We start from the raw sequence: 67951 nt of genomic DNA on the forward strand, positions 1-67951 counted from the left end.
CACTCAGTACGGCCAGTCCTCTCTTCTCCTCTACACAGACCCCTCGGATGTCCAGTGGGTGTCTGAATGACCCAACCTTTAGCTTCCGTCGTCAGAACTGTGGTATTCTTTGTCAACATTCACCTCTTCAGTAAAGAGCGTTCCGCTTGTAATATTTTGATGATGGTAATTGGGATGAAACGCTGTTAACGTCGTCTCTTTCGCCGTTTGTATGGAGAGAGTTAACAGAACACACCCTATCTCGGTGAAAAGGGGAGGGTGTTGGGGGGAGAAGGGAGGGGGGCGGGGTTGCGACAGGTCAGCACTGTAGCGGACTGCTGACTCACCCTTCCACTGTCAATGAAAAATTAGCTGCCCAACGGACATGTGGAGAGAGCATTTCCACGTGTTCGCCCGAAGTGTGTGTGTGTGTGTGTGTGTGTGTGTGTGGGTGGGTGTGTGTGTGTGTGTGTGTATGTGTGTGTTTTGAATATCCTCACTGAGTTACCTGCGTTTCTCATAATAAATATGTGTATGTTTGTGTGCGGGTTTTTGAGTGAGTGAATGCTTCTAGTGCTATTGAAAAACGCATAGAGCTTCAAAAATACACGCTAATGCAAGACGTCTCGATGAACGAATGAATAATAAATAAATAAATCAAGACAGATAAGTGATTTAGTTGTACCGGCCAGTGGGACTTGGCGTGTATTTGGAGCCTTGGAAAGCACTGGACATGGCTGATTTGATGGACACCACAATGACCCTCCAGCTGGCTTTTCTTTCACTCCATACCGCAAAACTCTGCAGTCAGTCTGGGGAGCTGGCTGACGATAAGTGATGGAGATTGGTCCGAGTCGATAAAAAGCGTCTGCAGTCTCTTTCTGAAATCTCTCTTTCTCTCTCTCACACGCGCGCGTGCACACACACACACACATGCACACATGCACGCGCACGCACACACACACACGCACGCGCATGCACACACACACACACACGCACACACACACACACAGACACACACACACCCTCACACACACACACACACGCATAGACACACACACACACACACCCACGCACGCACACACACACACACACACACACACACACACGCAGACACACACACACGAAAACACACACACATAGGCACACACACACACACACACACACGAAAACACACACAGACACACAGACACAGACACACACACACAAAAACACACACGCACACACGCACGCACACACACACACACACACACACACACACTCACGTCCCATCAGTACGTCTGGTGATGTGTCTGGCCAACAGAAACATGCACATTGTGTGCGCCCTCCGACGGCTCGCATAGACAGTAGTCGTGCAGATTGTTGATTGATAGGCACTCAGCACGCTTACATAGGCCCACACACACACACACACGCGTGCGCACAAACGCGTGCCAGTGAGCGCGCGCCTGCACTCCCCTGCATACATGTACATATCTGAGAATCATGCAGACACACTCTTTCATGCTTGAGGACACACAGGCACACACGCTGACACACAGACACAGACACTGACTGACTGAAACCATTTATTGTCAGATTAACTGTTTGTTGTACTGACATTTTCGCAACCATTTGAATAAAATATTAACTGAGCAACACAAGGAAATTCTGATTTGAGGGAAGGTATGATTAAAAAAAAATTAACAAATCAAGTTACCAAATTTCATTAATATCATTATCTCCAAATAATATTCTAACGCACACACATACTCACATACGTGTCTCCCCCACCCTCTCCCTACGTATATCCATGCATGCACACAAACGCCCATTATAATTCCTACACCTCATTCCCCTGCCCACTCACACACACACTCACACACACACACACACACACACACACACACACACACACACACGTCGATGGCTTGATGTAAAAAAAAGAAAAAAAAAAAAAGCAATTGTAGCTCATTCAACTGACCATCATGAAACAAAATCTCCAGTTGACTTGATACGTACATACACACGTACATACATATACACATATACCCTCCGCACGCACGTACGCTCACATACACACACACACACACACACACAGAGTAGGGAACTGATTGGTTTTCAAGATGGGAAACAGGCAGAGGAAATTTACAATCCAGATGACTTGAGTCTCTCTCACTCTCTCTCTCTCTCTCTCACTATCTCTCTCTCTCTCTCTTCACTCTGACTTTGTCATCTATGTATGAAGAAGGACGGAAGATATTGCGAATATTTTATTTACTTGGTGAATGGAACTGGATTGTATTAGCTATTTTGAGGGAGGGGTGGGGGTGGGGGTGGGGGGTCATTTATGTTGTCGATGTTGTTGCGTTATTTTTGACTCACTTGTGTAAACAAAGTGAGTATGTTTTAACCCGGTGTTCGGTTGTCTCTCTCTGTGTGTGTGTGTGTGTGTGTGTGTGTGTGTGTGTGTGTGTGTGTCCGTGGTAAACTTTAACATTGACATTTTCTCTGCAAATATTTTGTCAGTTGACACCAAATTTGGCATAAAAATAGGAAAAATTCAGTTGTTTCCAGTCATCTTGTTTAAAACAACATTGCACCTCTGGGATGGGCACAAAAAATAAAAAAGAAGCCTAATTATATGCAAACTGCATTTACTGTTATATTTATATTTTTTGTATTATCTAAACTTGGCATTTTGACCTCTTATTCTGACCCAACAACAAGAGGAGTCATTATTATCATTTTTTGTTCAAACAGGAACTTCTTTTGCTAAGGATGGAATTTTTAAAAAATTTCCAAACGTTTTGGTGCAGATAGTAAAAAAGGGAAATGACTCTGTAATTAATGCTAGGGGACTTAATTTATCACAAGTGAGTCTTGTTCTTTATCTTCTTACAGTGTGACCCCCATCAGTAAGGGGCTTTGGCTTTCATCGGAATAAAGATTGTCATTGTTGTTGCTATCGTTATCGTTGTCTGTCTGTCTGTGTTTGTGTTTGTCTCTGTTTGACTGTGTTTATCTGTGTTTGTCTCTGTTTATCGGTGTGTGTGTTTATCTGTGTTTATCTCTGTCTTTGTGTTTGTTTATCTGTGTTTGTCTCTGTCTTTGTTTGTCTCTGTTGTCTGTGTCTGTCTCTGTTTATCCGTGTGTGTGTTTATCTGTGTTTGTCTCTGTTTATCTGTGTTTGTCTCTGTCTTTGTTTTGTCTGTGTTTGTCTCTGTTTATCCGTGTGTGTGTTTATCTGTGTTTGTCTCTGTCTTTGTTTGTCTCTTTATCTGTTTGTCTCTGTTTTTGTTTGTCTCTGTTTATCTGTGTCTCTTTATCTGTGTTTGTCTCTGTCTTTGTTTTGTCTGTGTTTGTCTCTGTTTATCCGTGTGTGTGTTTATCTGTGTTTTGTCTCGGTTTATCTGTGTTTGTCTCTGTCTCTCCTCCCCTTCTTCTCTCGACGTGGATAAAAAAAGGGTTTTGTCACACTTGTTACTTTCTATCTCTTTGTCTTTCACTCCCCACCCCCCTCTCTCTCTCAGTCCGTCACATGCCCAATCTTTCTTTTTGTCTCTGTTTCTATGAACCTGTAGTTATTTTTGTGTGTGTCTTTTTTTTTTCTTGTTGTTCCGTGTGTTGTCTTTGTCTCGCTCTCTGTCGTTGTTTCCCTTGTGACTGGGTGTGTATGTGTGACTCGTTTCCGTGTTTTTCTGTTTGTGTGTTCTTCCGTCAGTTCATCCATCTGTCTCCGTCAGTGTCTGTCCTGTTCTCTCTCTCTCTCCCCCCCTCCCTTCCTTCCTGTCTTTAACACGCTCTCAGGAACAGTCTGTAAAAACCGCGAGCTCAGTCTTTCTCTCTCTCACACACGTTGCCCACACGCACAACTGATGCGTTTCCCGGCCATTCTTGACTTCGTTCTGATGCTTGTGTGTGTGTGTTAAGCATGAACGTGAAAAGTCTTTTTGTTGTGAGTTATCATTTTAAAGCACATTGTGGCGCCTTTTGAATAATTCTGACACAGCAATACACACTGGGTGTGTGTGTGTTCTCCAGGAAAAGAAGATCAGCGCCAGGATCGAGAAGAACCTGGAGCTACAATCCAACGAATACGCCATTCGTGAGAGGTTCTTCCGATACCTGGTGCCCCCCAACATCGCTAGCAAGATGCTGCGCCAGGAAAACACCTGTGAGGTGAGAACTTGTAGACAGATATAAAGAAATTACCTGTGTGGTGCGAACAGGAAAACACCTATGAAGAATTTACCTGTGTGGTGCAAATAGGAAAACACCTAGAAATAAATTATTTGTGAGGCGCAAACAGGAAAACACCTAGATAGAAATTATCTGTGTGGTGTGAACCGGGAAACATCGACAAAGAAATTATCTGTGTGGTGTGAACCGGAAAACACCTGCGGGATTCAAAACAGGAAACAGCTATAGAGAAATTACATGTGTGGTGTGTGAACCAGAAAACATCTGTGAGATTTAGAACAGGGAAATATCTACAAAGAAATTACCTGTGTAGTGTGAACCAAAAAATATCTGTGAAAAAAGTACAGAGAAATACCCGTGTGAGATAAGGTCAATTTGATGGTGTAGTAAGGTCAGTGTGTCAGTTAAGGATCTTGTCCAGGTGAAAGCAGTTTGGAGACGGTATTTTGTTTTACTGTGTAGATTTTTAAGTTGAACAGTCACGCCAAAATGCCTTCAAATCAATCAGTTTAAACTGATTAGGCTTTCTGACCTGATGATATCGAAACCTTATGAAATATAATCTTACTGAATTCTAATACATAAAATTTATAATTCCATTTTATTAGGAAGTGTTCAAAATTATTATATATGTATATATATATATAAAAGAACTGGGGGGAAATAATGCTCCAAGTAAAGGGAGGTAAATCACTTGTGACCGATTTACCTGGAGATTAAGGGGAGGAAAATCACTTGACTGATTTACCTGAAGATGGTAGACAACCTTGCTGCAACAGGAATGACACCTGAGAGGTGATGACAATTGGGACATGAATCTTGTGTGACACTGAGGACCGGAAACACCTGCAAGGTATGGACAGAAAACTTGTTTTAAGAACAGAGAATGAGTCAAGGACAGGGAACGTGAGTTAAGGACAGGAAACGTAAGGACAGGAAACTGGAGTTAAGGACAGGAAACGTAAGGACAGGAAACTGGAGTTAAGGACAGGAAACGTAAGGACAGGAAACTGGAGTTAAGGACAGGAAGCGCGCGTGGTGTTAAGGGCAGGAGTTTTGTGTGACGTCAAGGACAGGAAACCTGTGTGACGTCAGAGTCGAGGAATACCTGTGAGGTCATGAAGGGCAGGAAATCAGTGCTGTGTGGTGTTAACATCAAGGAACACGTGGAAAAAAATAACAGGAAATAACCCTCTACTTTAGGACAGGCAACTTGTGTCAAGGACAGGAGACTTGTCTGATGTCAGAGACATGACTCGACGGGCGCAATAGCCGAGTGGTTAACTCACTCAGTACGGCCAGTCCTCTCTTTTCCTCTACACAGACCCCTCGGATGTCCAGTGGGTGTCTGAATGACCCAACCTTTAGCTTCCGTCGTCAGAATTGTGGTATTCTTTGTCAACATTCACCTCTTCAGTATAAGAGCCTTCCACATGCAATATTTTGATGGTGGTAATTGGGGTGAAACGCTGTTAACGTCCTCTCTTTCGCCGTTCGTATGGAGAGAGTTAAAGCATTGGACTTTCAATCTGAGGGTCCCAGGTTCGAATCTCGGTGACGGCGCCTGGTGGGAAAAGGGTGGAGATTTTTCCGATCTCCCAGGTCAACATATGTGCAGACTTGCTAGTGCTTGAACCCCCTTCGTGTGTATACGCAAGCAGATCAATTACGCATGTTAAAGATCCTGTAATCCATGTCAACGTTCAATGGGTTGTGGAAACAAGAACATACCCAACATGCACACCCTCGAAAGCGGAGTATGGCTGCCTACATGGCGGGGTAAAAACAGTAAAAACGGTCATACACGTAAAAGCCCGCGTGTGTACAAACGAGTGAACTTGAGAGCTGCAGCCCACGAACGCAGAGGAAGAGGAATAGATACATGACTCGCCTGTGAGGAAAGGGCGGAAAACACTTGTGTGCTGGACAGGAAATAACTGTGGGGGTAAGGATAGGGAACGTGTTAAGGACACTGGTTTGAAATACAGGAGTCATCTTTTGAGGTAAGGACAGGAAACTTTTCTGATGTTAAGGACCGGGAGCGTGCGTGCGCGCGCGCGTGCGTTTGTGTGCTTGTGTATATGTTCATGCGTGTGAATGTGCGCGCGCGCGTGTGTGCGTGTGTGTGTCAGCGCGGAAGTTATATCTTTGTGAATGCGCGAGTGTAAATGTGTGTTTGCTCACGCGCGCGCGCACGTGTGTGTGTGTGTGTGTGTGTGTGTGTGTGTGTGTGTGTGCCTAAATTTTTGTGTGCGCGCGTGTGCATATGTGTGTTTGCTCAAACGTGCGTGTATGTGTGTGTTGGCACGCACGCGCACGTGTCAGCGCATATGCCCTGAAAACAAAGGTATTCATTGAAGTGTGGGCCGATAGCCAGTGGAGCACTCTGTGAAATCAGCTTATTGATTATCACCCTGTCATCATTCCGGCAAGGAGCCCTCAAGTGTCAGTTAGGCCCTGTCAGTTATGCCCTGTCATTTCTAACATTTATATTGCCATTGTCTGCACTCGCACACACACACACACACACGCGCGCACGCACACAAACATACAAACACACATGCACGCACACACAAACACTCATGTGCATGCATATATTGTGTATATGTGTGTATACGCACACGCACACACACACGCATGCGCACACGTGCATACACAAACACACACTGTGTCTGAATCTGAATGTGTTTGTCTGTCTCTCTGTCTTTGTCATTATCTCTCTCTTCCTCTCTCTCTCTCTCTCTCTCTCTCTCTCTTCCTCTCTCTCTCTCTCTCTCTCTCTCTCACATATTCATAAGCGGTCCCCTCCCTTCGTACGCACATATTATGATTGTGTGATATGTTGTTATTGTAATTTATTTTTGTTGTTTTGTTTCTTCAGGCTTTTGATAGGGTGACGATACTGTTCAGTGGCGTGCATGTTGATATGATTGTGTGATGTGTGGTTATTGTTTTTTTTGTTTGTTTTTTTCCCTTAGGCTTTCGATAGGGTGACAATACTGTTCAGTAGCCTGAATGTTGACATAATGATGTGATATGTTTTATTCTTTTTTTAATTTTATTATGTCTTTTTTTTCTTCAGGCTTTCGACAGGGTGATGATAGTGTTCAGTGGCGTGCATGTTGATATGATTGTGTGATGTGTGGTTATTGTTTGTTTGTGTTTTTTTCCCTTAGGCTTTCGACAGAGTGACAATACTATTCAGTAGCCTGAATGTTGATATAATGATGTGATATTTTTTATTCTTTTTTTAAATTTTTATTGTCTTTTTTGTTTCCTCAGGCTTTCGACAGGGTGACGATACTGTTCAGTGGCTTCATGGGCTTCGACAGGATCGTGAACACAGTGCATGCCCACGCCGTGGTCCAGCTCATCAACTTCTCCCTCAGCCTTCTGGATCCCATCGTTGAGCGACACCATCTCTTCAAGGTGAGGGGTGGATGGGAGGGGTGGGGGGCTGTATGTTTTGATCCCATCGTTGAGCGACACCATCTCTTCAAGGTGAGGGGTGGCTGGGAGGGAGGGGAGGGGGGGGGCTGTATGTTTTGATCCCATCGTTGAGCGACACCATCTCTTCAAGGTGAGGGGTGGGAGGGAGGGGAGGGGGGGGGGCTGTATGTTTTGATCCCATCGTTGAGCGACACCATCTCTTCAAGGTGAGGGGTGGGTGGGAGGGAGGGGGGGGGGCTGTATGTTTTGATCCCATCGTTGAGCGACACCATCTCTTCAAGGTGAGGGGTGGATGGGAGGGAGGGGAGGGGGGCTGTATGTTTTGATCCCATCGTTGAGCGACACCATCTCTTCAAGGTGAGGGGTGGGTGGGAGGGAGGGGTGGAGGGGGGGGTGGGGGTGCGGGGGGGTGGGGTGGTGCATGGGGTGGGCTGTATGTTTTGTGGTGGAATAGTCATTCAGGTTCACAGCAAAGGTGAAAAGTAGGATACTCTCCCTTTGCTGGGAAATAGTTGTGCCTTTTTTTTTCTTTCTTTTTTTTCAAAGCTTTGGTGAGTATCTTTGAGGATGGTGCCAGAATGATGTGTGGAGTGATGATGGCCTGGAGGTAATGCGTCCACCTTGAAAGCGAGAGAATCTGAGCGCGCTGGTTCAATCGCCAATATTTTCTCCCCCTCCACTAGATCTTGAGTGGTGGTCTGGAGGCTAGTCATTTGGATGAGACAATAAACCGAGGTCCCGTATGCAGCATGCACTTAGCGCATGTAAAAGAACCCACGGCAACAAAAGGGTTGTTCCTGGCAAAATTCTGTAGAAAAATCCACTTCGATAGGAAAAACAAATAAAAAACGGCACGCAGGAAAAAATACCAAAAAAAGGGTGGCGCTGTAGTATAGCGACACGCTCTCCCTGGGGAGAGCAGCCTGAATTTCACACAGAGAAATCTGTTGTGATAAAAAGATATACAAATATAAATACAAATATATATGTGGTGCAGTTTGAACCGATGTGAGTGTTGGACTGACGGGACTGGTGCATCAGCCGAGTGGGTAAAAGCGTTGGACTTTTAATCAGATGGTTTTTGGTTTGAATTCCGTTCACAGCACCTGGTGGGTAAAGGATGGAGATTATTCCGATCTCCCAGATTCAACAAATGTACAGACCTGCTTGTGCCTGATCCCCCCCCCTCCCTCCCCCTCCCCTTTTCCTGCCCCTGACCCCCACAATCCGCCACTCTCCATCCACCCTCGTGTGTGTATATGCATGCAGAGAATCACATACACACGTTAGGTATAGGGATAGGATAATGTACAAGATAAGACAAGACACAACTTTTATTGTTCACTCTCAGAAAGTTGTGTCCAATTAATTACTCAGAGACCATTTGTTAAGATAATGTATCCCATCCTGTAATTCATGTCAGCAATCAGTGGGTCAGTTGTTGAAACAGGAACGTAACCAGCATGCATACTCCTTCGGGCTATATATATATATATATATATATATATATATATATATACACACTGTGTGTGTGTGTGTGTGTGTGTGTGTGTGTGTGTGTGTGTGTGTGTGTGTGTTGTTTGTTTTTAAATGGTAATTGAGGAGAGGAATAACAGGGAAAGAAGTGATGATGATTTCAGGCAAGGGTAGGGTGGTGGGGGAAAGTGATGGCTTTTCGTCAAATATGACAATTGTGGATAACCGTTGATTAACTCACTCAGTACGGCCAGTCCTCTCTTCTCCTCTACACGGACCCCTCGGATGTCCAGTGGGTGTCTGAATGACCCAACCTTTAGCTTCCGTCGTCAGAATTGTGGTATTCTTTGTCAACATTCACCTCTTCAGTATAAGAGCCTTCCGCTTGCAATATTTTGATGATGGTTACTGGGGTGAAACGCTGTTAACGTCGTCTCTTTCGCCGTTCGTATGGAGAGAGTTAAAACACACGGACGAACAAACGTTGCAGGTGGAGACGCGGGCGGAAGCGGAGTACATGGTGGCCGGGGGAGTGGAGGGTAGCAAGGAGGGCCACACGCAGCGCATGGCAGACCTGGCTCTGGAGTTCCTGTCCGTGTCCCGCCAGGTCAAATGTCCCCTGCAGAAAGTGCCCCTCACCATCCGCACTGGTGTGTGTGTGTGTGTGTGTGTGTGTGAATGTGTGTGTGTGTGTGTAATGTGTGTGTGTAATGTGTGTGTTTATCTGTGTGTAATGTGTATGTGTAATGTGTGTGTTTATCTGTGTGTAATGTGTGTTTATCTGTATGTAATGTGTGTGTGTGTGTAATGTGTGTGTGTGTGTGTGTGTGTGTGTGTGTGTGTGTGTGTGTGTGTGTGTGTGTAATGTGTGCGTGTGTGTTTATCTGTGTGTAATGTGTGCGTGTGTGTTTATCTGTGTGTAATGTGTGTGTGTGTGTTTATCTGTGTGTAATGTGTGTGTGTGTGTTTATTTGTGTGTAATGTGTGTGTGTGTGTTTATCTGTGTGTAATGTGTGTGTGTGTGTGTGTGTGTGTGTGTGCACGCGCATGCGTGAGTAATGTGTGTGCGTGTGTGCATGAGCGTGTGTGCGTTTATCTGTGTGTAATGTGTGTTAGTGTGTAAATTTCATGCGCATGCATGCATGTGCGTGTTTATCTGTGTGTAATGTGTGTATCTGTGTCTGTGTGACTGTGTGTGTACCTGAACATGCGGGGGGGGTGTACTGCGTGTCCCCAGGTATACACGTGGGGAACGTGGTGTCCGGGGTGATCGGCACGCTGAAGAGGCAATACTGTCTGTTTGGAGATGCCGTCAACTTCGCTTCCCGCATCCACACATCTGGAATGGTGAGTCGTTCATTGTGTGATGATGATAGTGATAACGGTAACGATATTGATAACAAAGGTAATGATAATACTATTGCTACTACTGAAGATGATAATAATAATAATAATAATAATGGATACTTATATAGCACACTATCCAGAAATCTGCTCTAGGTGCTTTACAAAAACGCTTTTGTTAACATAAAACATCATATCTATGTTACATACGCTCACCAAAATGTGACTACACACACACACACACACACACACGCGCGCTGCATACATACATTGTAACATACATGTGTATCTAACAGCTACCCTAACACATACGCAAACATAGGCAGGCACAAACTTACATAAACACACGCACACGCACACACAATACACATTCATATACATGCATGTAGTTATGTACACATACATATGTATACACACATAGTCAAGCACAGCCAACGCAAAGGAAGTGGACCTGCCACGATTGAACTTATTGCTGAGGGAAAAGGTGAGTTTTGAGACGAGATTTAAAAGATGTGAGGGAATCAGATGAGGGAATCAAGATGATGATGATGATGATGATGATAATGTCGCAGGACTAGGTGTGAAGTACTGTTGTTGTGTCATGCACTCATGTGGACTAGTTTCATTCAATTTTTTTTTTTTTTATTCAATTCTAATTCCAAAACAAAAAAAACAACGCCTCAGGGTTTATACCATGTCCACATGATCATGGTGAATTAATGGTGATTAACAAAGGAAGTTATTACCGTGTCCGCATGATCATGGCAAAACAGTATACTAACAAGAACAGCGTGTACCATGTAGAATAGAATAGAATAAAATATGTCTTTATTACCAAGTGTATCGGGGTCACAAGGAACTTAGTATTGGGGGGGATAGTACATAACAAGGTACAAACATAAATCGAAAATCATACACAAACACAGATACAATAGAAATTAGGATACATACAAGTGCATATCAATATAAAAACTTGTGCATACTCACACATGCACGCACTGCACACACACACACACACACACACACACACACACACACACACACACACACAAACTCTCTCTCTAGAGCGGACCGGGCAAGACGGGTCGTCTTTTCACTGTTAGCCGCGCGAAATTTGGCCAGAGCAAACGGATAGGCTTAGTTCGCATCAGTTTGACATGGTAAGTATATGTATCACCAAACATGGAGTATAATACAAACTCCTCCTCACACACACACACACATTTGAACAGAAGCTGCATATTACATGTGGATGGGGCTGATGACTAGATCTTCAGGTACATTATTGTTGATAGCACAATTCTATTTATCATACTGGATTTGTTCGAGAGACAGGACACTGACTGCTTTGGAGAAAAAGCTATTGGCGAAGCGACTGGTTTTCGTCCTTATATTTCTGTACCGTCGACCAGAGGGGAGCATCTCGAAAATCACAAAAGCTGGATGTGATTCGTCCTGGCTGACTGATTTTGCTTTTTTGAGTAGCCGCTTATAATATATGTCTTCTAGAGAAGGTAGACCAGCCCCGGTAATCTTGGTGGCAGTTTTTACGATTCTGTTAAGGCCTGCAACTTTTGCCTTGGAAATGTTTCCATACCAAACAGTAATAGCGAAGGTTAGCACACTTTCAGTGACTGCTCTGTAGAAATCAACCGTGATTTCTTTTTTGATTCCGAGCTTTCTGAGGCACCGAAAAAAGTACAGGCGCTGTTGTGCCTTCTTAACAATTTTTTTTCCGTATTTTTCTCCCATTTCAAATTGTTGGAAATGATCAGTCTGAGAAATTTAAAGTCGCTGATGATCTCTACTTGCTTGTCTTTAATGACAAGTGGTAAGGGGTCAGATCTGGTCTTTCTGAAATCTAAAATTAATTTTTTGGTTTTTGATACGTTGAGTTCTATGTTGTTTTGATCACACCAGCTGACAAGTTTCAGTATTTCTTCCCTATATTTTGACTCATCGCTGTTCGTAATCAGCCCTTCTAGAGTGGGGTCAACCCGCTATTGCCGCAACCCGCTATTGCCGCGGCCCGTTGTTGCCTGATCTTGCTTTCATCAACAACCACCAAACAACAACTGTTTTTTCCCTTTATGACGATGGCATGGAATGTTGCTCAGTGTCATTAATTAAGACGACATGAACAAAGTGTGTGCACGTTTTGAACATACATTAATTTGATTCGTTTCTGCCATATGCAGAAATGTAGTTCACAATTGACAATTTCGTCTTCAGCACGTTATGGAGAGTTCATTATTTCGCTTGTGAAGCACTGATGCCACAACCAGTATTGTAAACACCTTTAGTGCAACTCGCAAAGATCTCTTTTTGTAGTTTGGTTCCAACAACACGTTAGTGCACTTTCTTTTGATTTTTTTGTTGTAAAATTGTCTTCTTGAGAAAGCGTGGTACGTTACGAACGTTTTATTTCTTTTTTTAGTTTTATTTGTCCCCCACCCCCTTGTTTTTGTCCATCCCCCCCTTTTTTTGGCTTTTAATATGTGATGACACCTGAATGTGTGTTGAACATAATGTGACGAATCCAGATTAATTTTCTTGATTTATAAGACAACGATGCAAACAAGATTGTTGTTTTGTTTCACAATTAAAATTATCATTTCATGTCATAATTCCTCTAACTTTCACTTTCATTTGATCTATGCATTTCTCTATACTTTTCTTATGTTTTGCCTTTTGTTTGCTTTTACTCTTCTATTCTTGTTCAGCGAATAAATCCTTCCTGACGAATTATAACTTCCGCTGGGGGTCGTCCTTTCTCCTTGTGTAAGAGATTTTCTCGTCAATAAAAATTAATGTACATAATGAAATTAAAAAAAAAAACATTAAAAAAAGACCAACAAAAAGAAAAAAAGGGCTTCGGCAACAACTGGCCGCGGCAACAACTGGCCAACTGGCCGCGGCAACAACTGGCCGCGGCAATAGCGGGCCGCGGCAACAACGGGCCGCGGCAATAGCGGGCCGCGGCAATAGCGGGTTGTATAGTAGTATCGTTGGCAAACTTGACCATGGTGTTACATTAATTTTGAGTTGCACAGTCACGTGTGAATAGTGAGTACAACAGTGGGGATAGAACACATCCCTGTGGGGTGGCCATGTTGAGAATGCATGTGGAGGAGGTGAGGTCACCAACTTTAACAACTTACGGTCTGCATCTTAGAAAATTTAGGATCCACGCAGAAATTGATCCAGGCAGCGAGAGGTCTTTCAGTTTAAAATTTTGATGGCACTATTGTGTTGAACGCAGAGCTGTAGTCAATGAAAAGGATCCTGGCATACTTGTAGAGACCTATGCTAATGGCATCTTCAACTGATCTGTTAGCTCTATTGGCCAACTGAAAGGGATCAAAAGATGGAGGAATACAGGTTTTTAGGAAGTGTAGAATCAAGCATTCAAATTTTTCATTACAACTGATGTTAAGGCTACGGGACAATAATCATTAAGACAACTAGGCTGTGCTTGTTTTGGATCAGGAATGATTGTTGATTTCTGTAAAGCTCTCTGGCACCACACAAGACTGTGATCATGTCCACTTGATCATGGCAAATTAAGGGCGATTAAACAGCAGAATTCATTATAATGTCCGTTGATTATGGAAAAAAAACCATTATAAAAACAAGAAAACATTTTGGCAGGGCACGACCCGGGGGTGAGTGCAAGACTGTTTCCACAGTAGTGACACTGTTTGCTGTGAGTGCAAGACCCAAGGATGTTTCCACAGTGGTGACACTGTTTGCTGTGAGTGCAAGGCTGTTTCCACAGTAGTGACACTGTTTGCTGTGAGTGCAAGGCTGTTTCCACAGTAGTGACACTGTTTGCTGTGAGTGCAAGGCTGTTTCCACAGTGGTGACACTGTTTGCTGTGAGTGCAAGGCTGTTTCCCAGGACACTGTTTGCTGTGAGTGCAAGGATGTTTCCACAGTGGTGACACTGTTTGCTGTGAGTGCAAGGCTGTTTCCACAGTAGTGACACTGTTTGCTGTGAGTGCAAGGCTGTTTCCACAGTAGTGACACTGTCTGCTGTTCATTTAACTAGCAGTGGCAGCTGGGAAATGTCTGCTAGAATTGAGGAGCCCCTTCTCTGTGTAATTGTCGAAGACTTTGTGTGTCTTCTTCTTTTCTTCTTCTTCTGCGTTCGTGGGCTGCAACTCCCACGTTCACTTGTATGCACACGAGTGGGCTTTTACGTGTATGACCATTTTTACCCCGCCATGTAGGCAGCCATACTCTGTTTTCGGGGGTGTGCATGCTGGCTATGTTCTTGTTTCCATAACCCACCGAATGCTGACATGGATTACAGGATCTTTAACATGCGTATTTGATCTTCTGCTTGCATATACACACGAAGGGGGTTCAGGCACTAGCAGGTCTGCACATATGTTGACCTGGGAGATCGTAAAAATCTCCACCCTTCACCCACCTGGCGCCGTCACCGTGATTCGAACCCGGGACCCTCAGATTGACAGTCCAACGCTTTAACCACTTGGCTATTGCGCCCGTCGACTTTGTGTGTCGAAAACTATGGCTGGCACCACGATGTGGAGCTCTGGCATGACCTCGTTGTCCACGATGAAATTAAATGATGCTTAGACGAACTGATGTTATTGAAAGAGAGAGTGTTCATAGATGTCTCCATTTCGGATGCCTGCTGAGCTGTAACTAAGTTGTACAGCTTGCAGTTTGACTAGAATCTTTTCCAGGTTAAAATTGTCTCTCAAGGCTCTTCTTCTTAGTCCTTGCGATAGACATCCCAGCAAAATCTGTGTGAGGATTTCATGTCTGGAAACTGAAGTGTGTGTGTGTGTGTGTGTGTGTGTGTGTGTGTGTGTGTGTGTGTGTGTGTGCATTGTGTGTGTGTGTGTGTGTGTGTGTGTGTGTGTGTGTGTGTGTGTGTGTGTGTGTGCATGTGTGTGTGTGTGTGTGCATGTGTGTGTGTGTGCATGTGTGTGCATGTGCGTGCGTGTGTGTGTGTGTGTGTGTGTGTGCATGTGTTTGTGTGTGTGTGTGTGTGTGTGTGTGTGTGCATGTGTGTGTGTGTGTGTGTGTGTGTGTGTGCATGTGTGTGTGTTTTGTGTGTGTGTGTCTGTGTGTGTGTGTGTGTGTGTGTGTGTGTGTGTGTGTGTGTGTGTGTGTGTTGCAGGCAGGAAGAATCCACCTGTCGGAGCAGTGTCACCAGGAGTTGGAGGGCAGCGAGTTTGTCACCATACACCGCGGCGTTATCTCCCTGAAGGTTAGCGACCCTCTGACTTATGACCCCTGAACCCCCAACCTCTGACCCCCCATTTCCCCGACACCTCTCCTCTGACCTGAGAATGTCCAACCCCCAACCTCTGACCCCCAACCTCTGACCCCCCATTTCTCTGACACCCCTCCTCTGACCTGAGAATGTCCAACCCCCAACCTCTGACCCCCAACCTCTGACCTGAGAATGTCCAACCCCCAACCTCTGACCCCCAACCTCTGACCCCCAACCTCTGACCCCCCATTTCTCTGACACCTCTCCTCTGACCTGAGAATGTCCAACCCCCAACCTCTGACCCCCAACCTCTGACCCCCAACCTCTGACCCCCCATTTCTCTGACACCTCTCCTCTGACCTGAGAATGTCCAACCCCCAACCTCTGACCCCCAACCTCTGACCCCCAACCTCTGACCCCCCATTTCTCTGACACCCCTCCTCTGACCTGAGAATCCCTAACCCCCAACCTCTGACCCCCAACCTCTGACCCCCCATTTCCCCGACACCCCTCCTCTGACCTGAGAATGTCCAACCCCCAACCTCTGACCCCCCAACCTCTGACCCTTAATTTCCCATCCCCCCCATGTTGCTGACAGATGACTTTTCTTCTCTTCTTTTTAAAATTTGTTTTTATATAGTCATATTTAATATGAAAGGAGTGATAATGATAATGAGTGAAGTAAGTTGTGATTTGCAATAAGTGTTTCTAACAAGTGTTGATTACAGATAACATGTAGATGCTAATTAAAGATGTGGATATGATTATTTGAAAATGAAGTGATGAGTTTATGATTCACAAAACTGTGTCTTGTGTATGTGTAGGCTGTTCTGTTGTGATCAAGTCGTATGTTCTTGATTTTACATACAGTGTCTTACACACATGTAAAGAAGAATATCGCTATTCTGTTGTGATCAAGATGCATCTTCTTGATTTTACTCAGTGTCTTACACACATCCAATCTGACCCCTGTCTCTCTCTCTCTCCGCAATATTGACATCTTTTTTTTATTTTAATAACTTATCGCAAATGTTGCATTTGCAATGGACGGCGGAGGTTGAAGATCCCAGGGCACTGTTGCAGGGCAAGGGAGAGACGAACACGTACTGGCTGGCTGGACGGAGGGGGGACCCCCTCACTGAGGCCAACATTCGCCTCTTCCTGCAGGAGCAGAAGGGACACACGCCGTCCGGACCCGTCAGGTGAACAGAACAGAACAGACAGGCACAATAGCCGAGTGGTTAAAGCGTTGGACTTTCAATCTGAGGGTTCCGGAGTCGAATCTTGGTAACGGCGCTTGGTGGATAAAGGGTGGAGTTTTTTTCCGATCTCATAGGTCAACATATGTGCACACCTGCTTGTGCCTGAACCCGCTTCATGTGTATACACATGCAGAAGATCAAATATGCACATTAAAGATCATGTAATCCATGTCAGCGTTCGGTGGGTTAAGGGAACAAGAACATACCCAGCATGCACACCCCTGAAAATGGAGTATGGCTGCCTACATGGCGGAGTGAAAACGTTCATGCACGTAAAAGCCCACTCGTGTACACATACGTTTATGAGTGAATGTAGGAGTTACAATCCACAAACGAAGGAAGAAGATGAAAAACTGAACACAACAGTATATTGTCATGAAACCTTAATGTTTAGAAGACAAACAAGACGATACAAATAAGATTTCTATACAGACATCACAAAAAGCTGAGGACCAGTTCATAAAAGTGTGCATGTTTTCATAAAATGTTTGATAAAAAAAAAAAAAAAAAATGGAGAGGTGATTTGAATTATCCAGGCTGCACACGCTCTGCCACTGACCTGTCTGTTCACACTGATGGCTGTTTCAGGCACACATGCACAGAGATGCCAACTATTACGATTTTGCCATATTCTGACGTTGCTCTGACGTTACGCCGACATTAGAATTGTTCTGACGAGTTCATTTTCGACTACATAGCATAGTCACACGCTTTCCTGTCGTAACATTACCCAGATGCTGTAGACCTATCAATCACGAGGCCAGGGCAGTCACTACTAACCTTGGTCTCACATGGTGATGCTCAGCTAATCGTGTGCCTGTTTACACTGAAACAGCATTGAGTGGACCAGTCAGCTTAATCGTTTGCCCAAAGTGTTTGTATGCCTTGTAGATAAAATGCTAATGTGGCTGCTATCAAATTCAAAATGTTCCTACCAAATTTCCTGATAGTTCCTGCTGACACTTGACAGGGGTTGGCATCTCTGTATGCAATATTAACAGCTTGAAAAAAAAAGAAGAAAAAATGGATGTTTCAGACACTGACAAGAAAGCACCTCTGGTTATGAGTAGCTTCTTCTTCTTCTGCGTTCACTCATATACACATGAGTGGGCTTTTACGTGTATGACTGTTTTTACCCCGCCATGTAGGCAGCCATACTCCGTTTTCGGGGGTGTGCATGCTGGGTATGTTCTTGTTTCCATAACCCACCGAACGCTGACATGGATTACGGATCTTTAACGTGCGTATTTGATCTTCTGCTTGCATATACACACGAAGGGGGTTCAGGCACTAGCAGGTCTGCACATATGTTGACCTGGGAGATCGTAAAAATCTCCACCCTTTACCCACCAGGCGCCGTCACTGTGATTCGAACCCGGGACCCTCAGATTGACAGTCCAACGCTTTAACCACTCGGCTATTGCGCCCGTCGGTTATGAGTAGCGCCCCATCAGTTGTCTTGGCTGTATGAACGGCTGTTTGCCACAGCTCCAGCCTCATTTCACCATGCCTCACCACGAAGTGAAATTTGCTGCACGTTCCCCAGTGGTCCATAACTCTTTGTGAAGCCTGTAGCATGACACCGTGACATGATGGGTGACATGGCACCGTGACATGCTGGGTGACATGACACCGTGACATGCTGGGTGACATGACATCGTGACATGCTGTGTGACATGACACCGTGACATGCTGGGTGACATGACATCGTGACATGCTGGGTGACATGACACCGTGACATGCTGGGTGACATGACATCGTGACATGTTGGGTGACATGACACTGTGACATTCTGGGTGACATGACACTGCAACATGTTGGGTGACATGACACCGTGACATGTTGGGTGACATGATATTGTGACATGTTGGGTGACATGACATTGTGACATGCTGGGTGACATGATATTGTGACATTGTTGGGTGACATGATATTGTGACATTGTTGGGTGACATGGCATCTTGACATGCTGGGTGACATGACATCGTGACATGCTGGGTGACATGAATTGTGACATGTTGGTGACATGACATTGTGACATGCTGGGTGACATGACATCGTGACATGCTGTGTGACATGACATTGTGACATGCTGGGTGACATGACACCATGACATGTTGGGTGACATGATATGTGACATGTTGGGTGACATGACACCATGACATGTTGGGTGACATGACATCATGACATGCTGTGTGACATGACATTGTGACATGCTGGGTGACATGGCACTGTGACATGTTGGGTGACATGATATCGTGACATGCTGGGTGACATGATATTGTGACATGTTGGGTGACATGATATTGTGACATGTTGGGTGACATGATATTGACATGCTGGGTGACATGATATTGACATGCTGGGTGACATGGTATTGTGACATGTTGGGTGACATGACATCGTGACATGCTGTGTGACATGATATTGTGACATGCTGTGTGACATGACACCGTGACATGCTGTGTGACATGACACCGTGACATGCTGTGTGACATGGCACTGTGACATGCTGGGTGACATGACACCGTGACATGCTGGGTGACATGGCATCGTGACATGCTTGGTGACATGACACCGTGACATGCTGGGTGACATGGCATCGTGACATGCTGTGTGACATGACACCGTGACATGCTGGGTGACATGGCTCCGTGACATGCTGGGTGAACCATGTGGCATAGCATTGTGATATGCTGGGTGAACCATGTGGCATAGCATTGTGATATGCTGGGTGAACCATGTGGCATGGCATTGTGACATGCTGGGTGACATGACATCATGACATGCTGGGTGAATCCTATGGCCTGACATTGTGACATGCTGGGTGAATCCTATGGCCTGACATTGTGACATAATGGGTGAATGCTATGGCCTGACATTGTGACATGCTGGGTGACATGACATGACATGCTGGGTGAATCCTATGGCATGACATTGTGACATGCTGGGTGACATGACATCGTGACGTGCTGGGTGACATGACATCGTGACGTGCTGGGTGACGTGACATCATGACATGCTGGGTGAATCCTATGGCCTGACATTGTGACATGCTGGGTGAATCCTATGGCCTGACATTGTGACATGCTGGGTGAATCCTATGGCCTGACATTGTGACATGCTGGGTGAATCCTATGGCCTGACATTGTGACATGCTGGGTGAATCCTATGGCCTGACATTGTAACATGTTGGGTGACATGACATTCGCACTCGTTTTGCCATGAACTGAGACAACGATACTGGTAAGCTATGGCAGATCTTTTTTGAAGAGAGAGAGAGGGAGAAGAGAGAGACACCTGAGAAATTCACAGGTATTTCAGTAGTCAATGGCCAAATACTGAAGAAAAAAAACCACCACCACAATGTTCTCCAGATCATGTCAAATAAAATGGTGACGATCACAGTAAAACTCCAGTTAATTAAAAACACAGATTTGGACTAAAATGAGTGGAGTGTGCTCTTCAAGCCTGCAGCATGAATGGTGACAACAACTCACTTTACATTGCAGGGCAGAAGACACCAGTACTGCTGTGACAGATAACCGCAGTGCACCTGCCCCTTCCCCCGCCCCTGTCCCCGCCCCCGTCCCCGTCCCCACACCGAAGGACGCGAGACCAAAGGGTGACAGAGGAGTTCGGGAGAGGCAGTAGAGCCTTGGACGACACAAGCGTCAAGCGACACAACCCATGAGACTGGACACTTTGTAGGTAATGCCGCTGCCAAGTGGCCCAGTGGTACTGTGGCTGACCAGAAAGCGTGTGTCCATGACGGAGTTTGAATCACACTGATGGTGCAGCAGTAGCGAAGTGGTCATTATCCCGACAAGTTCCCACGAGTTTGTATCCTATGTGAACTAAGACCTCAGAAGCCTATAAGCTTGCGGGTATCCTACCACTAGATGAAATCAGAAAATTAAGTGCTGCTAAATACATTGTGCGATGTACAGCAGTGGATGATTTTGAGGAATTAAATATTAGGTCTGATATTGATTTTTTAAAAAATGCTCAAAATAATTCAAATCTACAAACCATTTGCACATATGTGTCATATATTTTAAATTCTTCAGACATTGATTTACTTGATATGGCACCTCGTGTTCTGGTGCCACCTGTCCCTCCCTGGGAGTTAACAAAAGCAAACATCAACATATGTGCTTCTGACAAAACAAATGGAGAATCTCCACATATAATAGCAGCATCTGTCAGAATTGAATTAGAAGACACTTTTGATTATTATTTAAAAGTTTACACTGATGGCTCGGTCCTGGATAATAGCAGTGCAGGATCTGCTTTTGTCATTCCTGACCTAAAAACAGAAAAAAATTATATTATTTAGGTAAGGGACATTCAATTTTTACAGCTGAATTGGTGGCCATCCTTATGGCTTTAAATCATCTTGTTGATATACCAATCATAGTAAGTAATATCCTATTTTGTGTTGATTCTCAATCTGTTTTAAAAAGTTTGCTCCTTTTTGAGAATAATCAAAGAGAAGATTTATTGTTTGAAATTAAGTATTTATTGCACTCCCTATATTGTGAAGGGTATAAATGTTAATTTTTGTTGGATACCATCCCATACTGGATTCCTTTATAACGACCACGCAGACAGGGCAGCAAAAAGGGGAGCAAAGAATCATATAGATAGTATAAAAGTATATTGCCAATTGTCATACAAGGAAATAAGAAATATACTAAAAAGAGACTTTTATAGGTGCTTGAATTCAAGTCTAAAACCTCGTCAGTTGACTCTCTCAGACTTAGGTCCGATTCGCACACCAATTCTGAGTTTAGCTCTCAGACTATTATCAAATTCATTACGGACCAAGTATTGTGCTAATGTCAAGTGCATATGCTTTAGTAACTTGACAATTAAGCATATAATTTTTGACTGTAGCTTGATGAAGCCTTATGTACATGAAAGTGTGTCTTCACAAGTGACTGAGAACGTTGATGTTTTTGATTTTTTGCATTCATTATCAGTTGTTTCGCTTGTCAGTTTAATGACTTCTCTTTTACGAAGTCCTTTAAGTAATTTCCTGTAATTGTATTTAGAATTATATTTCAAATTTCACCCTCATTTCACCCTCATTTGCCCATTTTCCCCCAACCCTCCATTCATTCACATCTCCCACCCCTTCTAACCAATAATACTCAAATGTATTCATAAATACTTCAACAAATTGTCTTCAATCACCGATATGTGTGATGGGACATTAAACAAAAATTCTTCTTCTTCCTATGTGAACCAGAATTTTTAGTCTCTCCCTCTCCCCCCCCCCCTTCACCCCTGCCCCCCCCACCCCCCCTCCTCCACTAGACCTTGAGGGCTGGTCAGGGTGCGAGTCTTTAGCACGAGATGATAAACTGAGGTCCCGTGTGCAGGGCATGTACTGTAGCGCACGTAGAAGAAACCATGACAACGAAAGGGTTGTCCCTGGAAAAATTCTGCAGAAAAACCCACTTGAGCAGAGAGACAAATACACTTGAGCAGATAGACAAATACACTTGAGCAGGTAGACAGATACACAGATAGACAGATACACTTGAGCAGGTAGACAGATACACTTGAGCAGGTAGACAGATACACAGAAAGACAGATACACTTGAGCAGATAGACAGATACACAGATAGACAGATACACTTGAGCAGATAGACAGATACACTTGAGCAGATACATACACTTGAGCAGATAGACAGATACACTTGAGCAGATAGACAGATACACTTGAGCAGATAGACAGATACAACTTGAGTAGATACACAGATACACTTGAGCAGATAGACAGATACACTTGAGTAGATAGACAGATACAACTTGAGCAGATAGACAGATACAACTTGAGCAGATAGACAGATACACTTGAGCAGATAGACAGATACAACTTGAGCAGATAGATACACTTGAGCAGATAGACAGATACACTTGAGCAGATAGACAGATACACTTGAGCAGATAGATACACTTGAGCAGATAGACAAATACACTTGAGCAGATAGACAGATACACAGATAGATACACTTGAGCAGATAGACAGATACACAGATAGACAGATACACTTGAGCAGATAGACAGATACACTTGAGCAGATAGACAGATACACAGATACACTTGAGCAGATAGACAGATACAACTTGAGCAGATAGACAGATACACTTCCAGACAGAGAAATACGGTTAGTGCAGCACTGTGGTCACAGAGCAGTCTGGTATTCACAGAGAAATGAGTTGTGGTAAAAAAAAAAACCCCCAAAAACAATGCAATACAATACACTGCGATGTGATGCAATGCAGTGCCAATAAAATACCAACACATGCCATGTGTCCAGACGTTTGATTTTCAGTGATGATCACATTCACTGCCTCACTTAAATTGATTTGTTTACAATGATGACATGTGAAGATCAGTACTTAGAATCACATGTCTACATCAGCAATATGTGTCTGTAGTTAGAACATTGAACAGATCAGTACTTAGAATCACATGTCTACATCAGCAATATGTGTCTGTAGTTAGAACATTGAACAGATCAGTACTTAGAATCACATGTCTACATCAGCAGTATGTGTGTGTAGTTAGAACACTGAACAGATCAGTACTTAGAATCACTTGTCTACAATCAGCAGTATGTGTGTGTAGTTAAAACATTGAACAGGTCAGTACTTAGAATCACATGTCTGCATCAGAAGTATGTGTATGTGTAGTTAGAACATTGAACAGATCAGTACTTAGAATCACATGTCTACATCAGCAATATGTGTCTGTAGTTAGAACATTGAACAGATGAGTACTTAGAATCACATGTCTACATCAGCAGTATGCATGTGTAGTTAGAACATTGAACAGATCAGTACTTAGAATCACATGTCTATAATCAGCAGTATGTATGTGTAGTTAGAACACTGAACAGATCAGTACTTAGAATCACTTGTCTCCAATCAGCAGTATGTACATGTAGTTGGAACACTGAACAGATCAGTACTTAGAATCACATGTCTACATCAGCAGTGTGTATGCGTTGTTTGAACACTGAACAGATCAGTACTGAGAATCACATGTCTACATCAGCAGTATGTGTGTGTAGTTAGAACATTGAACAGATCAGAACTTTGAATCACATGTCTACAATCAGCAGTATGTATGTGTAGTTAGAACACTGAACAGATCAGTACTTAGAATCACTTGTCTCCAATCAGCAGTATGTATATGTAGTTGGAACACTGAACAGATCAGTACTTAGAATCACATGTCTACAATCAGCAGTATGTATATGTAGTTGGAACACTGAACAGATCAGTACTTAGAATCACATGTCTACATTGGTAGTATGTGTGTGTAGTTAGAACACTAAACAGATCAGTACTTAGAATCACATGTCTACATTGGTAGTATGTGTGTGTAGTTAGAACACTAAACAGATCAGTACTTAGAATCACATGTCTACATTGGTAGTATGTGTGTGTAGTTGGAACACTGAACAGATCAGTACTTAGAATCACATGTCTACAATCAGCAGTATGTATATGTAGTTGGAACACTGAACAGATCAGTACTTAGAATCACTTGTCTACAATCAGCAGTATGTGTATGTAGCAGTATGTGTGTGTAGTCAATACTTAGAATCACTTAGGAGACGGCTGATTATGAGAGATTTTTATCCAAGACTGAGAGAGAGATTGGATGGAGAGATATTTTATTCCAAACTGAGCCAGAGATTGGCAATATTCTTGTCAAAGGTTGACCAAGAGAATGGTGACAGTATCATTCATGGCTGAGTGAGAGATTGGCAATATTGTCATCTAAGATTGAGATTATGGAAACCACAACTCTGCTCTAAAACAAAGTGACAATACAGCTCCTTTTTCTCTGAACTCACCAGTTTGGGAAAAAACAAAAGTAATAATAATAATAATGGTATTTATATAGCGCTGAATCTTGTGCAGAGACAAATCAAAGCGCTTTCGCACCAGTCATTCACACGCATGCATAACTCTAAAACTGGAGAAACTAAAGACAAAGAAGAGGCAGGGAAGGGAGGCTATTTTGGGAAGAGGTGAGTTTTAAGGCCAGACTTGAAAGGAGACTTGACAAAGCAAAAGAGGAAGTTCATTCCAATCGCAAGGTCCAGAGAGAGAGAAAGAATGGCGGGCAACAGTCGAGTGTTTGAATCTGGGTATGCATAAACAGAGTGGATCCAAAGCTGATCGTAGTGAGTGAGATGGAGTGTAGAGGTGAAGGCAGCCGCAGAGATAGGAAGGGGCAGTTTTGTGAATACATCTATAACATAGAGTGCTCATCTTGTGCTTTATTTGGTGTGAGACAGGGAGCCAGTGGAGATGTTGCAAAAGACGAGTGATGTGCTCAGATCTTTTCTTTCTGAGGACGAGTCGGGCAGCAGAGTTTTGTATACGCTGAAGGGACTGAATGGATGAAGCAGGCAAACCAGACAATAGAGTGTTAAGTGCTTAAAAACAGTTTCTTCGTGCTCTCCCTCAGCATGTAAAAATGATGTGATGTAATTATTATATAATGCAGCAGTCAGATGATACTTTGTGTTGTAAGCAGTATTGAAATGACTTAAAAAAAACCCAAAAAAACAATACATTTTGTTATGTCTGTATCTACATGACTTTGTGTACAATGTGTGATAATTTTTGTGTGTTCAGATTTTTTTTTTTTTTTTTTTGAGAGAGGTAGGGGAATAAAACTGAATGGACTGGACAAGGTCAGAGGCATGTCCCAGGTTTATGTGTGCATGACGATGACAGTACTGGTGTTTGTGCCTCATTTTCCCTTCCAGGTTGAAGGGATCAGTGCTGTTGCTGAAGTTTTTTGTTTGTTGTTGCTGACATTTTTTGGTAAGTTGTTTCAACAGTGTTTTCAGCTTTGATACAGCCCTGTGTGAAACACTGGGTGACAAAGCAGTGATTGTATTGTTATGTTGTGTGTGATTGACACTTATGATTTCACTGAGCAACTGAACTGAAGGACTGTGTTGTGCCTTGTGCTGGTTTTTGTGCTGTGTGGGGTGGGGTGGGCTATAAGCAACAATGATATATATATATGTCTCCATGGGATGTAGCGTGTCATTCACTATAAATAGCATCCCACAATTCTGTGCTAGAAATTTCTTCATTTCTATTTCTGTATTTCTGGCTTTTTTTCTTCCTTCACTGATGTGCCCTTTTTGTGCCTTCCCAGTCCATTTTAGTGCCCTTTTTGTGCCTCCCAGTCCATTTTAGTGCCCTTTTTGTGCCTCCCAGTCCATTTTAGTGCCCTTTTTGTGCCTTCCCAGTCCATTTTACTTCTTTTTTTTTCAAGCAAGCCTTGGCACTTTTTTGTTTTCTCTTTTCCGCAGGCTGTGATGTTATAACTGTGCTGTTTTGCTCTGGCGATAAGATAGTGACATTGTAAACACTAGGATGGGCACCAGCTGTTCATTCTTCAGTGTTATTAGCCAAAATGGTCTTTTTATGTATTTTTTGTTTGGCTTTGAAGTATTTTTATTATATATATATATACTATTTTCTTTAATCTGGGGATGATAAATTAGGCAGAAGAGCTGATGTCCTCATCAAGGCCTAGTCTTATTTGCCCTAAGGAGCTAAATGGTTAAGATAATGCATCATGAACTGTGTTTTGTCGGTTTATCTTAATGATTTTGATTTCTTATCGATGTTACAGTTTTGTGTTTAACACTGTTGAACACTAGTTGGGCAGTCCTGATGTGATCCTGTGTGGTCAGCTAGACTATAAACAATAATAATATTCATAATGGTATATATATGTATATGTATATATCATGTTTTTTTTAAGAACACTGAAGCCTTGAACTGATGGAGGGAGCCCAGGTTCAGAGTCCATCAAATGAAAGTTGGCATAGTAACTGTGTGAGCTACGATGAAATGCGAACTGGAAGTACAGCAATCACCCCTTGACCACATTTCTGTATATATATATGATTGTCAGTCGTGTCCGACTATGACCATCAGAATAGCAGAGGAGGCAACTGCTGTTCCGACTGTTTGGGCTAGAATTTGATTATAGTGGAGAGTGTCTTGCCCAAGTTACATCCCCACTCTCTCAGCCAAGAGGGTTTTAGGACAGTTGGCGTTGGGATGGTTCCCAAAGGCAACTAGCCCCCAAGGCTGCAGCACTAAGAGCCAGTGCAATTTTGCCTCCTAGTTTGAGAATCATAGTCCTTCACAAAAGACTAAGCTGTAAATGATTTCCCATTGACTGGAGAAACCATTGATGATACAGCTCTCACTTTGCTTTTTTGCTTTTTGTGTTCATTTCGATGATGTAACGGATTTTGCTGAAACAAAGGTAAATGTATCATTCCAAGAGAAGGAAATCCAAACAGTAGGGAGGGGTGTGCAGACCCACTATTGTCAGATTTTTCATGGAGGTTCTCCCGATTATTTTTAGCGAGAACTGCGTGTGCATGGGCGTCTCCATTTCCTTTTTTTTTTCCAGGTCACCGAAAGGTTAAAATTTCACTGTGGAAATCGCTGTCCTGATGAAAGGATTTTGACTATTTTTGTTGACTATTTTGGCAAGTTTACAAGATGTATTTAGTTTTATAATTACGCCCATTATTTGCTTTAGTCTTCTATGTTTACTTTGAGCATGTTTCTTGTCATATATCTGCCATTACGTATTCGAATTGGTCCAGTTATAAACTCTGCTGAAAAGTTTTCCGAACAAAGGCAGTGTGAACTCAGAGAAGCCAAATATGGTGGTTGTCATGACCTACTTCTTGCTCTGCAAGCGATGAAAGGTCCTTGTGACTGACGTGGTGACCTGCAAGCTCTGTATATCAGTGAGGTGACAGCCCCTCACAGATGATACTGTATCAGTGAGGTGACAGCCCCTCATTGATGATACTGTATCAGTGAGGTGACAGCCCCTCATTGATGATACTGTATCAGTGAGGTGACAGCCCCTCACAGATGATACTGTATCAGTGAGGTGACAGCCCCTCATTGATGATTCTGTATCAGTGAGGTGACAGTCCCTCATTGATGATACTGTATCAGTGAGGTGACAGCCCCTCATTGATGATTCTGTATCAGTGACGTGACAGTCCCTCATTGATGATACTGTATCAGTGAGGTGACAGCCCCTCATTGATGATACTGTATCAGTGAGGTGACAGTCCCTCATTGATGATACTGTATCAGTGAGGTGACAGCCCCTCATTGATGATACTGTATCAGTGAGGTGACAGTCCCTCATTGATGATACTGTATCAGTGAGGTGACAGCCCCTCATTGATGATACTGTATCAGTGAGGTGACAGCCCCTCATTGATGATACTGTATCAGTGAGGTGACAGCCCCTCATTGACGATACTGTATCAGTGAGGTGACAGCCCCTCATTGATGATACTGTATCAGTGAGGTGACAGCCCCTCATTGATGATACTGTATCAGTGAGGTAACAGCCCCTCATTGATGATTCTGTATCAGTGAGGTGACAGCCCCTCACTGATGAGTACACTCTTCAGCAGCAGCCAAGGGTTAAGCGTCTCTCTCTCAACACGGTTTCAGTTGTGGGTCAGGGGTCATCGCGTAACCAATTGTCCAGCTGGTCACATGACTGCCAAAACAAGCGGTAACCTGGAGTTGTGAGTTGCTTCATGAACATGTTTTGTAAAGAAAGTTGTATGGCTTTGTACTTGTAAAGAAAGTTGTATGACTGTACAACGTGTTGCAAAGAAAATTGTACGGCTGCTTATATTTTGTACATAATGTTTGAATGTATTATACTAATGTGTTAAACAATATTATGTGGCTGTGAACATAATTACAGTAAGTGTATTGTTTTATACATGTTGTAAGAGTATTATTGTTTGGTAAATTATGTTGTACTGCTAATGTGAATATGTATCCATATCATGAACTATTCTAGTATGCCGGGACTCCAGAGACTGGGATGCAAAAGCAGGTGTGATTTTGTTGTTGTTCTCTTGCTTGCACTTGATTTGTTGTTGTTGTTGAAAAGTTCCTTTCTTCTTTCCCGGTTTATTTGGTACATGTCAGATACACAGCTCAACTGTCCGACTGTTGGGGACAGCTAAACCTTTAGGCAGACAGGTGGAAATGCAGTCTCCACCTGTCTATGGGGCAACCAGTGCCTGACTGTGTGAGTGGAAGGGAGGGTGACTGAACAGGCTGCTTCAGCGTTGACCCTCCGCACTCCCCCCCCCCCCCCCCCCTTTTAGCTGTATCAGCTCCCATACTCTGACAGTAGTTACTTTGTCTTTTTACTAATGAAGGGAGGAAGGTGACAGAATGGTAAACTCTTTGGAGATGTGCCGGCGCTTTGGCGCCAGTGCTCTGCCTGCTCAGAATGATATGTCGTAGTGTTGGATACGACGGATCGCGGAATTTTTTTTCCCAAACACTCAGCAGTGTTCAATTAAAGGGAAACTAATCAGGCTGTCTTGAGGGACCAGTCTAGGAAAAACTGAGTTATTTCCTCTTGACCTTGGCTTTTTTTTTTCTAGACTTTCCTGGGCTGGGTGAGAGGTCGATCTTTACATAACCAACAAGTCTTGTGATTTTCTATTTTATTTTTTTTAACAGTTTGTTGTGCAACATTTGACTTCAAACTGATTCATGAGAATCAGGGAACGTTACTGTGTGAGAAAATCATCTTATGCTGCCTTGTGGATTAGCTGATGGATATGACATGCCTGCTGGGTACAGTGTACCTATTTTTCAATTTTTTTGTGTTTTTCAGTATTTAGTGACATAATTTAAAATATTAAAAAAAATATTTAGCAGCATTTAATGAGAAAACTGTTTTAAATGTTAAAGGAAGAGATGGTAAACTTCCTAGTGATATATAATTTGTATGTCTTTGTCTCTGTGTGAAAGTGTGTTGAATTTTTCAAATATGTACATATTTGCCCGTCACAGTAAAACTATGGGTACATGCACTATTAAACTACATCTCCATAGAATTAAGACACTTATCTGCCAACGCAGTGTCCATGAGTCTGGGTTCGAATCCTGCTCTCACCCTTTCTCTCAAGTTTGACTGGAAAATCAAACTGAGCGTCCAGTCTTTCGGATGAGATGATGTACCGAGGTCCCGTGTGCAGCATGTGCTTGGCGCACTGATAAAGAACCCATGGCAACGAGTGTTGTCCTCTGGCAAAATTCAGCAGAAGAAATCCAGTCTGATGGGTACACAAAGATATATATATTTTTTTTGTATTTCTTTTTATCACAACAGATTTCTCTGTGTGAAATTCGGGCTGCTCTCCCCAGGGAGAGCGCGTCGCTATACTACAGCGCCACCCATTTTTTTTGTATTTTTTCCTGCGTGTAGTTTTATTTGTTTTTCCTATCAAAGTGGATTTTTCAACAATTTTGCCAGGAACAACCCTTTTGTTGCCGTGGGTTCTTTTACGTGCGCTAAGTGCATGCTGCACACGGGACATCGGTTTATCGTCTCATCTGAATGATTAGCGTCCAGACCACCACTTAAGGTCTAGTGGAGGGGGAGAAAATATCGGCGGCTGAACCATGATTCGAACCAGTGTGCTCAGATTCTCTTGCTTCCTAGGCGGATGTGTTACCTCTAGGCCATCACTCCACTGCATGCACTCAAGGCCTGACAAGACGCGTTGAGTTATGCTGCTGGTCAGGCATCCGCCTTGCAGATGTGGTGTAGCGTATATGGATTTGTCTGAATGCACTGACACCTCCTTGAGAACCAATGGAAGGCAAGAACTTCGCTAATTGTTCCTGAGGACAACTGAAAAGTATCAGGGAATTACTAGCCCTGTACTTTGAAGTCTTCCACACTTTTCTCTTTCTTTGTGGGAGATATCTTGAATCTCATTCCTTCAAAAGGTGCAAGAATTTCATTGTGTTTGTCTCATTCATAAACTGCATCAGTCTTTTGTTTCTTGCGAGGTGTATTTTAAAAAACAACTGCATTTTGAATCACATTCCCGCTTTAATACTCTTCTGCTGTTTTGAAAAGCACAGGTATTTCAAGCACTCAATTTCTGAATGGCATCTTTTGCTTTCCTTCCATTTCACATTACATGTAAAAAAAAAACCCTCAACATTTTACACACTTGATTTCTGAACTATTTACCTCACTTTGATTTTCTACTGACCTGCAAAATGCTGGAATTGGCCACATTACGTCACTTGAATCTATTAAACGTGTTTGTATTAAAATGAATGGTGTTGAATACAGAACATGCTAATTTAAATGTCTTTTTATTTCCCTTCATTTTTTTCCTGTTCTCATGTGTATGTGTGTGTGCGTGCGTGCATGCCGTTGTGAGACCAGACAAGTTCATGCTGTACATATCTTTGAAAAAAAAAAAAAAGAGAAAAAAAGTATGTTTTTTGTGTTTGCATTCTTTCTCTGCATTTGTGGGCTGTAACATCCAGATTCACTTCATGTGCGAGAGGGTTTTTATTGTGTTTAACCGTTTTTTCTTTTCTTTTTTTTTTACCATGTTGTGCAGGCAGCAATACTTTGTTCGACTGTATCCATGTTGGGTGTGCTTTTGTTTCTGTAACTCTCAGAATGCTGACAATGGGTTAAGGGATCTTTAAAGGGATCTTTTATTTATCGTTGTTTTTTTAATTTTTAAAAATTTATCTATTTATTTATTTTATTTTCATCATTATTTATTTATTAATTATATTATTATTATTATTTATTAATTAATGAATTATTTTTATAATTAAAAAAAAAAAAAAATTTTTTTCTCAAGGCCTGACAAAGAGTGTTTGGTTACGCTGCTGTCAGGCATCTGCTGCTTGGCAGATGTGGTGTAGCGTATATGGATTTGTCTGAACGCAGCGACGCCTCCTTCAGCTACTGAAACTGAAACTAAAGTGAAGGTGCATGTGATCATAAAGGGGGTTCAGGCACTAGCAGGTCTGCAGATCTGTGGACCTGGGAGATGTGAAAGATCCCCACCCTGAACCCGCCACCATGTGTCATGACTGGCACTGGGTTTGAACCCAGAATCTTCAGACTGAAAGTGCAAGGCTTTAACCCTTTCACCGCCAGTCAAATTAGAGTACACAATTCCCTTGTGGTATAAACACAGAAAAGACAGTGGCTAAGAATAGCTGGGGATTCCCTCTGCGATGTATAGGAAACATGGCCTATCATACCACTGAGCATTAAGAGCAGTAGGTTCATAGATAACAGACCAATGAATGGTCACCTTTCAGTGACATGGGTCCTCTACCACGCCTGTGCATAAATGTGAGCTTGGCGGTGAAAGGGTTAAGCACTTGGCTGCAGCGTGTGTTGTTGAGGAAGGACTGTGGCAGTGTGGGGACCAAGCCAGAAGAGCACAGCAAGGGAATGCCAGCCAGGCAACCAGGGAGACGCCGCAGAAAGAAGAAAATGTACATGAAACATCAACAGTATACAGAATAATGAAAATGAAAACATGAATGAAACAAGTAACAAATATTTTTTTTATATTTTATACAAAAACTTGATCAACAGGTTAACATGATATGTATTGTAAACACAAATTAATGCACCATGTTAACTGCTTGCATTATACACAAGCATTAGAACCCCCACCCCCTACCCCAAAACAAACTCACATGTAAAACTGTCCAGTAGAAAGCACTGATCACTGTATTTTCCTACTCACACAAACATCTGTTGATTGCTATCAACTACTGATCATCACAAGGAATACACCCAGTACCTAAAAATGCCCTGTTTCACAGCACACACAATACCTAAGTTCCTGAATCAGTAATTCCCTTTTAACCCCTCCGATGCTGAGAGTGCTTGGCACTGAAGGGCTGTTGATGGAGATACGACTGAAGCTACAGGTCAGACTATCGGTCACCATTCACACTTCCTTCGTCTCGGGACGGCACTACGGAACTAACACCAGCCACACCACTCCAAATGGCACGTCGTGGTTCTTGCACTTCAGATTCACACACTGATTTCATTTCACCAAGCTGCAGCAGTCATATGGTTGAAAAAATTCAATTCTCTGCTGCACAGAACATCTGCATCTGCCAATCACAAAACAACACAGTTAACTCAACGATAACCTAAAACAAACGCTGCCCTGTTATCCTGACAACAAAGTATGAACCATTCATTAATCACTGCCGCTGACAGTCCAGCTGACTACACATGGCCATCTATATATCAGGGCTGAAAACACTGTCAGCATCAATCCTGCACACACTGCTAGAAGAGAAAAAACTAAGCCACAAGTGCAGTCAGATTCTTGAACCTAAACCTGGGTCATGCCTCTGATGCTGACCAATGAAGTAGATGGGTACATGACTCAAAATTCAGGATTCTCATTTCACAACCTCACTTGAGTATATGGACCTTGGTTGATCAGTAAAGACCCTAAGGGCCTGAAAAATTATGTACCAAGGCATTCACAACCAAACCTAATAATAAGGCATTCACAACCAAACATTCACAACCAAACCTGCTAACAAGGCATTCACAACCAAACCTAATAATAAGGCATTCACAACCAAACCTAATAATAAGGCATTCACAACCAAACCTAATAATAAGGCATTCAAAACCAAACATACTGATTATTAGTAATAAAGCATTCACAGCCAAAACTACTTATAAGGAATTCACAACCAGTTGTACTAATATGGCATTCACAATCAAATATACTACTAAGGCATCCACAGACTGCTACTGTGTGTATGTGTGTGTGTCTCTCTCTCTCTATATAATTGTACCTTCTCTAATGCATACCTCATGGCCATTTATGCAAATACTGCACATATGATGTCCTGTACATGTGTAAATTTTGATACATTATAAGAATAAAACATTCATAAAAAGCAGCGTGTTGATTACAAAAAATGTTAATGACTTTAGCATTTTACAAACCCATTACTCGTTAAACACAACCTGAATCAGAAGATATAAAAATACAGAATATAAAAAACTTGGGAGTTCAATATCACCCAGGAATTACTGAAATATTTTTGTTTTAAATATGAAATTCGATGCATTAGCATAGAGGCATTCACATAAACAACAACAGCAAACCCACAAAAACAACAATATGTAAAAAGAACAAACAGCAAGACAAAGGGTTGTACACATGATTGCCTAACTTAGCAACTGCCTGACATCAAAACGGCACAAAACACACACCTCCAGAAAGGGCACATCCACACAGACAAGCACGAATGGTTAGGTATGAACTCATTATTGAAATCAACCATTTGATTCACGAACTCTAAGAGGCTCTTACATAACCTTTTGCTGGATTCCTTCTCATTGCGGTTTTTACTATAATGAAAAAGTTGACATTTTGGCTAAAAAAGGAGCTAGAAGTTCCATGAAGGAGTTAGATTTAAATGTTTCGCTTTCACTACAGGAATGTTACACCATGGTAGAAAAAGTCCAATGGTCAAAATTTCAGCTTGAAGAAAAACACACTGGTAACTCAGAGTTACATAAGAATATACAGAAAATGTATGGTTTCATGGGAAAACATTACCATAAAGATATTCATAAGAGGCAAATCATTTCCCTAATCTGCAGATGGAAAATGAATTGTTTTAAGACAAAATATGTCAGTAATGTTTCTTGCACCTGTGGTGCTCACATAAACAGCCGATCATACACCAACTTGTGATATGTTAAAGTCTCACATCCCTGGAATCTAAATGAGTGGCGTGGGAGCAATGCCACTGAAACGGTGCAGATGATGGGGCAGCAAAAAAATAAAAGAAGAAAAAAAAAGGGTGAAATCGTGATAGTTGGCGTCTCTGAACAACACATGCTCACAGTCAATACATTCAGGTCAGTTCTTCAAAATAACCTGTTCACCATCAACACTCAATCATCATCAGACTTTTTAGAATCACACCATACTGAGACCCCCCCCCCTGCCCCCCCCCTTTTTTTTTGAGTGTGTGGGGCAGATATATACCTTTTTAATTGACTGTTGCCTATTACAGTGAGAGTGTTAATGCCTGTATGTGCACATGAATGTGTTGATGCAATTCTTGATGTGTGTTTGAGCAGAAAGAAACATTTCCCCTTGGAGGGATTAATAAATTATTGGAATTGTATTGTACCGTATCACTGTGCATGATAAAAAAAAACCCAAAAACTGTGCACAAAATATGCAAGAATCGCACAGGTAGGCAGGTTGATACATCCCATACAGTAATGATGAATCATCTGTGGCAATGCACAACACAGAATAAAACCTTAAACATGCTCTCCCCCCCCCCCCAAAAAAAAAAACAACAACAACAAAAAACCAGCAGTTCTTCTAGCAACTATTCAGGCACACTGAGGTCATATGATCAGTATCAGGAGACAGTTGAACACTGAGTATGTGCCATGTACACAGACACACACACACACTCACACAGAGGAGCTGCTAGAACTTGATGCTATGTGGCATGTACACAGACACACACACACACTCAGAGGAGCTGCTAGAACTTGATGCTATGTGGCATGTACACAGACACACACACACACTCAGAGGAGCTGCTAGAACTTGATGCTATGTGGCATGTACACAGACACACACACACACACTCAGAGGAGCTGCTAGAACTTGATGCTATGTGGCATGTACACAGCCACACACACTCAGAGGAGCTGCTAGAACTTGATGCTATGTGGCATGTACACAGACACACACACACACAGAGGAGCTGCTAGAACTTGATGCTATGTGGCATGTACACAGACACACACACACACTCAGAGGAGCTGCTAGAACTTGATGCTATGTGGCATGTATACAGACACACACACACTCACTCAGAGGAGCTGCTAGAACTTGATGCTATGTGGCATGTACACAGACACACACACACACACTCAGAGGAGCTGCTAGAACTTGATGCTATGTGGCATGTATACAGACACACACACACTCACTCAGAGGAGCTGCTAGAACTTGATGCTATGTGGCATGTACACAGACACACACACACACTCAGAGGAGCTGCTAGAACTTGATGCTATGTGGCATGTACACAGACACACACACACACTCAGAGGAGCTGCTAGAACTTGATGCTATGTGGCATGTACACAGACACACACACACACACTCAGAGGAGCTGCTAGAACTTGATGCTGCACCATTCCATGAAGAATGAAGATGTCAAACCAGACCATAATATATCTGACATCCCACCAAACAGCACTAACCATGATGAAAGTAACACTGAAAACAACCATCACTTCCTGATGATATTAAAATGAAACGACTATTTCGTAACCCACTGAAATAGAAAAAAAACCCAAACCAACCAACAACAGTATCAGTATCAGTAGCTCAAGGAGGCGTCACTGCGTTCAGACAAATCCATATACGCTACACCACATCTCCTAAGCAGATGCCTGACCAGTGACGTAACCCAACACGTTTAGTCAGGCCTTGAAAACCAACAACAGCTAATCAGAGGCATGATACTCTGTCATGGAATGTAAACCTTTTGGAATGCACACTGACATTTTCCTTGTTTCTTTCCCCCTTTCTTTTTCTGATAGGAATGATAAATATCATAACCAATCTGTTCCACCCTAGATCATAACGGTTGTTGAATACAACCTTCTTTTTCACACATTCTGTCTGCTTCCCGTCATAATAATGTTGTCAGGTAACTGAGGTTCGGTAACCTATAAGAAAATATATTCTCTGTAATCTTCATCCTTGATTAAACATTTGAAGAGGTTTTTCCATAACATGCTACAGTAATGTTCTACGATGTTTTGTGTGACGCAATTTTTGTGTGGCTTCTTCTTTTAGGGTGTGACACGTTTTTGGGGGGCAGGAGGGGTTGGGGGTGTGGGGGTAAGGGAGTGCGGGGGCATGGGGGGTGTGGGGGGCGATGTGGGTTGTGGGTGGGTGGAGAATGAGGGAGGACTAACTGAACTGAGAGGAGGAACTGGGGTATGCATGGACAATGTATGGGCAGCAGAAGTCATGTGTATCTTGTCTGCATGTAAGTAACAGAAACTCTTCCATCCAGGCCTAAGCGCGTTGGGCTACGCTGCTGGTCAGGCATCTGCTTGGCAGATGTGGTGTAGCGTATATGGATTTGTCTGAACGCAGTGACGCCTCCTTGAGCAACTGAAACTGAAACTTCCATCCGCCTTGGACTTGTATGGATGGAGAAGCTGGCTGTGTGGAGTTCTAGTCACTGTGAATCTACACACCTTGTACATATCAGCCATGGCTGTGTGCAGTTCTAGTCACTGTGAATCTACACACCTTGTACATATCAGCCATGGCTGTGTGCAGTTCTAGTCACTGTGAATCTACACACCTTGTACATATCAGCCATGGCTGTGTGCAGTTCTAGTCACTGTGAATCTACACACCTTGTACATATCAGCCATGGCTGTGTGCAGTTCTAGTCACTGTGAATCTACACACCTTGTACATATCAGCCATGGCTGTGTGCAGTTCTAGTCACTGTGAATCTACACACCTTGTACATATCAGCCATCTCGGTCAAGGCTCTTCAAGGTTCTTTCCTTTTGGATGATGTTTTGTGTCGGACTGCCGAGTTCATTACTTGACACGTGCCTTGTGAACATCTTCACTTCTGAGCAGTGGTCACTGACCAGGAGAGGTCTGTACTTCATATTTATTCTGTGCTGGTTGTGACCTCAGGACACTGAAAGAATAGAGTTATCTAGGTTGTGACCTGACCTGCTTTAGTCACCTGAATATATAATTTTCATGGTTTTGGAAAGCCAGAGTTTTTGGAATATTTTTGCGATGGATGGCAGTAGTTCCCTGAAATCAATCATAATTGAATTTTTGATACCGTATTAGCAACTCAAGTATAATATTTTTTGAAGAACTGGGACGTGCTAATATGGTTCTAAACTATGAACTGAATATGAAAGGTTGGAAGCAGTGGGTGATGTTGTACACAGTTATGTATCAGTGTGATGCTAAATTACGTTGGACAAACATGATTGACTGCTTGGTGCAGTGAACTGATATCAGCTTCGCTAAGTGAAGGTGTGTAAAATCACCCGAACAAGTTCCCAGAGGGGTAATGACTGAGTGATTTGTTGTTTTTCTTTTCTTCTCTATGTGAGATGGTAAGGTGTGTGATCACCTTCCCGATCCCTGGAGGGGAGGTAATTGATATAACAAGAATTGAAAACTGACTAGATTGTTTAAAATCGAACTAGTTAAACAAAACAAAACAAAAAAAAACCCGAGGGTATTTTAGAGTTTATTAAGACTGAGGACTGAGCTAGTGAAAATGTGTGTGCAAGTTTGAAAGTCATGAGTGACTAAGTGTAAATCAAACACATAAGCTTCTGACAAACGTAAACACTCGCAACTTGTGCCTGACACACGAACACACAGCCCACCCGATTTCACCTGCCTCCCCCCCCACCCTCCTTTCCTCACAGCGCTGTTGAATCTCTCTCCAATTTTTTCCCTGCAAAGACTCGTGTCCATTCCCCGGGAACCTCAGGAGAAGAGGGCGACGTTCTAAAGGAAAAGACAGCAGCACCCTTGAACTGAGGGATACAAACTGACTAGATTGACTGACAATACTTGCAACAATGCCACATGATGTACAGTACAAACCGAGCTCTGTGAAAAAAATAAGTGATCCCAACAGACACGCACAGCCCCACAAGTGTCAAAGGAAGGCGACATGAAGCAGTGCTCAAAAAAAAAAAAAAGGAAAAAAGAGACTGATTTTTCACTGGCCACAACTGACTATATTTCTTCTTCAACAGACTGCATCAGAAGACAGCAATAACTGTTGGAATGTCACTGGAAAACATGCAGCAAAAAAACAAACCAACCCCCAAAACAGAAAGAAATTGCTGCAGTCTGCTGTAGAGCTGATCCTGCAGCAACACTGTGGAAGATGCTGTCACCTAATGGAGAGGCTACTCCTGCCAAAATACCTGACAACTCTTAACACAGAAATTTACTGGGGAAAAAAATCTGAATCTAAATACCATGGCTAACTATGAAAAAAAACACCCAAAAAACTATGGGCTAAATTACATAGAAAAAAATATAGTTACTATGGCGAAATTATGTGGGAAAGTTCCTTGTTTTTAGAACAATTAAATTATATTGAAAAAAATACTGTCACAAGAACTAAATTATGTAGAAAAATAAAATTATCACAGTTAAATCATGTTAATATGTAGCTATAAATATAATTATCTATGGCCAATTTATGTAGAAAATATAAAAATCACACAGCTTTGATCACCAGTTATTTTACAAAGGAAAATACAGCAACCATGGCTAAATTGTGTAGCAAAGCTTTGCGTAATTGTGTGGATAAAAATAATAAAATAAATGTGGCTAAATCATGTAGAAGAAACTATCATTAACACGTTATGAGGAAAAAGAAATTACCATGGGCAAATTATGCAAAATAAAATATAATCACCACAGTTAAATCATGCAGAAAAAAAACATAGTTACCATGGCCAAATTATACAGATGAAAACATATAGCTACCATGGCTAAAATGTGTCAATAAAAATATAGTTACAATAGCTAAATTGTGTAGATAAAAACATGGCATACATGGCTGAATAATGTTGAGAAAAAAAAAAAATCATTACCATGGCTAAAAGAAAAAAGAAAAAAAAGTTACCCTGGCTAAATTCTGAGACATTAAAGTTACAATGGCAAAATACATCGAAAAATCCTTCCCCTACCATCTCCATGGAAACAATATTACACCGAAAAGAAAACTGAACAGGTCAGCACAGTGCCAACCAGCCCCCCACCCCAACCCCCTCTCCGCAGACCTCATCCCAAATTTCACACACAGAATACTGCTCGTGACAAAAAAACAATACTGTTGCTTGTGTTGCTATACTACATCCACACGCACACTCATCAATATCATCCCAACACAATAGTAACTTCACTTTGCCAGCTTTACAGTTATGCGACAATGCAAACACCTCATCGTACATTTCGTCACTAAAGACACATGGCTTCACAGGCATGTGACAGTACCAACACCTCATTATACGTTTCATCACTAAAGATACACGGATGGGATAATGCAAACACCTCACCACACATTTCGTCACTAAAGATACAGTAAAGGCATGTGATAATGCAAACGCCTCTCCACATGTTTCGTCACTAAAGATACATGGCCTCACAGGCATGCGATAATGCAAATGCGTCGCAACACATTTTTTCACAAAATATACATGGCCTTTCAGAACATTGTACACAACTGCTGTCACACTGCAAACATGTATGCTAACCACAGACTACTTAGCCATCTGCACATTCACAGATAGATTCATGAGCATCCCCCCACCCCACCACCACCTTCCCCCCATCCCCCAGCTGGATGACAACGATGGTCATCATCGATCTCGATGGACACACACCACTAAATACGTAACCTTGCCAAGGAGAGACAAACCTTACATCAACACGCACAAGACGTTACTGCCAGAACTGTAATGGTCTCATTCCCATCAAACAACACACTGAATGAATAAGGATCAATCATCATCGTAATCTCAATCCCATCAATGGCAAGTAATGATGCTGATAAAACAAACACACACAAAAAGAGTCCCCATCTTTGCTGTACATGATGCCACAGACATTACCACAGTTTCAGGCACTGATACTGTAAAAGAAATGTATTCATGACCACAACTCACTGACAGATTAAAAAAAACCCACAACCCCCCCTCCAAAAGAAAAAACCCACTGATAATCACACACAGATAAAAATATCTTAAAATCAAAACAAAAAACGAACATCCCAAACAACCCCCTGTCAATCTGAGGGCCCAGGGTTTGATTCCCAGTCACGGCACACGGTCAGTGAAGGGAGGGGTGACTGTCTTCACTCTCCCAGGTCAACAGATGGGCAGACCTGCTGCTGCCTGATCCCAACTTTCTGTGTACACACATGCCGACATAAAATACGCACATCAAAGATCAAGTAACCCGAGTCAGCGTTCGGTGGGTCGTGAAAACAAGAATATACCCCAGCATGCACACCCCGCAAACAGAGAATGGCTGCCTACAGGGCTGGATATCAACAATCATTAAATCCCATTCATTCATGTAAAAGAATGTGTGAAAGGCGCCCTGCGAACGCAGAAGAATCTGACCACACAACAACCCACGTGACATCCACCAAAATGGCAATCCCCAATCCACTACTGGGAATATGACCTCCCCCTGACCATCCACCCCCCCCACTCCCCAACAATCTGACACTAATGTAAAGGCAACTGGCACACCTCACCTCTCCAAATCTAAAGCAAAACAAAAACAAAACAACAACAACAAAAAAACCCACTAAAATTTTACAGGGTAGACATTGAAGCCCCAGTGCCTTGCCTGCGAATAAAAACAGTGTTTATATATATATGTACTGTTATGCTGAGTTGTGAACTTGCCATGCAAACACAACCTTACAGAATCCTGTCCTTTTGTTAACCTCTATCTTCTTTGCTGCTTCAGAGACAAGAGCAGCATGTAAAAAATAAAAATAAAATAAAAAATAAAAAAAGCTCCACAGGCTTATGTTAAACTCTCGTTGACAAAGATTTTTTGTCTTGTAACATTTTAAACAGCCTCTTAGGGAAACCTACAAACTCCCAACCATCAACGCTGCCGAAAACGAAAGGCAAGTCAGGGTATGTTCCGGGGGCCATTCAGGCCACACTTTGCTGGGTCCTCGGTGTGGGTGTGGCATGCAGGGGTCAGGGGTCAAGGGTCAAGGCCACAGTCCCGGAGGTCAGTGCCTGATGTTGCGAGTCTGTTCACCCAGCTGGCGGTAGAGCAGAACGGCCAGCACCAAGCCGCCCACCTGCGTCAGTCAGACAGCCAGGTGTCACAAAAAACACACATAGCTCCCCAGTCAGACAGCCAGGTGTCACACACACACACACAGCTGCCCAGTCAGACAGCCAGGTGTCACACACACACAGCTCCCCAGTCAGACAGCCAGGTGTCACACACACACACATAGCTCCCCAGTCAGACAGCCAGGTGTCACACACACACACACAGCTCCCCATTCAGACAGCCAGGTGTCACACACACATAGCTCCCCAGTCAGTTTCAGTTTCAGTAGCTCAAGGAGGCGTCACTGCGTTCGGACAAAACCATACACGCTACACCACATCTGCCAAGCATATGCCTGACCAGCAGCGTAACCCAACGCGCTTAGTCAGGCCTTGAGAACACATAGCTCCCCAGTCAGACAGCCAGGTGTCACACACACACACACAGCTCCCCAGTCAGACAGCCAGGTGTCACACACACAGCTCCCCAGACAGACAGCCAGGTGTCACACACATAGTTCCCCAGTCGGACAGCCAGGTGTCACACACACAGCTCCCCAGTCAGACAGCCAGGTGTCACACACACAGCTCCCCAGACAGACAGCCAGGTGTCACACACATAGTTCCCCAGTCGGACAGCCAGGTGTCAAACACACAGCTCCCCAGACAGACAGCCAGGTGTCACACACATAGTTCCCCAGTCGGACAGCCAGGTGTCACACACACAGCTCCCCAGTCAGACAGCCAGGTGTCAAACACACAGCTCCCCAGACAGACAGCCAGGTGTCACACACACAGCTCCCCAGACAGCCAGGTGTCACACACACAGCTCCCCAGACAGACAGCCAGGTGTCACACACACATAGCTCCCCAGTCAGACAGCCAGGTGTCAAACACACAGCTCCCCAGACAGACAGCCAGGTGTCACACACACAGCTCCCCAGACAGACAGCCAGGTGTCACACACACACAGCTGCCCAGTCAGACAGCCAGGTGTCACACACACACAGCTCCCCAGACAGACAGCCAGGTGTCACACACACACAGCTCCCCAGTCAGACAGCCAGGTGTCACACACACACATAGATCCCCAGACAGACAGCCAGGTGTCACACACACATAGCTCCCCAGTCAGACAGCCAGGTGTCACACACACATAGCTCCCCAGTCAGACAGCCAGGTGTCACTCACACATAGCTCCCCAGTCAGACAGCCAGGTGTCACACGCACAGCTCCCCAGTCAGACAGCCAGGTGTCACACACACACAGCTCCCCAGTCAGACAGCCAGGTGTCACACACACATAGCTCCCCAGTCAGACAGCCAGGTGTCACACACACACACAGCTCCCCAGTCATACAGCCAGGTGTCACACACACATTCAGTTCCCAGACAGCCAGGTATCGCACACATACACATCTCCCCAGTCAGACAGCCAGGTGTCACACACACACATAGATCCCCAGTCAGACAGCCAGGTGTCACACACACATTCAGTTCCCCAGACAGACAGCCAGGTGTCACACACACATAGCTCCCCAGTCAGACAGCCAGGTGTCACACACACATTCAGTTCCCCAGACAGCCAGGTGTCACACACACATAGCTCCCCTGTCAGACAGCCAGGTGTCACACACACATTCAGTTCCCCAGACAGCCAGGTGTCACACACACAGCTCCCCAGTCAGACAGCCAGGTGTCGCACACATACACATCTCCCCAGTCAGACAGCCAGGTGTCACACACACACATAGCCCCCCAGTCAGACAGCCAGGTGTCACACACACATTCAGTTCCCCAGACAGCCAGGTGTCACACACACATTCAGTTCCCCAGACAGCCAGGTGTCACACACACATTCAGTTCCCCAGACAGCCAGGTGTCACACACACACATAGCTCCCCAGTCAGACAGCCAGGAGTCACACACACACACATAGCTCCCCAATCAGACAGCCAGGAGTCACACACACACACACACAGCTCCCCAGTCAGACAGCCAGGAGTCACACACACATACACACATAGCTCCCCAGTCAGACAGCCAGGTGTCACACACACACACACAGCTCCCCAGTCAGACAGCCAGGTGTCACACACACAGCTCCCCAGACAGACAGCCAGGTGTCACACACACAGCTCCCCAGACAGACAGCCAGGTGTCACACACACAGCTCCCCAGACAGACAGCCAGGTGTCACACACATAGTTCCCCAGTCGGACAGCCAGGTGTCCAGACAGACAGAACTCCCCAGTCAGACAGCCAGGAGTCACACACACACACACATAGCTCCCCAGTCAGACAGCCAGGAGTCACACACACACATAGCTCCCCAGACAGCCAGGAGTCACACACACACACATAGATCCCCAATCAGACAGCCAGGAGTCACACACACACACACACAGCTCCCCAGTCAGACAGCCAGGAGTCACACACACACACACAGCTCCCCAGTCAGACAGCCAGGAGTCACACACACACACACATAGCTCCCCAGTCAGACAGCCAGGAGTCACACACACACACATAGCTCCCCAATCAGACAGCCAGGAGTCACACACACACACACACAGCTCCCCAATCAGACAGCCAGGAGTCACACACACACACATAGCTCCCCAGTCAGACAGCCAGGAGTCACACACACACACATAGCTCCCCAATCAGACATACTCACACCAAAATGTGACTAAACACTCACACACACACACACACACACACATACACTCACACACACACATACACACAATACGCATACATACATTTTAACATACATGTGTACCTAACAGCTTCCCTCAACACATATACACACATAGGCATGCACAAACATACATAAACACACATGCGCGCGTGCACACACACACACCCACAAACACATTCATATACATGCATGTAGTTTTGTACACATACATATATATGCACACACAGTCAAGCACAGCTAATGCAAAGGAAGTGGACCTGCCACAACTGAACTTATTGCTAAGGGAAAAGGTGAGTTTTGAGACAAGATTTAAAAGATGCGAGGGAATCAGAATGACGGAGGTTATCAGGGAGCTTGTTCCACGTTTTTGGCGATTGAAAAGAAAACAATCTGTGTCCATAGGTCTTACTTCTGATGTGAGGTATCCTGAGAAGTCGGGTATCAGAGGAAGAACGGAGCTGGCGAGACACGAGTTAGATATGGAGTTCAGTTCTTTCTGAGGACGAGTTGGGCAGAAGAGTTTTGTGAGCGAGGACCACCACTTCCCCACAGCAGCTGGTGTGCACAGGACATTCCACACTCACCAGAACTTCTCCCCTTTCCATCAGACCTTGAGCAGTGGTCTGGGAGCTAGTCTTTCAGATGAGACAATAATCTGAGGTCCCGTGTGCAGCATGCACTTAGCATATGCAAATGAACCGAAAGGGTTGTCCATGGCAAGAATCTGAAGAAAAACCCACTATAATATACATGCGTGTGTGTGAGTGAGTGTGTGTGCATGCGTGCGTGTGTGCGTTTGTGTGTGTGTGTGTGTTTGACTGAAGCGTGATTGAATGACACAGGAAATGAATGAGTTCTAACAGGCAGCCTTCAGTGTGTGTGTGTGTGTGTGTGTGTGTGTGTGTGTGTGTGTGTGTTTGACTGCAGCCTGACTGACTGACACAGGAAATAAATGAGTTCCAAATGGCAGCCGTCAGTCGACTCTACCCAGGCAGGCAGCCTGTCGTGCAAATGACTCCGTGTTTGTAAAGCGCTTAGAGCTTGGTCTCTGACCAAGGGCTGGCGCTACATAAGTATCAACAATGATAATCATACTTATTAATCAGTCATACTTCCACTGTCCAAGGTACTCACCAAGACAAAAGCGAAGGCAAAGGTACATCCCAACAGTATGTTGGCCTGATCTCCGATAAACTCACGAGCTTTTTCATAGCAGCCCTGCAGACACACACACACACACATGGTAAAATGCGACCATTTTAAAAGTGCTTCTGTAAATAATGTTTACAAACTGGTGCGACTTTTCCTGGCATCAGTGTAAAACACAAACACTGAAGTCCAATTTTTCACCATGCTAGCTGTTTCTAAACATCTGAATTTCTAAATGTCCATATTTGGTCCAAGGGAAGCAACCAGGCATTACGGTTAAATCAGTCCTTGGGGTACAAAATGTTAACATCAAAGCAGACAGGACGAGATAGTTTCAGTTTCATGGAGAGAGTTTCATTTTCACCTCCATGGTGGTGGCAAAAAGGGGAAGCATGCAGGACAAACGAGTTCCTGTTACAAGGAGACAGTTTCAATTTCAGTTCCAAGGAGGTGTCAGATCGTGTGTGGACTGATCTATGTATACTAGTACGCTAAACCACATTTACTGTATTAAAAATATATATTAAAAAAAAAAGAAGAAAAAGAAGAAGAAAAAAAAAACAGAAGAAGAAGAAGAAGAAATAGAAGAAGAAAAAAATAAATATAACAGTAAATGCAGTTTGCATATAATTAGGCTTCATTCTTTATTTTTTTGTGCCCATCCCAGAGGTGCAATATTGTTTTAAACAAGATGACTGGAAAGAACTGAATTTTTCCTATTTTATGCCAAATTTGGTGTCAACTGACAAAGTAGTTGCAGAGAAAATGTCAATGTTAAAGTTTACCACGGACACACAGACACACACACAGACAACCGAACACCGGGTTAAAACATAGACTCACTTTGTTTACACAAGTGAGTCAAAAAAGCAAGCCAAGAAGAAAGGAAGGACTGACGTCGTAGTGCAGAGCGTTGTTGAAGACACTGAAGCGCAGGTTGCCAGGAGGCCCCAGCGCCCACGTCTGGCACTTGGTGACGTCCCGGTAGTTGCTGATCTTCTCATCATACACACAGCAAGACTCCGGCACCAGTCGCACTGGCTCCTCCTCTGGCACACACAAGTTACAAAATAAATTTAAAAAAACAGTGAAAGGTCACATAAGTCTTTTTCAGCCATCGGGGCAGTGACATCAAATCCAGTGTGTCCAGGGCTTGGCACAGGAAGGCCGGGCCTAATCCTGTCCTTCCGCTGTTTTAACCTTTCCCCCTACCCAAGTCAGAACGCCTGTTCACACCTGGGTGGGGTGAGGAAAGGTGAAGTCAAAGCGCATTTTTATTTATCCATTTATTTATTTTTTGCTGCCCCATCATCTGCACCTTTCAGTGGCATTACTCCCACACCATGCGGTCAGCTATCAACGCTACAATGTCATCTAAGGCCCTGTGCGGTCAGCTATCAATGATACAATGTCATCTAAGGCCCTGTGCTGTCAGCTATCAACACTACAATGTCACCTAAGGCCCTGTGCGGTCAGCTATCAACGCTACAATGTCATCTCAGCTATCAACGCTACAATGTCATCTGAGCCCCCTGTGCGGTCAGTTATCAACACTACAATGTCATCTAAGGCCCTGTGCGGTCAGCTATCAACACTACAATGTCATCTAAGGCCCTGTGCGGTCAGCTATCAACACTACAAAGTCAAGTCATCACTCACTGCGAAGACGAGCCTCCCTGTACCAGGGGGTTTGTTCGAAGATGAGCCACGAGTCTTGGCGCGTGATTTCAAAGTTCTCCGTCCCGTCACTCAGTCCTGTGGTGGAAGCCCTCACCCCACAGCACTCCAGCTGCACACACACACACACACACACAACACACACATACACACACACACACAACACACACATACACACACACAACACACACACACAACACACACATACACAACACACACACACACACAACACACACACAACACACACACACACACACACAACACACACACACACAACACACACACAACACACACACACACACACACAACACACACACACACACAACACACACACACACACACACACACACACACACAACACACACACACACAACACACACACACACAACACACACACACAACACACACACACATAACACACACACATACACACACACACACACATACACACACAACACACACACACACACACACACAAACACACACACACAACACACACACACATGGATAATACTGCCACTCACTGCCAAACAAACAAACACCCCCCTCTAACACCCCCCATCTCCCCCCCCCCCCTCCCTGCACCCCCCTCCCCCCCACACACACACAGATACTGCCACTCTGGTGTGTGTGTGGTTTGCTTTTTTGGTTTTTGTTTTGTTTGTTTGGCAGTGCCGTGGCAGATGTGTTCACAGATGTGTGTGTGTGTGTGTGTGTGTGTGTGTGTGTGTGTGTGTGTGTGTGTGAGAGAGAGAGAGAGGAGGTGTTTTTACCCTGCCATGTAGGTAGCCAAGCTCCCAGTTTCTCGGGCGTGCGTGTGCGAGCTGGGTATGTTCTTGATTCCATAACCCACCAATTTATTTTTACACATTTATTTATCGAGTTTACAAATTTTACAATTTTATCTATCTATCTATCAACAAAAAAAAAAAAAAAAAAAAAAAAAAGTATTCATTCAGTTTTCTTTCTTTCTTTCTTCTTTCCCTCAATGCCTGACTAAGCACGCTGGGTTATGCTGCTGGTCAGGCATCTGCTTGGCATAAATTATGTGGTGCAGCGTATAAGGATTTATCCAAATGCAGTGACACCTCCTGGAAAATACTCAACTGAACTGAACCAAATGATGATGTAGCACATATGGATTTATCCATACGCAGTGAAAAACTGAACTGAACTTTGACCAAAACGCTGACAGGGATCAGGGGATCTTTAACGTGCGTCATTTCATCTTCTGCAATGCGAATGTACAAGAAGGGAACCGAGGCACCGGCAGCACTGCCAGTCTGCCGTGACCTAGGAGGTGGGAAAAAAAACTCCACCCTTAACCCAACCAGGCGTCGTGACCAGGGATTCGAACCCAGGACCCCCAGAGACTGAAAGCCCAACACTCTTAATCACTCGGATCTTGTGTCCGTTGACTTTCGTTGGTCGACTTTGATCGATCGATCAATGGAAACTTCTGTCGCCAAAAACTGTAAACCTTTCCACTGGCCTTGACCTTCATCCTGTGTGAGGTTTGTCTCTTTCTTTTTTTTTTTTTTTCTCCCTAAAATAATAAATAAAAATAACCACCCTTGTCGCCCCCCCCCCCCCTCCCCGCGCACCCCCCACCTCCCCCAAAAAAAAGAAAAAGAAAAAAAGAAAGGGAAAAAAAAGGGTGTACAACAGTGACAGGGACAGTACACATATAAAAGGGAGAAAACTCACATCACATGTAGCATGTACAACAATGACAGGGACAGTACGCATATAAAAGGGAGAAAACTCACATCACGTGTAGCGTGTACAACAGTGACAGGGACAGTACGCATATAAAAGGGAGAAAACTCACATCACGGGTAGCGTGTACAACAATGACAGGGACAGTACACATATAAAAGGGAGAAAACTCACATCACGTGTAGCATGTACAACAGTGACAGGGACAGTACGCATATAAAAGGGAGAAAACTCACATCACGTGTAGCGTGTACAACAGTGACAGGGACAGTACACATATAAAAGGGAGGAAACTCACATCACATGTAGCATGTACAACAGTGAAAGGGACAGTACGCACATAAAAGGGAGAAAACTCACATCACGTGTAGCGTGACAGGGACAGTACGTATATAGTCCTTCGGATGAGACGATAAACTGAAGTCCTGTGTACAGCATGCACTTATTGCACATGTAAAAGAACCCACAGCAACAGGAAAACAAATAAAATTGCAGGCAGGAAAAAATTACAAAACAATGGGTGGAAGTGTCAGTGTAGCGACGCGCTATCCGTGGAGAGAGCAGCCCGAATTTCACACAGAGAAATCTGTTGTGACAAAAAGAGTAATGCAAATACAAATACAAAAGGGTTGTCCCTGGAAAAATTCTGTAGTAAAATCAACTTCGCTAGGAAAAACAAAGAAAAAACTGCAGGCATGAAAAAATACAAAACAAAAAAAATGGGTGGCGCTCTCAGTGTAGCAACACACTCTCCCCAGGGAAAGCAGCCCGAATTTCACATAGAGAAATCTGTTGTGATAAAAAAAAAAGAGTAATACAATAATACAATACGATATAAAAGGGAGAGAACTCACATCGCGCTGAAGCCGATCCCAGGACTGGGTGATGGTGCTGTCGTCTCCGTAGCTGGACAGCAAGGTGCCGCGCATAGCGTCCGTCATCTCCTCTTCCAGCTGTCGTCACCACCGATGGACGCAAGAATGAAAAAAAAAAAAAAAGGGGGACAAAATTCATTCAACAAACATGGCAGGAGAGCTGCATAAAAATGGATTTCACTGCTGTCACTGTCGTTCACTCACATCCTTTAAAACAAATCTAAAAACATTCCATTTCATGCAGTCTCTATATATAATCAAGGCACTCCAAACCATATTCTGTATTCTATTGATCCGCCACATCTGTTTCTTATTTAATATATATATGTGTGTGTGTGTGTGCGCGCATGTGTGTATGTGTGTGCATGCATTCATGCGTGTTTGTATGTGTGCATGCATCCATGCATGTTTGTGTGTGTGTGTGTGTATGTGAGTGTGTGTTAATGCAGAGTGTGTGCGTATATATACACACATGTATATATGATATGTGTGTTTTCATTTGTTCTTTAATTAATGTAATGACTTTTCATGATGACAGATACCAGGCGAGGGCAAGAAAAGAACAAGGAACGGGGGAGGGAAAATATGAGTGCATGTGTGTGTGTGAGAGAGACAAGACAAGACAAGACAAGACAAGACAAGACAAGAAAAATTCTTTATTTCGAGGATAATAGATAAGCACTGGTGTGCTTTTTTACATCCAGTCCCCGCCCTGAATAGGGTCTACACTACACAATATTTAATAAAATGAAAGCATGGTGTTAGTAGAGATACACAACAGAGGAAAATTTTTTTTTATTTTAAATATGCATAAATCAAAACAAAACAATAATCACACACACACACACGAACACACACACACACACACACACATGGCTTACAGGCACTAGCATGGTGTTAGTAAAATGCATGGGAAAAAAAATGAACAAAATCAAAGAAACAAACACACACAACACACACCGCATTACACATCAGAATGGGGGATAGAGGGTAAGGAAGGTTCTGTCAACCATACACATTGGACAGACAGTATCAATAAAATGAACGATTTACAGAGAGAGAGTGAGTGAGTGAGTGAGTGTGTGAGAGAGTGAGCGAGTGTGTGCAAGAGACTGTTAGCGTGTGAGTGAGTGAGTGAGTGAATGAATGAGTAAGCTGGGTGTGACAGAGAGAGTGTGTGAGACAGTGTGTAGTGTGAGAGAGTTTGTAAGTGAGACAAAGTGTCTGGGTGTGTGTGTGCGTGTAAACAAGTGTCTGAGGCAACACACCAACTCACCTCCCCTTTGAAAGCCACAGCCAGGATGGCCGTGATCAACAGGACCAAAAAGATGACCGTCAGTGCAATGAAATACTGCAACACAACACAGCAACCATCCATATAAGTCACCAGGTAAGGAATCTCAACAGACGAGGTGTATCACTGTCAGCAACATGACATAGGAATGTAACATCCACCAACATGACTTTAATGTAAACATGAAAATAATAACAATTAAAAAAAAAGTTTAAAGTTAAAGGTCCTGCAACCTTTTACGTTTAAGTCCTATTTTAGCATCCTAAAGTCAGTGACCTATTTTACCAGCAATTTTGGTGCATAGATGAAACAATATTTACATTAGCAGATGTTGTAACCCATTTTCAGTGGCTGATGATTCTATTTTGTACAAAATTTTACTCAATTCTGACGCAGATTCAGTCATTAAACTTGCCTGCTGACATCTTGCTCTTTCTGTTTTTGCTCACGCAAACCAAAACGTAAAATGTGAAAATGTGAACAGAAACACGGCAGCTTTGTTTATTAACGCAGGTGGTTCATTACCTGCCACAATCTTGTGCACAGTGATTCCTTTGCTGTACTCTAATCTCCAGATTAGTGGGAGAACATTCACTTGTTTATAGCCTGAATCTAAAAGGGAAGTCTTTTTAACTAACAGTAATAAGGAGTACCATCTTGAGCCCACGTTTATGAAGGAAGATTCAGTAATGTCTAACGGCTTCATGGTGTTTGCAAAAGAGAGACAGACAGCAACAGACCCACAACAGACAGACAGACAGAGAGACAGAGAGAGAGAGAGAGAGAGAGAGAGAGAGACAGAGAGAGAGAGAGAGAGATCGAGAGAGAGAGATCGACATAAACAGAGAGAGACAAAAAAACGAAGAAGAAGAGGAAGGGGACAGAACTATACAAGTAAGACACCTACCACCACCACCAGCTGTTGCCGCTCTGAGCGCACAGAAAGAGATCGACAGAAACACAGACTGACTGAAAAAAAAAAAGAACAGAGAGGGAGAACAGAGACAGACAGAGAGAGCAACAGACCGACCGACAGACACAGAAAGAGATCAACTGAAACAGAGACAGACAGAAAACAAAAACAAAACAAAAACAGAGGGAGACACAGACAGAGACAGAGAGAGCAACAAGCTGACCGACAGAGACAAAGACAGAAATCGACAGAAACAGAGACAGACAGAAAACACATACACAGAGGGGGACACAGAGAGGGAGACAGACAGAGACAGAGAGAGCAACAGACCGACAGACAGAGACACACAGAGAGATTGACAGAAACAGAAAGGTTGGAAAAAAAACCCCACCAACACAGAAAAGGAGACACAGAGAGAGACAGAGAGAGCAACAGACTGACCGACAGAAACACACAGACTGAAAAAAAAAAAAACCCCACAGAGAGGGAAACACAGAGACAGACAGAGAGAGCAACAGACCGACCGACAGAGACATAGAGAGAGATCGACAGAAACAGAGACAGACAGAACCCCCACCGCCCCCTCACCCCACAAAACCAGAAGAACAAGAAAAGGGAAAGGGGAGAGGGAGGGACAGAACTGTACAAGCCAGACACCTACCACCACCACCAGCTGTTGCCGCTCTGACCGCACGGCACAGAACCCCAGAACAGCCAACGCCAGCAGAACGACGGCGCCAACAATCAGCAGGTAGGAGGCGGCGGAGAACAGGTCATCGCCGATGACGTTTGCCACGTAAAGCTTGTCCACCACTGACCATATCCCTATGGCCACCAGCGCCACACCAAACAGCTGTAACAAAAAAGGACACCGTAAGTGGTGGTTAGCACCGTGGACTGATGACTGGGAGGATGTGGGCTCTTCTTCTTCTGCAACTCCCAAGTTCACTCTGTAAAAACTGTTCGAAAGGGTGGTTGGTTCGATTCCAGAGGGAGAGGGGGAGCAGACAGGGGGATATAGGATTGACTAATTGATGCACACACTCACTTGCTCTCCTCACACCAATAGCAGGGCCACATGGTGTGGTTTTTTTATAGAGTGTTTACTTTACAATAAACATAGGTAAGCAGTTCACACACCTAGCAAAAGCAACACACACTAAGGCAGCACACACTGCCCACTTCAAGTACTTCCTACAAGCTGCACACAGTAAAAGGTTCACCCTACACCTTAAGCAGCACCTACAAGCAGCATCTACAAGCAGCACACAGCCCAACAGGGATTTCCTTGCTCCTCACATCACTGATCAGTCAGTCACCCTGTGCCAGTCAGTTTTTCTGGGAGACAGCCGACTTGGGAGTGGGGGTGCGGGAGAGTGGAAGGAGGGAGGGTGGCGCAGTGTCGGCGCGACCTCGAAGACTTCACTTTGGACAGAGCAAGAAGGGAGATAAGAAGGGGTTGGGTGGTGGGGTGGGGGGGGGGGGGGGGGGGGGTAGGGGGGGGGGAAGGTGAAGGGATGGGGAGGAAAGGGGGACAGAGTGTGGGTGGTGGGGGGGGTGACACTGCTGGCACACTATAACAACTCATATGTACACAAGCTGGCTTTTACGTGTATGACTGTTTTTACCTTGCCATGTACACAGTCATACTCCGTTTTAAGGGTGTGCCTGTGGGGTATGTTCTTGTTTCCATAACCCACCGGACGCTGACATGGATTACAGGATCTTTAACGTGTGTATTTGATCCTCTGCTTGTGTATACACATGAAGGGGGTTCAGGCACAAGCAGGTCTGCACACATGTTGACCTGGGAGATGAGAAAAATCTCCACCCTTTACTCAGCAGGCACCGTTACCGAGATTCGAACCCGGGACCCTCAGATTGAAAGTCCAACGCTCTGACCACTCGGCTATTGCGCCTGTCATGGCTGTGGGTTCAGGCCCCATTGGAAGGTTGTTGTTGCTTTTTCAGCCTGTGACTGGCTCCTACCCTACCTAGAGCTGAGTGTGCTGTGAGACTGAGACCCTTGTTGAGGGCCATCCACGTCACTATGCGTCTTTGGGTGTTTTGCTGGAATTTCCTGACCAGCAGGTGGCAGGAATCTGTCATCTCTCAGTCTGGTTGACACTGGTATATGTGATGAGAGTACAACCTTCTCAAGTAGCCCCAAACCTAAGTGGATCTCCACAGCATCATCATCACCTCCATCATCATCATTCACCATCATCAAAATATAGAAAACAAAATGTCCCCAAATTCTGAAAGAAAACAAAACAAAAAACACAACAACAAACAAACAAAACAAACACACACACACATGTAAAAAATAGGCAAGGCCAAACATGGTGGTAAAACAATAAGAGCTGGGTACCAATTCAGAAATCAAATCTGATTTTCATCCAATTTTTTTCTCTCTCTCATCAGTACCAGTTTTTATGACTGTTATTTTAACACAAGCACATGCCACACACCTGGACTAAGAAATCAAATCTGATTTTCATCCAATTTTTTTCTCTCTCTCATCATTACCAGTTTTTATGACTGTTATTTTAACACAAGCACATACCACACACCTGGACTAAGAAATCAAATCTGATTTTCATCCAATTTTTTTCTCTCTCTCATCATCACCAGTTTTTATGACTGTTATTTTAACACAAGCACATGCCACACACCTGGACTAAGAAATCAAATCTGATTTTCATCCAATTTTTCTCTCTCTCTCATCAGTACCAGTTTTTATGCCTGTTATTTTAACACAAGCACATGCCACACACCTGGACTAAGAAATCAAATCTGATTTTCATCCAATTTTTCTCTCTCTCTCATCATTACCAGTGTTTATGCCTGTTATTTTAACACAAGCACATGCCACACACCTGGACTAAGAAATCAAATCTGATTTTCATCCAATTATTTTCTCTCTCTCATCATTACCAGTTTTTATGACTGTTATTTTGACACAAGCACATGCCACACACCTGGACTAAGAAATCAAATCTGATTTTCATCCAATTTTTTTCTCTCTCTCATCAGTACCAGTGTTTATGACTGTTATTTTAACACAAGCACATGCCACACACCTGGACTAAGAAATCAAATCTGATTTTCATCCAATTTTTTTCTCTCTCTCATCAGTACCAGTTTTTATGACTGTTATTTTAACACAAGCACATGCCACAAACCTGGACTAAGAAATCAAATATGATCTTCATGCAATTTTTTTCTCTCTCTCATCAGTACCAGTGTTTATGACTGTTATTTTAACACAAGCACATGCCACAAACCTGGACTAAGAAATCAAATCTGATTTTCATCCAATTTTTTTCTCTCTCTCATCAGTACCAGTGTTTATGACTGTTATTTTAACACAAGCACATGCCACACACCTGGACTAATGCTAACACACTTTATTTGTTTGGTTGTTTCTCTGGCTCTCCCTCACATATGTGTGTGCATGCGCGTGAGTGAGTGAGTGTGTGAGTGTGTGTGTGACTGTAATTCCTTCCTCATTTTGATGGACCAAGAGTAAAAGATGTTGAAAACTCTTGATAGCTTGGAGTTTCGTTTTCTCTTCAAAACTTTGCAAATATCCAATACTGTTTTTCAAAAAACATAACAAAAGTAAAATATACATGATACAATAAACAGACAAAGTTGTCTTGTTGCAAAATGTTTTTCATCAGCCTAGAAGTCTGAGAGAGAGTGAGACTGAGAGAGAGAGAGAGAGAGAGAGAGAGAGAGAGAGAGAGAGAGGCCAAAAGATGTGTACTCACAAAGATTAGCACATTGAAGACAATGAGTAGAGTCTCCACCAGTTTCTTTCCACAGCCCATGATTACCTCCCTGCAATCACACACACACACACACAATGGATTCAGAAACCCTGGTCATCACTGCTAAAAAAAAAAAAAAAAAAAAAAAAAAAAAAAAAAAAAAAAAAAAAGCACAACAGCATACATTTTTTATCACAGAAATTCAGAGCTGGTGCAAAAATTCACCATCTAAAATTATACTGAGCATGTCTGCTTTTGAAGCTGGGTTCTCTGGTCATGTGTGTATGTGTGATGATGATGATGATATGGATACTTACATGGCGTCTATTTTTGGTCAAAGACCAAACTCGAAGCATTTTACAAACACGGAGTCATTTGCACAACAGGCTGCCCACCTGGGTAGAGCCAACTGACAGCTTCCATTGGGAACTTATCATTCGTTTCCTGTGTCATTCTATCAGGTTTCAGACACACACACACACACACACACTCCAACAGACATGTAAGATTTTAAGTGTATGACTGTTTTGTTTATTTACTGTACCATGCTGGCAGCTGTACTCCGCTTTCAGGGGTGAGCTTGTTGGGTATGTTCTTGTTTCCAAACCCACTGAATGCTGACATGGATTACAGGATCTTTAATGTGTGTATTTGATCTTCTGCGCGTTTATGCACACAAAGGGGGTTCAAGCACTAGCAGGTCTGGACATATGTTGACAAGGGAGATCTGAAAAATCTCCACCCTTCACCCCCCCTGGTGCGACAGAAATCAAATTAGGAAACTTGGGCAAGAATCCAGCACTCAAACCATTACTGACCACCACACCAGTGTGTGTGTATATATGTATGTGTGATGACACACACTCAAGTTTCAAACATGAAATAAGGACTCAACTTAAAACTCATTACAAAGAAACTGGGTTTAATTTCTGCACAGACTGTCAGTTTGACTCCCTCTGCCCTTGACCTTGAATTGTCTGTACTCTTCAGCGTTTTGCAGTTTAGGATGAGACGGATTAGCTGAGGTCCCTTGTGCAGAGTGCACTTTGCCCACCTGAAAGTGAAACAGTGAAAAGGACCCATGGCAACATGAGACTGAGTTGCCCCTGGAAAACTTCCGTACAGAAAATCTGCTTTGTTACAATGTAAAATGTCTGAGGCGCATCTACAAGTCCGATGGCAGGAGAGGATCCGAAACGAAGATCTGTGGGAGCGAGCAGGGCAGGAACCAGTGGCCAAGCAGATACTGCGGAGGAAGTGGGGCTGGATCGGACACATCCTCATGAAGCCAGCGTCCAGCATCACATGCCAAGCCCTGACCTGGAACCCGCATGGAAAGAGGAAGAGAGGCCAGCCTCGCAACAGCTGGAAGCGAGATACCGAGGCAGAGCTGAAGAAGCAAGGGACCAACTGGACTGGAATGGCCAGAACAGCCCAGAACACAGTACGATGGCGAGGGGTCGTCGATGGCCTATGCTCCACCAGGAGTGATGGGCATAATGAATGAAAAATGACAATGTAAAGACATAAACCAATCCACTTGCAGACAGAAAAGAAAAGGACTGTACAGCAATGTGGTGACACACTCTTCCCAGGGAAAGCAGCCTGAATTTCACACTGAGAAAAAGTTTTGTGATGAAAATAAAAAACAATACAAGTTACAACAGAATCTAAATGTTGAAGAACAATCTACACACACACAACTTTTGGTGGATTAAAAATCTTGGTATATGGTCCAAAGGGAATCTTTTCTGTTTTACCATGATTAGATGATTGATATATTCATAATGGTCCCAGACTACATTCAAAGGGTCACACTAAACTCTGAAGTCTGCATTGCTACACACAAAGGCATACTGAAGCTGTTCAAGCTCTGATACACTATATGAACTATTTTTTTTAACTCACTCAGTACGGCCAGTCCTCTCTTCTCCCCTACACAGACCCCTCGGATGTCCAGTGGGTGTCTGAATGACCCAACCTTTGGCTTCTGTCGTCAGAATTGTGGTATTCTTTGTCAACATTCACCTCTTCAGTATAAGAGCCTTCCGCTTGCAATATTTTGATGATGGTAACTGGGGTGAAACGCTGTTAACGTTGTCTCTTTCGCCGTTTGTATGGAGAGAGTTAACGTGTTCATTCAAGAATTTTTTAAAATGGTGCAGGAACTTGCTTAATGAACATGGCAGTGCATCCTTTCCAGTTTCAAGATGTCAGGGACGCTTGTGCAGGTGAGTGTGTGTGAGCACATTTGTGTATGGTTTACTTGACGTATTATGTTTATGTATAGTTTTATTGTAACTGCCACAATCTTCCAGCATGGGAGATGCGTGTGTCAAATTGCATCATTATTATCGTATAAATGCATTATCAGATGCCCTGACAAAGACTGGTTATCAGCAATGTAGAACACAGCAGTGTGAGTGGCATACAACAGGCACACCACAAATCTGACAGTCACTGATAAGGAAATGATCGAGGGGTGTTCAGTTTTGGTGTGCATGTATACACAAGGGTTACTTTGCAAGGAATGTCCTTCTGAGCACATATATGACCTTTGTATGGTGAATGAAATGTGAAGGATGTGAAGCCCATTATTTATAATTGTTCCACCCAGGTGTGTGTGTGTGTGTGTGTGTGTGTGTGTGTGTGTGTGTGTGTGTGTGCAGATTAAATTTTGGTTCCTGAGTAGTATGTGTCTCAATAAAAGCCCAATTAAAAACAACAACAACAAAAAAGACACTCAGGACCCAAGTTTCTGAACACCATTTTTCATATGTCACATATTTTTTATGCTTTTAATTAAAAACAGTATGGACACATTTATCCCAAGATTACTATCACTTTGCAACACACACACACATACATATATATACATGTGTGTGTGTGTGTGTGTGTGTGTGTGTGTGTGTGTGTGTTACAGAGAGAGATAACACCGAACACTGAAATGTTTAATGTCATTAGCTGTAAAGCTCTAGTGACATGGTAGGTACAAATCAGAACAAAAATGGTGCAAAACAAATAAAATGGAACAGAAAGGAAAAATATAACCAAAGTAAACTAAACTACTAAGGGATAAGCGGCACTTTGGTATTTTGTTGTTTGCTTAAAATGTCCATGTGGCAGGCAGGTACTGTGCCTTCCCCCCCCCCCCCAGTCGGAGAGAGAGAGACAGAGAGAGAGAGAGAGAGAGAGAGAGAGAGAGAGAGAGAGACAGAGAGAGAGAAGAAAGGACAAGACAAATTCTTTATTTTAAAGGATAAAAGATAAGCACTGGCGCACTTCTCTACATCCAGTCTCTGCCTTGAAAAAGGGTCTACACTACACAATACTACATTAATCATTTAATGATTATTTTTTCATTGCATGCACTACACAATGCTATGTAAAGTCATAACATGCAAACACAATACTACATAAAGGCATAAACATAGTAATAATAAGAGTCATACACACACACACACACACAAACAGGCACAAGCATGGTGTTAATAAAATACTTAGGAAAAAACAACAACATAAGAACACACACTGACACACACACTCTTAGTCTTACGCACATGCGCTTGCACACTTACAGACACATGAGCATCCACTGTGTATGTCATTAAATACTATACTAATGTGAATATGAAACAGTAAGTCTGAGAGAGAGAGAGAGAGAGAGAGAGAGAGAGAGAGAGAGAGAAGAAAAGACAAGACAAAATTCTCTATTTTTGAGGATAATGCAATAGATAAGCAGTGGTGCGCTTTTTTTCATCCAGTCCCCACCCTGAAACAGGGTCTACACTACACAATACTACATTATATATGTCACTGCATGCACTACACAATGCCACTTAAAGTCATAGCATGCGAACACAATACTACAGAAATAAGAAAGGCATAAGAATGGTAATAATAAGACACACACACACACACACACAAACACACACACAAGCATGGTATTAATAAATGACATAGGAAAAAAAACCCATAGAGAACACACACACACACTCTCTGAGAGAGAGAGAGAGAGAGAGAGAGAGAGAGAGAGAGAGAGAGAGAGAGAGAGAGAGAGAGAGAGAGACAGAGACAGAGACAGAGACAGAGAGAGAGAGATGGTCTTTTACTTCAGCTCTGAGCTATCGGGTTTCCAAGCAATAGCATTGTCATTCAGTACATAATCTGTTCACCTGATTTCTCTAGGTCTGTCAGTTCAAAACGACACAGATTTGAAACTTGAGCTGAATGACCTCTTCCCCGAGAAAAATACGTTACTTTCTACTTTAATTCTACCTTTGGGGTGTCACTAGGATACGAACGATGTGCTGGAAAACAACCGCACCCTAAATGTCTTACTCATCAAACAGACACTCGCAAGTGCCTCCCCACCATTTCCTGGTCAAAGCAACATCACCTCCACTGCGGCATATGAGGTCACTTCAGGTTATTGGCGAAAGAGGCTCTTCAAAAATGCTTACCTTAAAACGGTCACGCAGCAGGAAATTACACACAGTCACAGACGAGGATTAATCGTAAATCAGCAACCCAAGTCTTTGTGTTTATGAAAATCAACACGAACTGGTTGTCGCGAATTTAAAACTGCCGGTGCGGAGAATGAAGTGTTGTATGACACTCTCGAACGTCGGAGGTGAGAGATGGACCTGTGCTCTGTTCAGAGGAACTATGTGCACGTGGCAGTTGGGGGGACGGTCTGACTTCTGATTGCCCTTATTCTATGCGGGCGGAATAATGTGTGATCACGACCCTATCGTGCCCGCACCCACTTACCCATTTATTTCTGCCCCTTTTCGTAGCGACAAACTGAAACTTCGTAGCGACCTTCGCGAAATCTGTAACGTCTGTGTGTGCGTTCCAGACAAAGGGCCGGGTTTGGTTGCGTTTCATATGTCACTGCTGTTGTGGTTAAGTATGCAGAAAATCTGAGCGGCTACCACTTCTAAGAAACTCTCTTCTCCGCCGCTGTACTGTCCAGCTCTCCGCCCAAGAGTTTCTTATCACCGCCGGCAGAAGATCCGTCTGAGCGGCTACGACAGCTAAGAAACTCTCTTTTCTGTACTGTCCAGCTCTCCGCCCTGAGTTTCCGAGCCGAGTTATCACCGCAGAAGATCTGAGCTGTTACGACTACTAGCGGTTTTTTTGTGTCAGTGTTTTTTTTTTCGTATTGAAAAAAGAACCAACTCCAAAAACTGACAAACAAAAAACAAAAACAAGAAATAAACAAACAACACTGAACAACAAACAAAACAAAAAAGATATGATCGGAAACATTCGGGAAAAAAGAGAGAGAGAGAGAAAAAAAAAATTACTCAGTTTATTTTATTTTTCCGTTCTAAAGACAAGCGGGCGCCCAAGATGGCTTCTTAAAGCACCGCTCCTGAGAATCCGGCACAGCTCATTGCGACGGTCCACTGACGATCGAGAATCACCCAGCATGCAGCTCAAGTTGCCCAGGACATCCAAGTCAACCACAGTCGTCCTGCAGGATTTCTTGAATGAAGGCATTTGACAGTAAGGTCCCTCATGCCCACAAAACTGGACTGCCATTTGGAGTGCCTGCGCAAACCCGGCTTCACGGGATCTCCAACTTTGTCTGAGCAACAGCTGCATGTAATGGGTGATTCTATAGGGACAAAGGCGATGCATTATCAGTGAGTCACACAATACACACACACACACACACACACACACACACACACACACACATATAGAGTGTGTCAGTGTCACGATCCATGTGTCAGTGTTATAGTGTGTGTGCCGGTGAGTGTGTGTGTGCCATGTGTGTGTGTGTGTGTGTGTGTGTGTGAGTCGTGTGTGTGTGTGCACCCGCGCGCCTTGGCGGCGTGTGTCAGTACCTGTGTGTGTGTGTGTGTGTGTGTGTGTGTGTGTGCGTGCGTGTGTGTCGGTGTCACACCGGTACGCGCGTGCGCGCGCACGTGTGTCGTGTATGTCAGTGTGTGTGTGTGTGTGTGTGTGTGTGTGTGTGGTAGTGTGTGTGTGTGTGTGTGTGTGTGTGTGTGTGTGTGAACCCTGTCAATTTTTTAAGTGCGAAAAGCACATGGTGCGTATTGATCAAAACACACACATCGTCATCTCAGTCATGCCGTGGACCCGACGTTACCAACCACTTACTGGGGTAACATTTCCATGGCCGTTTGTGGGACAAAAAACGAAAAAAGCAAGATATGGTGGCACATTACTTCAGTAACTGAATCCGCATCAAAACTGAATGAAATAACGTACAAATTAAGAGTCGAAACCCACTGAAAATGGAATACAACAGTCTACTGATGGTAATATCGTTTCACACATGCATGACAAAAATTGCCTGCAGAATAGGGTCAATGATTTAGGACTCAGTTTATTTACCCTGGCATTGAGGCCTTTGCCTGGAACAACAACAACAATAATAATAATAATAATAATAATAATGGCACGGTATTTATATATCGCTGAATCTTGTGCAGAGACAAATCAAAACGCTTTCGCACCAGTCATTCACACGCATGCATAACTCTAAAACTGTAGAAACTAAAGACAAGGAAGAGGCACCGCGAAGCGAAAGACGAAGTTCATTCCAATTGCAAGGTCCAGAGACAGAGAAAGAACGGCGGCCAACAGCCGAGTGTTTGAATCTGGGTATGCGTAAACAGAGTGGATCCGAAGCCGATCGTAGTGAGATGGAGTGTATCAGCATACTTATGCTGGTCGTTAAGTGGAAGAAGAAGAAGAAGACAATCGGCCGCCCGCTCTTTGAGTTGTGTCTCAGTGGGCATCACACTGGGAACACCTTGATGTAGCTCAGTCCTTCGACAGATCTTTCGCTGCCGCTGCGCGGGTCAAATCCACGGACCACTGATTTTAAGTCCGTGGTCAAATCTCGATCGGAGTCTGCACTCAGTTCAGTCTTTTCAAGTCTGGCCTTAAAACATGCAACTTGATTCTCAAGGAGACCGGTGTCAGAGAGTGCGGCCGGGACAAATCCATGTAGGCCAACCCCGAATCTACTTAAAAAGGGGAAGAAGAAAAAAAGAAAGGAAAAAAAAGAAGAAAAAAGAAAGAAAAAAAAAAAAGGAAAAAAAAAGAAGAAAAAAACGAAGAGAGCTACAACAAAAAACAAAACAAAACAAAACAAACAAACAAACAAAGCAAAAAAGAGAGAGAATGTGTGTAGTTTTTTGCAGAGTGAGCACTGATCAGGCCGTAACGTCTTCCCAGTCCCCCCGGCCCCCTGTTCGTCGATTTATCTGAAACGTTCAAACTGCAGGAAAACTGCCCGATCCTTCAGTTCAGTTGCCGAATCATGTCCTGTCTGGCAATGTCCTAGTCGGACACGTGCAGACTCGCGGCTGATGTCGTTGTCACTGTCACTGTCACCTGACTGTCACGGTGGCGGTTGTGGCAACCATTGTCACCGACCCGACGTGACCACTGTGACTGCCGCTGTCTGCCTGTTGCCCGCAGTTCTTGGCATTTCTCGATCCCTGGTTGTCAGTAAAATTCATTCTAATATTGTATTTGTATTTCTGTTTGTCATAACAGATTTCTCTGTATGAAATTCGGGCTGCTCTCCCCCGGGAGAGCGCGTCGCTATACTAAAGGGCCACCCATTTTTTGAAGTATTTTTTCCTGCGTGCAGTTTTATTTGTTTTTCCTATCGAAGTGGATTTTTCTAAAGAATTTTGCCAGGAACAACCCTTTTGTTGCCGTGGGTTCTTTTACGTGCGCTAACTGAAGTGCATGCTGCACACGGGACCTCGGTTTATCGTCTGATCCGAATGACTAGTGTCCAGACCACCACTCAATGTCTAGTGGAGGGGGGAGAAAATATCGGCGCGCTCAGATTCTCTGGCTTCCTTGGCGGACGCGTTACATCTAGATATGTTATTAAATGTGTGTGTGTGTGTGTGTGTGTGTGTGTGTGTGTGTGTGTGTGTGATACTTGTCCGAATGACACAGGAAACAAACAAAGAGTGCCTCAAAGGCAGCGGTCGTCAGTCAGCTGTACCCAGGTAGACATCCTGTTACGCAAGTGACTCCATGTTTGTAAAGCCACTTAGAGTTAGGTCTCTGACCGATGAAAGGCGCTATGTGTAATAGCTATCAAAAATAAAAATTAGTTATAATGCTGCGGGTCACTTGAGAGGTCAGTAAGCCAATCGGTGGGTTCTCAGAAATTCTGTCGCCACAGCTGACACAGAAAGGAAAGTGACGACTGGCTTTCATGCGCTTCTCCACAAGTCAGTGCTCACTCACACACTCACGAGTGGCGCACGCTCGCACGCACACACACACACCCGTGCACAAACGCACGTGCACACACACATAAGCGCGTGCGCACTCTGGCACAGCCACACATAATTATGTACGACCACATCACAATTTCCTCGACCACCAGACCAGCCACTCACCCTCTCACCCCCACCACAACTTCACCACACATGCACGTACGCAGAAATGCACCTATGCTTATGTGTGCGCATACAGTACACCCCGCTTACAGTAAACTCGGTTATATGCAATTTCGGTCACAGCAAAGTAAAGAGCTGGTTCCCAGCCAAAGGTCCTGTTTTATTTCAGGTTCAGGTTCAGGTTAGGGGCTGATGTTGATCATCGTAGTCTCACGGCTTTTTACGCCCCGTCTCATTTATGATTAGCACAAGGCCTCACGGCCTTCTTTGTGCTATGCCGTTATCGGTTACTAAATAGTCCTCGGTTAGTAGCAACTCGGTTATAACAAAACACTCCCGTAGTAAAGGCATTTCTGGTTCCTCACAGGACTGGCTCCTCGGGTGTAATGATAATGTGTCCGCTTCGTGACTGTCTCCTCAGCACCTGTACTGAGGCGGAAACCTACTTCACCGGATGTAAACCAGACGTTTACACATCACTCTCTCACCACTCCCTCCACTCACCTTCCTGCCGCATCAACGTGATTGAAAGGCGCTCGAAAACATTTGTCTTTCCCCTCATCCTTGTTAACAACAATACGTGATTTATGCCGTTGTCAACCCTGAATGTTTGGTAGTGTGCCTGTGCACTTTCTTGGAAGGAAAATGCCAAACTTTTTATCACTTGCACGCTGACCAGAGATAGTGGACAAAGGAAAGAAAAGACAGTCATTGTCTTCAAAAAGAAAAAAAAATGTATTTGTATTTGTATCACAGCAAGGGAGAAAGAGAGCAGGGCCTGGTCGGAAGAAATTTATCACTGAACACCTTGAAACAAACACATTTCTTATCAGATTTAGCCTGATTTGAGCCAGTCTGCTCGCAGCACACGCGACTGTCTTTGCAGTCCACTTAACTTGCATAAATTGGCGGAGTGGGTGATCAGCTGGTCACTTTTCACCTGGCGAGTCACCGGCTAAGCCCTGCTCTCTGTCACTCTTGCTGTGTCACAAGCAGTGTGTGTGTGTGTGTGTGTGTGTGTGTGTGTGTGTGTGTGTGTGTGTGTGTGTGTGTGTGCATTGTCCCAGAGGCTGACATCTCGCTACATATCACTGCACTGTTTTATCTCTTCTTCTTGTCTCTCATCCTCTTTACTTACTTAACTATTGTAAATAAAACAACAGAAAAACCCTTTTGTGACTGGCCTCTATATGTTCATGGCCTGTGCGCGGGGATTCTTTCCTGTCCTTTAATTTAGTACATCATTAATTTTAGTTGTCTTTTGTACCGTGCCCCTTCCATAAATATAATAATACCACTCGGGTAACACGGCTACATAGGAGTACCAACTTGAGCCCCTGTTTATGAAGATTTAGTAATGGCTTCATGGTATTTGCACTGGCGGAGTCCCATAATGTTGATGCGTAATCTATTGTAGACTGGATATGTGCTTGAAAAAATAATTTCCGTGAGTGGAGGTCAAGGAAGTGCTTTATTTTGGACAGTTGATGGTTCTTCTGGGCTGTCTTTTTGCAAACGGAAGTTATGTGAGGAATCCAAGTGAGATTGTTGTCTAATATGACTCCCAGAACCTTATGATCACTAACCTGTTCAATAGATTCATTTTTAAGTTGGATGGGAGGAAATTTATCGACAGTGTTTTGGCTCTTTTGTCTGGTGGTGATCAACATGCATGTTGTTTTTAGTGGATGAAGAGACATGTGGTTAAGTTCAGTCCATTGGACGAGTTCATTAGTACTTTCTTGTAAGTCTTTAGCAAGAGCGTTGATATCAGTATGGGATGTGTGGATTGTTGTATCATCCGCAAAGAGTTCGCACGCGAATTTTATACTGGAGAGGCAGGTCATTTATGTGTATTGAGAATAGCAAAGGGCCTAAAATAGACCCTTGAGGAACGCCATAGTCAAGTGCTGCTAGCGCAGAGACTGATGAACCCATTGTCACACATTGTTGCCTGTTTGTGAGATATGATTGGAATAAACTAAGACTACTGGTTGCCAGTCCATATAGTTCAAGTTTTCTAAGTAAGAGGTTATGGTCTATCACGACAAATGCTTTTTTGAAATCAACAAATAGAACACCGCAATATCTGTTGTCATTGATATTTGCAAGCCAGTCATCTATAAGATTGACTAATATCGTGTGGCACGAGTGTTTTTCTCTGAAACCAGACTGAGCTGGATGTAAAAGCTCATTGACACGAATGTGATGAGAAATATGTTTGTTTATGTGCTTTTCTAGTGGTTTCGAAAGAACAGAAATAATGGAAATTGGTCGATTGTTTGAAGGACCGGAGGTGTCCTCTGATTTGTAAATAGGAATAACTTTTGCTTTCTTAAATGCGTTCGGAAAGTAGTTTTTGTCGATGCACAGATTATAAATGTACGTTAATGAATCTGTGATAACTGGAGCGGCTAGTTTGAGAATTCTGCTGTCGATGCCATCCAGTCCACGGGCTCCTGTCTGTTTTAGATGGATAAGGTAGTTATAAACTTCAAATACTGATATGGGTGGAATATTTAACTTGACTGAGGTGTTCTTTTCACGACAATATAATTTTAACTTTTCAAGTTGATTCAATTTTGTGTAATCTGTGGTAATTACTTTTTTTTGGCTATTGTGGAAAAGTGTGTATTGAGTTGATTCACCGAAATGCCTTTGATCACGGCTGACTTTGTCGAAGATTGTTTTTTCGTTAGTTGATTTATGGCTTGCCACTCTGATTTGGGGTTCTCTTTTGAGGATAATAAGTCTCGGTAATATTTCTTCTTTTCTTTGCGCTTATGTGTGTGTGTGTGTGTGTGTGTGTGTGTGTGTGTGTGTGTGTGAGAGAGAGAGAGAGAGAGAGAGAGAGAGAGAGTGAGAGAGAGATTTAACGTTTACTGCTAATTCAGGCATCAGGCATAGTACCGTGCTCAATTTTATTTCAAACTGCGAAATTCGGCTTTGCATGGTTTTTTTTTTGTTTTTTTTTACTCTTCCTGTGATCACAATCCTTCATGGATACACGGATGTATGCATGTATGTATCTAATTTGTTCACCAGTTTAACATCTATTCACATAGTGTTATATTGGATGAAAAAAAAAAAAAAGATTCATGTACAAAGGAGCGAGCGCCTTATACAATGTAGTATAAACTATATGTTTGTATGTATGTATATATGTGTGTGTGCGTGTATGTATATGTTTAAATTTTTTTTTTATCTTAATGTTGTACTGTCTTATGCCTTGTATTTTTATGAGGATGTTAAACTGATTTGATTGGTTGATTCATTGTTCGGCGTTAGTACCATACAGAGACTCACGTGTGCACGCATGCACTTACACACACACACACACACACACACACGTACAAATGCACATTAGCACACACACATGCATGCACGCAAATGACACAGACACACACAGACACACACACACACACACACACACACACACATATGCACTGGTGCCAATATGTGCATTCTCTCTCTCTCTCTCTTCTGCTTCTGTCGAAACACACAGCAACACATAGTACATACATATTTATGAAAATAGAAAACAATCTTTATTGGGATGTCAGTGTGGCAGTGCAAAGAACAGAATTTCACACAGAGTCGACTCAATCTGATTTGCCAATGAGATTGGAGACAATGACGATGAGATTCAAA

General features: G+C 43.5%; 2 protein-coding genes and 1 long non-coding RNA gene across 3 annotated transcripts in view; 1 reads left to right on the forward strand and 2 right to left on the reverse strand.

The window, feature by feature from the left end:
* The window catches only part of LOC143301078 (soluble guanylate cyclase 88E-like), a 28198-nt gene extending 7601 nt beyond the window's left edge, over nt 1-20597 (forward strand). The window contains exons 3-9 of the mRNA XM_076615084.1: nt 4003-4140; nt 7444-7590; nt 9578-9737; nt 10325-10434; nt 15586-15675; nt 16765-16883; nt 20456-20597. Coding sequence (XP_076471199.1) covers nt 4003-4140; nt 7444-7590; nt 9578-9737; nt 10325-10434; nt 15586-15675; nt 16765-16883; nt 20456-20597 — 906 coding nt within the window. The remainder of the gene's footprint in view (nt 1-4002; nt 4141-7443; nt 7591-9577; nt 9738-10324; nt 10435-15585; nt 15676-16764; nt 16884-20455) is intronic.
* Nucleotides 20598-32812: 12215 nt separating this feature from the next.
* Nucleotides 32813-36242, reverse strand: LOC143301196 (uncharacterized). The gene is made up of 2 exons (XR_013057741.1): nt 33421-36242; nt 32813-33379 (listed from the first exon to the last, which is right to left on the reverse strand). It is a non-coding gene; the product is annotated as an uncharacterized LOC143301196 (long non-coding RNA).
* An 86-nt stretch (nt 36243-36328) lies between these two features.
* Nucleotides 36329-60489, reverse strand: LOC143301483 (CD151 antigen-like). Its single transcript, XM_076615798.1, has 9 exons — nt 60350-60489; nt 55887-55956; nt 52772-52963; nt 51180-51254; nt 49883-49981; nt 47292-47421; nt 46530-46681; nt 45618-45701; nt 36329-41803 (listed from the first exon to the last, which is right to left on the reverse strand). The coding sequence occupies exons 2-9, from the start codon at nt 55944-55946 to the stop codon at nt 41732-41734; spliced, it is 864 nt and encodes a 287-aa protein (XP_076471913.1). The 5' UTR covers nt 55947-55956; nt 60350-60489; the 3' UTR covers nt 36329-41731.
* Between the last annotated feature and the right edge of the window lie 7462 nt (nt 60490-67951).

Source organism: Babylonia areolata, chromosome 27 (assembly GCF_041734735.1).
Source record: "Babylonia areolata isolate BAREFJ2019XMU chromosome 27, ASM4173473v1, whole genome shotgun sequence".
NCBI classification, from domain to species: domain Eukaryota; kingdom Metazoa; phylum Mollusca; class Gastropoda; order Neogastropoda; family Buccinidae; genus Babylonia; species Babylonia areolata.

Excerpts from the sequence above, each read along its gene's own strand:
- LOC143301483 (XM_076615798.1), bottom strand. The coding sequence starts at position 55,946 with ATGGGCTGTGGAAAGAAACTGGTGGAGACTCTACTCATTGTCTTCAAT. Across the intron at positions 52,964-55,886 it reads TCTTCAATGTGCTAATCTTT|CTGTTTGGTGTGGCGCTGGT; the intron begins GTGAGTACACAT and ends TTTTTGTTACAG. Across the intron at positions 47,422-49,882 it reads GGGATCGGCTTCAGCGCGAT|CTGGAGTGCTGTGGGGTGAG; the intron begins GTGAGTTCTCTC and ends GTGTGTGTGCAG.